The 72,089-nt window shown below is 37.2% G+C and overlaps 1 long non-coding RNA gene across 1 annotated transcript; it reads left to right on the forward strand.

Moving 5' to 3' along the window:
• Positions 1–16,742: 16,742 nt before the first annotated feature.
• LOC108359497 (uncharacterized) lies at positions 16,743–42,350 on the forward strand. Its single transcript, XR_001846934.1, has 4 exons — positions 16,743–16,756; positions 19,913–20,060; positions 36,598–36,604; positions 42,340–42,350. It is a non-coding gene; the product is annotated as an uncharacterized LOC108359497 (long non-coding RNA).
• The last annotated feature ends 29,739 nt before the right edge of the window (positions 42,351–72,089 follow it).

Genomic DNA, 72,089 nt, shown 5'->3' on the forward strand with positions numbered 1-72,089 from the left:
GGAAATTATGTGTAGAATAAACGCGCCAAGTAAACGTTGTAGTGTATATAAATGTTTATGATTTCTAGAGATATATATCAAAGTATGTTGGCAAAATATTTGCTAGAAAAGAGCGAAATTTGTTTAAAAACTTAAAGTTTTACAGCAAAATAAGGCTTTAATGTGTGACGTTTCGAACGTTGAGCATTAAGTTGATAAATTAAGATGGACTATGATTTGAATAAATTTTTATTTAGTCTATTGAAAACTTTAGCGAATTTATTAGTATTCGTATCATAGCATTCCTTATTCTTCATATCATATCAATTTTTCGTTATTAAATTAGAAATTTTTTCCTGGGATCATCAATGCAACTTTAAGGGATACATACAAAATAAAAAAAATAAATAAATAAAAATTAGAATGTGTGTGTGAGTTTGTGTGTAAAATTTTAAAATTAAATTGCTTGCAAACGTCAAGAATTTAAAAAATTCGTCTCAGCGGTTCTACCTTCCTATTTTTTTATCATGGACTACCCCAGCCAGCAAAATCATCGTAAATAAGCCCGTAACTGGATATTTTCTCGAAGAAAAACCGGCTAAAAAGTCGTTTATGATGGCCGTTTACGATTCGTTTTCGAGTACTTTTTCGCTTGAAATTGTCGAGCGGCTACGAACAGTCGTAAACGGGTCGAAAAAGCATTCGTGTGCGAATATTATATATTACGAAAATTTTTTCTTGTGCTGACGAATTACAACAAGCCTCTTTTAGTTTCCTTTTTTGTTTTATCGTTTACGAGCCTTTTTCTAACTTTTCGCCGATCGAGAATCCCTCTTAAAATATAATGTTCTTAAAATGTGCGTTTTCTTGCTGGCTGGGTACATGAAAAATTCTACTACATATATATTTGTGGAAGTATTTATGTATGTATGTATATGTCAGGTTGCAGCCTAAACGGACGGACAAAATCGAACGAAATTTTCACAGAGTATATCCATGACACCTGGGCCTATAATAGGGTGAAAAAAATTTGGATTCGTCAAGGGGGCGTTGCACCTCCCATGGGCGTGAAATTTTTAATCAGCCATAACATCGGAACCATAAGCCGCATGAACTTGAAATTTGGTATGCAGTCATATCTATTATAGGCGTTTATAGTAAGGCATATATAAATAAGTTTGTAAAAGGGGGCGTGGCACATCCCATGGGCGTGGAAAATTGTACCAGCTATAACTTCGGAACCATATGCCACGTGAAATTTAAATTTGGTACGCAGACGTATCTATATATATTGGAGGTGTTTAGAGTAAAGTATATATAAATGAGTTTGGAAAAAGAGGATAAATATCTATTATATCACTCGGACATTTAAAACTATGTTTTTTTTAAACCTTACAATCTTTAGACCATTTCGAAATGGAAAGATTAAATCGTTTTTTTGATCCCGCGTGCTGTTAAACGAAAAAATATTCATTCATAATGAATAAAACTCCTTCCGAAATAAATATTCTCCTGGAAAAGTGCAACTATACTAAAACAGCTAAGCGAATAGGCAGCTAAACGAAATTTACCGTAGTAGACTAATTTTAATTTAAAAATTCTATCGTTGCTTCTATCGGATGCTTTAATTTAAACAGAAAAAATTGGTTTGTCTCCATTAATTTATGCTGAACTGAATATTTGTGCTACTGTTTTATATTTTCATTTGTTTACCCCGAATGACGTCGGGTGCTCTGCTAGTATACTATATGGGCATATACGGTTACGGGTTACGGCGGCGACATTCGCATGCGTTTAACAATCTTAAAATAGGAAGGAAACTTAAAGATAATAGACTCGTCGTACTTTTCTTTAGTATGTTTTATGTTTATTATTATTTTTTTTATACAATCCTAGGTAGTTATACAACAAACATCATAAAAACCGCTTTTCAAACTTCGAAAATTATAAAAATTCGACAAATTTTCAAACTTTTCATTCAGAAATTTTACAAATATGTTTGTTATGAAGTTTTATAGCCCATTTATTTTTGGTATAATAAGGTGAAAGTTTCAATTGGCTACAAAATACAATTGATTTTTAAGATTTTTTTGTTTGCAGACGGTGTCACGTATTTTTTTCCATACAAAGTGTGCTCGAAAATTTTTTTTACAAACCTGTCTTTTTATTTATCAGAATGTACAAAAGAACGTCTGAAAATCCCTAGCTTTAGGTCAGATTGCTCAAGAAGTTATACCCTAATGAAAAGTAGTTTTGATGCGAGTTGCACTAGAACTTTCCTGATTTTCTCGATTTGCCATTTAATCTGTTAGTTAAAAACTTTACGATTTAAGACAATGCGACACTTGCCACACCTTGTGAACCACCTAATTTATTTATTCCTTTTTCTTTATTCGTTTGTTTCTTTCAACGTGAACTTAAATTTTGTTGCCTTTTAATTTCGCTTATAGCTTTAGTTTGCGAAATTTGTACATATGTATTTACATATGCATACATGTACGTATGTATGTATCTTGAAACAAAATCCACAGGGGTTCTCTATATCTCAACGCCTAATTAAGCGAAATTCCTTAGCAGACAATGTGACAATGGCTATCAGCGAAAACGACCACAGCAAGCAAATTACGCTATACTCAAGCGCTCTGATATAAAATTAACATAATCGGTATAATTTAATTATAATTTATTGATTTTCTTGAGTTTTTCTCTGTCATTCAGAGGTTGTTTCCCCACTCCGCTGCTTCTTGCTACATCCCAATATTTTGTTTTCGGTTCGTTGGAATTTTTAATAATGTATTGAAATATGACACATGGGCGCGTTCACACAACCATATCGGTCGGGTATCATAGCGCAAGCGAGCAGTGAGTTGGAGCACAGGCGTTGAAGGCGTTTTGTTTATGAGCTGTAAAAATGAACATTTTATTGTCAGCGGTCAGGGATTAAGCGTCGTTTTCTCGATTGTTTTTTAATTAAAGAATTGGGAAAAAACGTCGGTCGAGCGTTAACGTGGCTCGGCGCTGCAAAAGCGAGTGTATGTGTGTGCATGTTTGTTTACAATATTTAGATATTTAGCCCAGAGCTCCATTCTACTTTTTGTAGTAAGATAAACTCTGTTTTCGTACATTTACGGTTTTCTATATTTGCGGCTACGAAAACCGGATAGCCGTCCGCTAGACTCTTTACCCGCTGTAGTAGCTGGCTCACGCCAGTCAGTGTGGCGGCAATCGACAAGTCAAATATGCCTGTCTACAGTCGCACCCACAGACGATTTGTCACCAGACCAACGAACAACTTGTCATTCCGAACAAAAAGTCTATTTTGCTCGCAACACGTGTAACATTTCCGACGCAATTGCAAACTGTGGTTAGAAGGAAGATGCGCGCTACCTTGAAAAGGAGGTGGCAAAGTGGTATTCAGAATGATTGTACTTGCTCCTCTTCGCTTTACGCTTTCATTCCGCAACTAGTAACGGGCAATGATATACGCTTGGGTAGCGCAGTTGTTGATGAGAAGCGCAAGATTTATTGAAGGTAAGAACTAAATGGAAGAAAAAACTTCAGCTGGCTGGTGCATTGACATATGAACAATGTTGCTAACAGCAGCATTCGAGTGTAACCAAAGCTTTCGCAGCCGCGGGTGTAATAAATTGCGACGAACCAAACAAGTTCATTAATGCTTTAGTTGGCAGAGTTGCTATTACAAGGGCAAGGCGAACAAATATAATTCTTGAATTTTCATCACCAAGGCTGTATGAGAACCATTTCAAGCCTCAACCGAGGCGATTTACTTACAGAGATTTTATCATTGACTCCCAAATTACAAGTAGGCAGTGCACGAGACCTACAAAGGGGTATCCGGGCGAAAAGTGGAACTATCACCGTGATCAATGGTATGTACACCACAGTCATCCGAGCCATCATAGCTATGGGATCAAGACTAATATACTTTTCTGGTTTCTGAAAGGGATTTCAACTAGGAAATTATGGCATTATCATCTGCTCCGATGACTAAAAGATGGATAAAGGAGTTGGCTAGGGTTTCCTTTCGGAGGATCTGTTGAATAGGTAATCATATCGTCTGCCTGACGACTTCGCCCCCCGTAGGTCCGTCACTGACTGACACGTAGTTTAGCACCGAGAGAAAGGTTTAGCGGAAGATTTACGAGCTTCTACGTGTTGGCGATGGCGAATATAGACGCCTATTTAACGATGAGCTGCATGAGCTTTACAGCGGCATAGACATACTGCAGCGAATTCAAATAATTAAGGCGGCTCCGTTGGCTTGGCCATGTCGTTCAAATGGACAGCGATGTTCCAGCTCTGAAAGTATTCAACTCGGAACCCGATGGTTGTAGCTAAGAAAGAGGGGGCCTCCCAATTCGATGGAAAGGTCAAGTGGAGAAGGACTTGGATATAGTTGGCATTTCCAATTGGCGTCAGTTGGCACAGCAGAAAAACGATCGGTGTGCTTTGGGGAACTCTGCAATTTTCGCTTAGGCGAAGAAGAAGCATAAGACAAAGAGGAAAGCTAAGAGAACGACACAGACGAAGAGGAATATGAATAAGAAGAGGAATGCGAACATAAAAGCTAAGATGCACACGACAACAGGGGCGAACGCGAGGATGAATTCAAATATGAAGACGTGTATAAGCACGAATACAGAGCCGGCGAGCAGAATGAAGGCCCAGTCACATACGGAGACAGAATTGAATACGAAGACTAAGACGAGGACGCGGCTGAAGTAGAACACAAAGACGAATACGGGGACGAACCGTTAAACCAAGACGAAGATAAATACGAAGACGAAAAGGAATACGAAATTGGGATGACGAACGCAAAGACGAAAACAAGCATAAGGACGAATACCGTAACGTTGAAGACTTATCTGAAGATGAAGGTGAAAGTACAATATGAATACGAAAACGAATAAGAATACGGAGGGGGCGGGAGGGGGGGGGGGGGGGAATATGAATAATTACACGAATAAGCATTCGAATACGAAGACGAATGCGGGTTAAGTAAACTGTTTTGGACCAACGACCGAAAAATGCTGGGTTCATGGCGGCCAAGGGACGCTATTCGACTACACCGCGGCATGGAACAGGTTTGAGAGAGAGATCAGGAGCCCCCCCACCTAGCGGTGAACCCACCGGGAGAGAGCCCAACACCCTGATTGCCGCTGGCCTATCAGTGTAGATATTTACGAGTACATCCTTTGCTGCCGTCACATCAACAATCAATCGACTGCTTGGCAGCAGTGATCAGGAAGCCTATAATTAAAGACGTGCGTTCTCATTATTGTAAAAGTTCACCTTGCCGTGGAGAAAGATCAAATTGATGCCAGCCTAGCCATGCAATGATCTGTGTTGTCCGGAATAAGGTCGAAGATAACTATCATATTATAAGTGTTTAGATCCCGAGATTGCTAAGCATTTAGTGCTTCTACGTCTGGCTGTAACACCTTACGTCAACGCCTATGTAAAGCAAGACGTTGAGAACCAGATTGGAGGTGGTACTTGTGGACTCACTGTTTATAATGACATGGTCCAGTGAGTAAATCCTTCCGCGTGGTGTCTATCGATAAACAACGTAATCAAGGCCGCCGACAAACAAAATGGAAGCACCAAGTTTAAAAGGAACTGCCTGCACCTTTGAATAACTGCCGGAACTTCGCAATGGAGGAAAGCAACGCGAACTTTTTGACCTTCTCTCATACTGGCAAACAGTTATTTTGTCATTTTAATTATTTAATAAAATCACTTTTACTTTTGCATATATTTGATAACGTTTAAAATGTTTACCTTCGATTAACCAGAATTTCGCAAACATAAGATTCGCTTTACTGATTCAAAGCTCGCATTTTTCGGAACATATTTACCAATTATATAAACATGTACATCTGTATGTACCCTCTTATGCCATAAATCGATTTTATGTCATTTTGCATTTGTTTGCTCATTTCACAGTCTATCCAATTCAAAATAAGAAAGAAAACAAGTAAGAAAGGCTAAGTTCGGGCGGAGCCGAACATTAAATACCCGGCGCAAGTATTAAATATATGTTTTTTCACCCTTCCGAAANTATACCCTTGTGCACAAGTGCGCTCGGGTATAAAAAGAATACCATATTGTAAAACTGCTCAATTATGTTAATAAGTCACACGCCCTTCGAAAACAAACTTTTCCAGAGTCAATTACCCAAATATCCAACTCCCACCGCCTGTTATTCACCCTCCGACCGAAAACCAGCAAATAAATACCCACAAGTCAAACACTCCGCATCACAGGCTACCAACAATTGTGGTTGTCAGCTTCCTGATGGACCTCCATCCCTTTCAAGCAAAAACAAAAACGCGCTGTGAAAAGCATTTGAGGAAAAGTTCAACGATAAGCGGAAGGAAACATAAATTTTGTTACAAAAATATTACTTTATTGTGGGTTGCTATGCGGCAGTGGGAGTGTACGTATGCACGTATTATTATTACTATGTATGTATGTGTGTATGTGTGGGTGCTTCTTGTTCGGCGTTGTAAAAGTCAATTCAACACCAATTAGGGATGATCATCGCCACTTCTGGGGTCGCCTGGGGTGTCATTTGTTATTCCTCCGTCGCTGAGTTGCTTAGATTGTATGAGTGCTGTAATAATTGTGTGTTGTTGTTTGCTGTTGGCATAGAGTGTAACTTGTCATAAATACGTATACAAGCTACATACATACATACATAACAAGCAGGCGAACCAGATCAGCAAGAGAACTTCAAGCTGAGGCTACATATTATGGGCAACAGGATATGCAAACAATAAACAATTTATGTGCGCGCAGAAGTGTAGATGATGTGACTCGAGGGTGGTGATATCTACATACATACATACATACATATAACTATATGAACATAATGCATACAACGTAGTCTTGTGGGTTGGCTGAAACACCCTTGCGGCGCACATAAGGCAAAAGTGACGATTTAGCTGGACAAAAATCGAAAATTGCGATGATACTTAATATGTACAAAAATACGTAATCTTTAATAAAACCCGCGTAAATCCAAGTTTTCGATGTTTTGCAATATTCAAAATTTTTCGTAAAAATTTCGAGATTTTTTTTAAATTCTAAAAAATCACCCATCATTTTTAGCCAATTGAACCTGTACTTTTTTTTACTAGAATTCAGTGGGCTACAAAACTACATACTCAGAATCTTACTAGGAAATCTAATTGAAAAATCTCGAAAATTTTACGAAATTTTGTTGAACTTTTTTTTTTTTTAATATTGCACATTTTAATTCAGTGTCACACGATTGGTACCTTTGTACAGATTTATACATGCGGGCTGTTGATACAAAATAAAAAAATGGGACGACATTTTTTTTGTAGACACACGATTAGTACAATACAGCGAACTTCTATAAAGAGATAAATATTAAAAAGGCAAAACATGCAGAAAAGGCAGAAAAAGGCAATAACGTCAAAAAATGCCTTAAAATCCTACCCCTGGTTATTCGAGTACCCGCAACTTGCCGAATGCATATCGTGCGCACAGGCACCTCCAATCAGTCATATGCGGTAGCTCTGTATTGATTATAGTATATGTGGATGTAACTTTTTAAAATTATTCTTATATTAAATAAGGACTTCTTACAATTAAGCTGTTTTTTTCATTAGCTTACGTGTAACGGTTTTAAAATGGTAGTTATTTAAAAAAAGTTATATAAAATTAATTAGAAAATAGTTATTTATAGTTATTAGATGATAAAAAAGTACCCCAAAGTACCCTGATTTGATTTTTATACAAATATTTTTTGATTCGTTTAGAAAGCCCTGATAAAAATTTCGCGTCCCTTTGAAGCACTTTAGGAGTAATAGTAATTGTGTTTTGTTTACAGCTATCAAAAAATCTATTTGCAGCAGCTGATTGACAAATAAAAAATATAAAAATACAAAAGCGAAACGATGAACACACCACATTGTTAATTTGCTATGAAACCCCCATATTGTCCAAGGTCAACCTGTACAATATTTTTCTGTTACTATTATTTATTTCTTTTAAATATCAAAATGTAAACACCATGTTTAATATCAAAGTGGATAAAACCATTTTTCGTAGGGGTCGCTAAATTTATATTTTTATTAATGCTGTTGTTATTGCTTAAATAGTTTTAAACCATCATATATGTAATATTAATTTCCCACACCCCAAATCAGTTTTATTGGTTAATTATTTTTGTCCAATTAAATCGTCACTTTTGCCTTGTGTGCGACGCTTGCGAAACAATACCAACAAGCAGGGAACATAAGCAATCAAGCGATTCGAGGATGCTGCGTGTGAGGAGGTGATTGCCGCTTATACAACAACAGAATTTACTAAAGTTAACATAGTCAGTAGAGCGTTGCTTACCACTTGCCACTTGCCACTTGCGCCAGAAGCAACTTTGAGTCTACAGTAAAATCGAATGGCCTTTACCTCAATGGCCTGCAGGGGGTGGAGTAGAGTTGTGTTAAACATGAATTATGAATTGTTATTGAGATTGATAACATTGTTACATTTGTTCGTGTTGTTGCATACTGTTGCATACTGTTTACGTTGGCGTTAGTGGCAAGCTGTAACGCAGTCAATATCTACGCCATCAGCATAACACAGGCACCCTCCTGCAGTCACCTTCATAGATGTATGTAGATGTCTGTTTTGGTTTGCTTTATTTTGTACTACATACTTACAACAACAATTCATTTGCTATTTGCTATTTCTATTGAAATTATGTTGAGTAATTGGCCACAAAATCAGCAGGGGTCTATGCAATGGGAAAGGGGTGGAATTCCAATCATCTAACTCGTAAGGGTTGTAATCAATGTTTGCCGGCGTTGGCGCTGGTAAGGATTAAGCCACTTTATGCGGTTAATATTTATTGCCAACAATTGCATCATACACCCAAACTCCGTAATGTACAAATGACCGTAGAAGGCAAACATTTGCTGGTGTGTAAATGTATTCATGCAAATGTGCACATGTGTGTGTGTGTGTGTGTGTTGAAGGGGGTGCTTGCGTGGCACAGCAAGTGCTTGGTGTTTTGCTAATTTGGGCATAATTTGTGTGCATTTCGTAGTATGTATTTCGGATTTCGAATTAAGTTGTTTGTTTTGGTGTTACAAGATTAATGAGCTTGCAAATGTGCTCTTTTTACATAGATACATATGTAGATACAAACATATGCTCACATTATCGATACAAGTCAAATATGTAGACATAGATACATAGCAAATGGATATTGTGCTATCAATATAACAAACCTTACATCAGGATATTCTAGCTAGGCTAAAAAATGTAAAAAAAATTTGTCACACGACTGGTGCAATACAGCCAACTTCTACTGAAAAATTTGAACAAATAGTTTTTCTTGATTGGGATAAAGAAAAATATTTGGGAATTCACACGATTTAAATACGACTTGCCCCAAATTTTGGGCAAATGCCCAATCGTGTGACACTGCCCTTAGATATCAATGTTTCAAAGGTATTCAGATAGATTCCGGAATCCGAGTGAAAGTAAATTGTAAAATAACTCTTAAAATGAATGAATATAGTTATGGTTGGTTAGAAAAAAACTCACACAGAGTCAAACTCATGCTTGAAGGTCTTGAGTGTCCAGTCCACGCTTGAAGCTGATTTCATAGGTTAGGTTAGAAATTAAATATTACTTTCATTAAATTTGCTCGCGACTAGTACACGACTTTTTTTTAAAAGCATTTCGGGCATAGTTCAGGAATATTTCAAGTTCATTGTGTGACTAGTTTCGAACAACTCCGAAATGATTCCGAACTAGTCTCCAAATTGTGGCGAAGGCGATGTCGAGCTCGAAATATTTAACGTTTATATACCCGCCGACACTAGCTGCCCGGCAGGATATCACTCTGAAATAGATGCGTTTCTCCGAAATGAAAACCGTATGGTAGTTGGCGATGATTCGATATTCTGTACAAAGAACGACGACACACCCACCTGGATTATGGGCAGCTGTTGCAGCCAGACATAACAGTTGTAAGCGCTGGTCTGATATAAAACATAACATGGGGACCTATGCAGACCATCTTTCCATAGACGTCTCGATTGTTAAACCTGCCGACTTTGCTTCCGCGGAACACCGAATCTATGTCAACTTTTCTAAAGCTGATTTGACCGACTTCCCGGAAGCACCTTCTCTTCCCTCCCACACCAACCTTAGTTCACGTAGGTAAGCGTAATTCCTGCAGGGTTGTCACTGTTGCTACAGCTCACTTCGTCCCAGCCGGTTGTATTACGGAACCCTGTCCGAAATTTCCTTATGAAACGGCTGTTCTATCCGATGAGCATGACACGAACCACCTGACCCCAACGAATCTTCAGCATGTTTTCCGCAAAGTGCACACATAACAACAGCAGACGCCATAAACACGCAGCTAAACCGTAACTGTCCCTGTATGAGGACAGTTCTAGTAGCGTTGGATCTGTCAAAGGCGTTTGACACCGTCAGTCCACTCCTCCTCTCTTCCACAGGGACTCAAACGGTCGTCGGCGAATTATTTGAGTGGTCATCAGTAATGTGTAGACACAAATTGGGGAGCCCCAGTAGAATCAAACAGGGCGTTCCACAGGGTGGTGTTCTTACCCCGCTACTAACTTGATGACTTGTGATCGAAAGTAAACGGTTACCGCTCCGGAGGAAGAAGCAAGGAGCTTAACCCTCTCCCCTACAAAATACTCGGCAAACCTTTCTTCCACCTGGACGAAGGAAGTCAGTTCAGCTGACCCGAAAGGAAGGGCAATTGAATAACCCGAAAATCGTGGGAGTAACCATCGACAGTCTGCTCTCCTTCTCTGCGCACACAACCGCTATTGTCAATAAGGTACAGAGCTGCAACAAGGTCCTCAAGTCGCTAGCCGGCAGCACCTGTGGCAAAGACAAAGAAATTACAGACTACAAAGAATACAGCACTCTGGACAACGACCGGATGTCTTTTGAATGTGAAGTACAACATAATGCTCTGAAAGCAATTCATAGTAGGGGGTGACGGACATGGGCACCCGAACAGATATTTGCTTGCAGAGGAGCCATCGCCAAGGCACACCACCAAGCATCTTTACGAACTGACGGGCGAAGTTCAGAACTTCATAAAGCAAACTCTGGGCCCGACAGTATATCGACAGGCCTAGAGCAGCATTTACAGGGAGTCGGTCTCAAGTTACTTAGACTCCAGACCTGTGAATGCCGTTGTGGGCACACAACTACCTGGTGTGGACAGAGCTTCGTCTGCCTTGGTAGACTCAGACCATAATAGCCCCACTCCACTCTGGCTACTGCAGCAGATTGAATTCGTACCTAGGCAGACTGGATGCAGATGTGCCCAATGAGTGCCCGGTATGCGGAGAGACATCCCACTACTCGAAACATCCCCTCGCATGCCCACTACACTTTATTTGAGTTTTACGAGAACGATTGAGGGACTATCCAATCTGGGTGGGGTTGTTGCAGCCGCTACAATAACAAAAACAACCACAGCTATATAAATCTGACAACGAAATGCTCATATGCGAGCGAAAGAGAGGTCAGGCATTGCCCAATTAAGTTTGATCCCAGGGTGAAAAAGTTCACCGCTGCCTCCTCTTCCATCTACTTATTCCTAGAGGGTATGTGAGTAAGTAAACAGCTAATGGGCTTCAGCTTATCTGCATATTTATCAGAGTTATTATGGAAAACTCGAAATTTAATTAAAACAATACAGTGTGTTCGATATAAGCGCTGGTTTCTAAACAAAAAAGGCGTCTACTTTTTCGAAATTATAACTGTTAACTTTGACGAACATTCCGAAGCGAATATAAAGTTTAGTTGGTGACAGCATAAAGGTACTTTGTGCTTTGTCCTCTTTCACCTCCAAGCTCAATCGCTTTGCCTTCATATCCAACTTGGAAATAATGGAAAAAACGTAGCAATTATTTTTATCGATGAAAAATTTTTCTTAAGTGCAGCTCTTATTATTTTCAGTATGCATTCAATAATTATTTTATGATACTTTCGGGATTAAATTAAACAAATCACGGGATATGAAGTAGCCCAGCCTGACCATCTGCTTGGTATTACACGTCTAGTCGCTCTAGTAGTTTATGTAGGTGGCTGTGCAATATCTTTACCAGCCCTTGTAGAGCACCCTTTCTTATGTAACTCACAAACGAGGAAATCCAAATTGATTGCTCTTGAATTGAGTTGAAGTGAGGGGGAAGATGGCAACTCTGCCTTAAATTACATGACTTAAAAAATTACAGGAGCATATATAAAAAGAAAATTAAAGATAAATAAACAGGGTATATGATAATATGCCGGCTTAAGCGAAAAAAAAAAATTCAAGCTCGCGGACCAAAAAAAACAAAAAAATGTTCAAAACAATTTTCTCTTGTTATCTGTTAAGGTTGCATGAGAGCCGTAGCACCTAAAATCTGAAAGTTAAAATCTTAGAGCTTCAAAGCAATTTTTTTAAAGTCTCAATAGGTACATTTTTCACCGAAACACAGCCTGTCAGAGAGCACGGAAATATGCTTCTCTATTTTTTTTGAGTAGTGCATTTTTTCCTACACTATTAGGTAAAGCCAGCCAACATTTTTGTGGACCACCACTTACATCTTGTTTTCTCCGTGCACCCTTGGGAACCACCTGGACTACTCTGGTGTATTTTGTGGCTAGACGCTCATCCACGAAGTCTCTATCCCACCATATTTGGGTTATTGCTCATCAAGCTTTCTATTGTACAGTTTTACCAAAGTACAGAAATCGCTTAGCGAAAAGATTAGTATGAAAATATAAATAAATTGGATATTGTATGACTAATTTGGGTCACAATGACAATAACTATGATTTAATGCTGCGAAATTAACCGTTCATCGTCCGTGAATAGCTTTACTGAATAAATAGTTGATGAAAGCGCCTTTGTTGCAAAGAACTAGTAGTATTTTATTTATGCATGAAAGAAGCACAGGTCAACATGCTCCGACCACTTTGATTTTTTTTTTTTACCAACCAAATGTACTTGTATCTCCCAAGCATTTTTTAGCAGCCAACAGTATTAAAGAGATTAACCTGTATATTAGTTAAAATTTAGGCAGTGAATTAATTTTAACATACTTCTCCGAAGATTGCTAACGGGTTCTAAATATTACCGCCATATCTAATATGCCGCTAAAATCTTTAAGAATCAGTAGTGTCTTAATTTTTCGAAAATAATAATAAACTTACAGACATTATGATGAAACGCGCATAAGATCTGGACTAATCCTACTTAATATTCGCATGATAGCCTGAAAAGATGTGTTCATGGCTAGAAATCTTTATATGTATATTTTCGGGCTCTACAAATTATTTGTGTAGTATTATGTTCGTATATTATTTTCCATTTTAATCTCATTGCTTTTCATTGTTTACAAAATGCTTGTAATAACTATATTTTGACTCACCTCAATGAATGGTAAACATGAACTTCTCCATCGTTAGGTCATTATGCGGAAGATTATACTAGTTTCAGATTTCTAAAAGCCATAACAAATGTAACAACAAACAGTTTAAAGCGTTATTTTATATCTTTGGTAGTAGTAGAAGCTAATACAAAAGCGCGATCATGAATGAAAACTGGCAGACGTATTCAACGATATTGTCAAAACAACTCATCAATAGGCAGAGCAACCAATAAAATGTGTGACAAATGGTCACAACATCCAACTTATTAGTTGATCTAATGTTCTATTTACATAAGTATAAACACCAGCATTTTTTTGTGTTTTTTTTTTTTTAGATATAGAGTTACTATTTTTGGAAATGATACCTTAGTGAATTGAATGAAGCAACTACAAGCCGCTCAGCCACCATCGACGACTCATTAAATGACAATAAACACAAAAGCACAACAGGAAGTTAGATTCTTTAAGAAATTTGAAATTTCCAAATATTTACAAAGCAAAATATAAATCAACGGGGTATTTAATGAAAGAGTTCGCATTGTGTGTACCATTTCTGTGCGGGCTTAGTGGAAGGAAAGTGCGGTGTTCTATAGAGAAATTTGAACTGAATGAATCGATGAATGGTGCTTGAAGCGTTTTTTCATGCAAATGAATTGGCCAAAGCAGCATTCGCTACAATGGGGAGAGAGAGAACATTGCGGCTATGTAGACTGGATACGAGTAAGCTGGGCGGGCTAGCAAAGGCACGAGCAATGCAATTTTGAATGCATTGGTAGCTGCTGCACCCCAACGAACACAGTCTGTGTGTGTGTGTGCGTGTGCCTGCATGGCTTTAGAACTCAAATGAATATGTTTGTTCGAGCGGACATTTTGCTGCATTGGTAGATGCATTTTATGGCGGTTAAATGGTGAATGTGCATCGTAAAATCATAGTGTGGGCTTTAAGCCGTTACCGTTGCGCACAACGATCGCCAAAGAATGGTAATCCAAATGAATAGCTTCCTTAATGGCCAAGTCGTTGTTGGTCGGAGACGGGCGGTCGATGAACGGCCGTTCAGGCGGTCATAGAGCATAGAATATTTTTTTTTTTGCTTTTTTTTGCTGTTTTGTTTGTTAAATTTAAATGCTGTTGTACAAAATCAAATATGACAACAACAGCTGTGGTTGGTTGGTAGGCATTTGCATGAGGAATACTACATAGATGTACCTTGCCATCAGTGATTACTCTTCTGTCTGGCCATATAACTACGCACATTACATTGTACAATCTGTGCATTTAGTAAAAGCACATAAACTCGTGGGATTTGTCTTTTATCTTACTTACACACATAGTATGTATGTACGCACTTAAAAAAAAAATGATAATAATCCACCGGCATACAATTTGTACGCATGTTCCTCTTGCGTTTTTCACTGTGTGCGCGCGCATGCGCATTTTTGCTGCTGACACTGAGCATAGTCGTAAATTTTCAGCTTATTACCAATAATTTCAAGTGGCTTGTTAACAATTTAACACGTCTTAATCGTAAAATTTGTGATGATGCCTCTGCCTCTAAAATGTGTGTATGCAAAAATGCGGAGATAATAGCGATGGCAACAAGCTCAAATTGCTTGCATGTAAAATCGTCGGTTGACAGTTTTGAAGGTGTGAATGCAAGAATTAAAACACAAACACAAGAAGTTACAGCAAAAGCAAGAAAAAAACAAACAAAGTTGAAATTAAATTGAATGTTAAAACACAAAATCGCAGACTAAAGTGAAAACAGCAAAACGGGACAGAGGGAGAATTTGACAGCTTACGTGTAGCCTAGCAAGTTATGTATACTAAAATATTCTATAAATGATAAGCGAAATCATGTTCACATCAATTGACAGTTAATAATGACATGCATTGGGCAGCGTTCTTAATTCCAACGCCTACGCTCTGAGCGACAGTGGGACAACGGCGCGCAAAATGCATATGTATTTTTTGCCATCTTTACTCCGGACAAATTTTTTAAGCACTGCTTTGCAGACGAATAGTTCGTGCGGTGTATCGTTCGAGATAGAAATTAAGGCTGAACTTGATCTTATAAAATTTTTTTGGTACCCAAAGCTATCTGCTTGCTTGGTCTGTTTTAGGGCATTTCATATGTTGAAGACCGTATATTTCATCCGGCATGCGAGAATCGCTAACAGCTCGTCAGCTGTATGTTAGAAAAGAGAGTTTTGCAAAAGCAGGCCAACTTTGAGGTTTCGGAAGTGAATCCAACTTACAGAATACCCAGTAAGGTTCTCAATAAATATTTAGGGCTTAAACCCGATGAGCTATGCAAGTCTCTTGTCAACTTTTATTCACAAAGTGGGCGGAAGGACCATGAAAACATGTTTGACGATAATTCTATTGGACCCCAGCCGAGGGGATAGATTGTCCATTAGGGTGTAGTAATTTAATTTTGAAAAAAGTGTATGGCATATTCGAATTTTACGTTCGATTCTAAGCAAAAATTTTGAAAAACTATATACCAAAATTGACGTTTGACCCTCCCAGTTTTTATCCTCAAGAAGTTTGCATGGAGCGGTGTTTGAAGGATATGCGTGTAGAACATTGTTAAGGGAAGCAGACAAACTTCTTCATTAAGAAATTTACGTAGATGTTGGTGCATTTGCTGTGGTACCCTATGTCACTGCCTTTAGAATCATGAATAAAATTGTTATCTCGTCTTTTTCGTTAAGGGGATTTGAACTGAAGCAACTGAAGCATTAAAAATGCATGTTCGTATTAGATCATTTCTTCGCCCTGAGTGGTAACACTCTGAAATCAACGGAGTTGGTGTCTCACCAACCGGCTATGAAGTGTAAGCGATTCATTATTGTATTTAAAACACTGTCACCCATCCACAAACTCTGAACTTTTTGTCCAGCAGCAGGTTAGTGTTGTTACCTCAGCACCTCCTGACTAACTCGTTACAAAAGACTTAAGTCATAAACTTTATGACGTTTCGGAAAACAACACGATACTGAAATGTGCACACACGCACAGAACCATATGTAGTTATGTATGAATATATTTATGTGTTCGCATGTGTATTTGTGGCGGGTGTCATCAACGTAACAAATCGATTTGTGTTTTATATCGATTTGACTCCTTACCTCATATACATACATACTTATGACTGTCTTACCTACAGACATACATACATATGTATGTATGTACCAATGAGCGCCTACATACATATCTATCTACATGCAATTTACTGCAGTGCACAAGTACACCCATTTAAGCTGATCATTGTTGTTTTCTGTTGGCCGATGCACTTTTGTTTGTTGTTATTGCTGCCGTTTTATTGTGTGTCATTTGCATACAACATATCCATTGTGATCATTTTCGTTTTCGTGTCCGTCCAACTTGTCCAACTCACTGTGGGCTTCTGCTTGTCTTACCAAACATATGTACATATGTATGTATGTATGTATGCTTGTACCCACATATTTCCATACGCACAAACCAGTGTGCTTGTTTTCGCTAGCAGGCCAATTCTCAGAAGATTTTAATCTTCTACACGTTCACAGTTTGTTCGGCAATCAATGCGTTTTGCACACACTAAATTGCTGACTTCACCTCAGCTTAACTTACACACCTTTCACGCCCCGGCCTTGTTTGCATCATTTGCAAGACGGTTGGTGGTGCAGTGGTGTTCATTTCGTTGTTATTGTTGTTACTCGCTGTTGCACAAGCGAGCCAAGCCAATACCTTTTGTAATTGTCCTGCTAAGGTGTTGTTGCTTTTGTTCAATACCGATTTTTATGACTTGTCGTGTCTGATAATTTTCTGATTTTAATGTGCGAAATTAAACATCACATTTTTCAACACACCATCGCCACCAACACCAGCTCAGACTATAAATGGGCACTGCAGTAGTGGCTTGAGCAATCATACATATATGCATATATGGATGCATACTTAACCCAGTTGTCAATAAATAATATAAAAAAAACTTTTTAATATACCACGCTTTTATAAATGGACTAAAAAGTAGAAAATAATACTTCTCAGTCCCATAGAATTTGTTTTGATAACTTTTGATTTTGAAATTTTAGCAAAAGTCATTATAAACAATCTATGAAATTGAAAATGAAAAGCGTGGGGCGCATGTAATACACTTGAATTGATATGAAAAGTAATATATGTATGTATGTATGTGGGTATATGAATAACGACCGCTTAAAATCGATTTCAAAGTTCTACTTTCGCTGTAGAAATTTTAGGTCTACGTTATGTAGTTTGACTATTGTCAATTAAATCGAATGCTTTGTATTGCATGCGCTCCACGTTTTTCATTTTCAATTTCATAGATTGTTTATAATGACTTTTGCTAAAATTTCAAAATCAAAAGTTATCAAAACAAATTCTATGGGACTGAGAAGTATTATTTTCTACTTTTTAGTCCATTTATAAAAGCGTTGTATATTAAAAAGTTTTTTTTATATTATTTATTTTCTACTTTTTAGTCCTGTCTGAATAAAATTTTGCAATAGATATTAAAATAATTCAACGATATTAATAGAAAGGTGCACACACATGCATTTACATGTATGTACATACAAACGAGCACCAATTAATTTTATTTAAAGAAATGACGTGTCGTATATTTCCGCTGTAGTAAACGTAGTACATAGGGCGACATCTAGATGTCATCTACCTCGCCCTATTCACTACAGCTGTCGCCCTATGCACTACTTCACTACAGATGGCGCCCTATGCACTATGCTTTTTTATAGGAACTTTTCAAAGCAAAGCTTTATGGTGTCGGACACACAACATTGAAAGTTTCTGGAACACAACATTGCAAGTTGATAAAAGCGTTGTAAAAAAAGGTTTAAAGAAGCCCTTCTTATATTCTGAAGCGATAAGCTTCCCTGAACGATTTTTACTGCTTTTTGTTTTGTATAAATAGAATGACCAGAATTTCAAAAGCTTCGGGTTCAGTTTCTCTTTGATTTGACCAACAAGTCACTTCTGGCTATGAGAAATAGTTGAAGGTCTAAGTGAAGTTTTCTCAAGTAGGCTTTAAAATTTGTTTTCCCTTTAAACAAATTTTTTTAGAACAAATGTGTTTACAGGGCAGATCAATTTTAAAACCGCCTCGAGAAAACGGCCCTGTTTTATTTTTAGAAATATTATTTTTCATCCATCATTATCATTATAGCTTTTATTACTTAAGAAAAGTTTTTTTTATCATTAAATTTTAAGAAAGATATATTTTTCTCTTCTTTTTTAGTACATTTTTTATAAGTTTAATTTTCTTTTCATTTTTTAGATGTTATTGTTTTGAAAATATATTTTTTTTAATTTAATTTAATTTTTATAAACTTATTTTTTTATTATTATTTTATTTATTACCTTTGTTTTTCAATTTTATTTTTAAATTATTTACTTAAAAAAAATAAGTATTTTTTTAATTCCATTCCATTTAATGGACTTATTTTATTTATTATTTTTTTTGACTTAAATGTTTTGAAAATATATCTATTTTATTTTATTTTTTTGTTTTAAGCAACTTCTTCTTCCTCTCTATAATATTTTGTTTATATTTTAAGTTTAGTTTTTTGTTTAGAATACAGTTTTTTTATTTAATTTTTGTGAACTTATTTTTCCTATTTTTTTATTTATTTCGGTTTTAGATTACGTTATTTTAAAAATACTTTTTTAATTGCATTTAATTTATTTCATTTATTAATTTTTTTAATTTTTCTATTTAATTAAATTTTAAGAAAATTATTTTAATTTTTTCTTCTTATTTTCAGATTTAATCGTTTTAAACTTTTATAAGTCATTTAATTTTAATAAATGTATATTTTCACCGTCCTTTAATGCATTTTTTATTTATTCAATTTTCTTTTAATATTTAGATTTTTTTGTTTTAAAAAGAATTATATTTTATTTAATTTAATATGTTTGAACTTACTTTTTTATTATTTTTATTTATTTCCTTACTTTTTTAATTTTAAGATTTTTTAATTCCAGTTACTTTAAAGGTACTTATTTTATTTATTTTCTTTTCGATTTAAATGTTTTAATTTTTTTGTTTGCTTTAAAGAAATTAATTTAATTTAATTTAATTTCTATTGTTTTGAAAACATTTTTTTTTTAATTGAATTTTTGTGATTTTATTCTATTTTATTTTGTTCTTTAGATTATATAATTTTAAAAAGACCATCTTTAATGCCATTTAATTCTTTGGAACTTAGGTTATTTTTTTTTTTTTTATATTTAACTTTTTTATCTCATTTAATTTCTAGAAACTTATTTATTTTTTCTTCTTCTCATTTTAGATGTTGGTGTTTCCGATTCTTTTGTCTGTCGAAAGATTGTGGTGAATTGAAAGACAATTGTAAGAATCGCTCGGGAGGTAGATTTGGGAAAACACCATCTTGTCTGCTTTCGAATGGTAGCAATATTGGAAGATCTTCTAATACAGTTATTTTTTTTTTTGGCTATAGGAACCTTATCGATTGGTCCCCTAAATGGCAAGGTGTATAACCTCAAGTGCCAGGTTTGTAAAACGTGGTGTTTATCCTTCAGTCAAAGTTTTTCCTTTATTTGTTGGTGTAGTTGTCCTCATCGGTGTGAACGAAATTGTTGTGATTTCTAATATCCTGGCGTGGAATACCATAAAGACGGTGTTGTTCTTCTTATGATTGAATCTCTATTCTTATTTGCTTTGTGGATGTTGATTTAGAAGTGGTGGAGGTTGGTTTGACAGATGATTTCGTTCGTATTTGTTTATTTGTTTTTAACAATTAGAGACGGAACACTGAACGACACAAAAGACGGCACAACTGGGCTGTAAACACAAACACAAATATACAATTTGACTAATTATAAGATTAAACGAAAAGTTTAGTTATATTTATTTTTATTTTTTTTCTATGTACTTAGTATTTGCATACATATATATATATATTTTTTCCATGATTTTTTTTTCTCATTCTTATGTGTTGGATGCTTATAGTTTTATTTACCTTGTTTTTTTTCTTCACTATAGTGCTTTATCCAGCCCACTTCTGTGTAGGAAGTCAATAAGTTGTTTGTAAATGGTGGGATTTTTTGAAAGCAGAATTTTTTGAAGTTGTGGTACGTTTGGAAAAGCGTATACTCGTTTCCTAGAGTACTGTATGTACTGCAGCCGAATATAAGGTGTTCCGCCGTTTCCTTAGTGTTGCACGTATTACAGGTATCCGACCTGTAATGCTGAAATTTGTTTAAGTACGTATTGCCGTATGTATGTCGTGTAGCAATTATGTTAAATAGTTTTATCTCGTATGCTTCTAAGTTCAGTTTTTTGTTTTTAAACTACGGATTGTTTATTTTCAATGTGCAAAATTTCGCAATGTCAGGGTCCCAGTTTGGTAGTTTGTTGTTAAATTCGTCTTTGGTTTCAGTCCACAGTCTGGTGCTTATTTTTAAGAGTGCTTCATTGGGGGTTAATTTAGGAGAGAGAGATTTACCGAAATCAACTGCAGTTTTAGCAGCAATGTCGGCTTTTTCGTTGATAGTTATACCAACATGACTGGGTGTCCATACTATCATTATGTGTTCAATGTTGGATCTGTGTAGTTTGTTGTGAATTTTTGCCACAAGGAAGTTCTGTGTGGTGTGACTGTCAAGGGCTTTGATTGCTTTATTTGCCATCACCGATGCATCAGTCGCATATATGTAGTAGCCATCATCCTTCAAAGTGTTGATTTTTTGGCTCTAAGTTGTGTGGAGGAGAATTTTTTTTTTTTTGAGTTCGATAATTCAGATTGAAAAAGGGTAATATTGTTATGTCAAAGGCAACATTTGTGTCTATGTTATTTATGGTTACTTTGAATTTTTCATAGGTTTTACTATAGCTTGAATTATTGGCAGGTTTGTCTTGTTATTGTGTTCTTAGTGCCGGGTTGAGGAACCACTGTTTGACCAGTTCTTTAGCTGTCAGCCACACTGCTCTAGATAGAGGTCGGAGTTCGCAGGGTAGCGCGTATCGCATAAGTGTTGAGGTAGTAGGTGGTACTCCTAGACATCTCCGTAGAGTTTCATTAACGCTCGTTTGAAGTAGCTTGCTGTAACCTTTTGGTGCATTGGCGTAGCTGGTGCTGGTGAGTTACAGCTTTTTTAATGTTGCTAATATGTACCTTGACAGTTGAGTTTGCGCTGATGGTTCTTCCTAACCACTTAAAGCATTGGACCTCTCCAATGTTTGTGCTGTCAATTGATATGTTAAACTGTTGTCGGTTATTTGCGGGCACATACATGAATTTTGTCTTTTCTAATTCTGCTATTTTATCTTGTAAATTTAGAACTGCTGCTGTTTTGTTTGAGTTTGTGCATACTATGGCTAGGTCGTCAGCGAATTGAAATAGGTGGGTGTAAGGATTGTTGATTTCGTGTAGTTGCGCTGTATATATATTAAAAGATGTTGGAGATAAACAGCTACCTTATGGCAAACCTTAGTATATTTCTACGGCATGTTTTCCTAAGGTGAGAGTCCTTTGGGAGAAAAAGTTATACGTCCAGTTTGTTATTGATGTTTCTATGTTAGTCTGTAATAGAATATTGTAAAGTGCAACTAAGTCAATTCTGTTGTAGGCATCCGACATATCTAAAAAACATATAAAAACAAGGTTTCTACTGTTCTTTTTATCCGCGACTAGATGAAGCATCTCATTGATGCACATCGTAGCTGATCTTAGTTTACGGTATGCATAGCTACTGTTCGGTAACTTTTTGTTAGTTTCTAGGAAATCGTTCAGCGATTCCTTAACCATCATATTTATCCTTTTGGCTACTACTGATATTAGTGAAATGGGTCTATAGTTGTTTATGTCTTCTGTGCTTTTATTTGCTTTAAGGATTGGTATTACTTTTATTAATTTCCATGCATTTAGGACTCTGTTGCTGTGAAAGTGTTCTTTCAAGGATGTTAGTAAATTTTGCTTCGCCTCGGTAGACAGTTGCTTTAGGATATTGAATGTGACCCTGTCGAGCCCTCCAGCTGTTGATTATTTCTTCGCTAGTAATTTTTCAAATGTCATGTATGAGAAATCAATGCACCCGTTTGACGCGCTTGGAGACGCGGCGAATGATGGACAACACATGATATTGTGATTGCTAGCATGTTCTGCTTGTTCTCTTATAATTTCTAGATAGTTGCGGTCGTCTTCGGATGCCCAGATTTGCAATGGCCTTTTATTTCCTTTGACATTTCTTATGAAATTCCAAGCATTTTTGAAGTTAGGGTTAGCATTGATGTCTTCAATTTTGTTGTTATAGCTAGATTTTTTTGCTTTCTTCACTGCATCTTTCCATTCACCGGTTGCCTTAATTGATTCCTCCATATCTTCAATGCGGTTTGTATGATTTGCTTTTTTTCGTTCTGCCACGTGTAGTCTGTAAAGTTTATTGAGTTCCTCGCTCCACCATTCTTTAGGAGTACGATTAGACTTGTTTAAATCAATTTTTATTTTGTTCTTGACATTGTCAATCACATTTGTGAAATTTTCTAGGTCATCAAAGCTTACCTGCGCTAACTCCCTGGCCAGCTGTTTCTTGGGGATAAAGAAGTTGGGTTTCTTTCCGGTGTTTGTTATCTCTATGGTGATAGGAAAATGCTTGCTGCCTCCTAGGTGTACTTGGTGACATTGCCATTTTATCAAACTGCTATTAATATTTGTGAACGTTATGTCTATTGCAGATCTGGCACTGTTTCCGGTGAGGTGGGTAATGGTTCCGCTGTTGATGCATTGAAGGTTTGTATAGCTGATTTCGTTGATAATAATGTTTCCTTTAGAGCTGCATATTCTGTCTCCCCATGCCTGATGTCTAGCATTGAGATCACCAGCAAGAATAACGTTTTCGTGGTTGTTTAGTGCGATAAATAAACGATTTAGTTCGTTAGTGAAAATAGTAGTGTTGATGTTGGGAGGGAAATATATATTACAAATTGTTATGTTTCTGATTAAATTAGTGGTTTTAGCTATAAGGATGTCATAAGTGGAGACAAATTTGATTTTAGTGAATTGAATACCTTTTCTGAATCCTATTCCTACACCACCGTAGCCGTCAGTTTTGGTTTTTCTAAGCAAGTTGAAGTTGAATAGGTTATGAATTGTTGTTACTATTAAAAAGGTCTACATAATTTTTATTGCTTTATAACATACAAAATATTGTAATATTTTTATCGAACTGGTCATCATTGGTTATTGAAATTTTGTCTTGTATGTGTACCTTACCTATATTTTGAATAAGGTTAACTAATGGGTCGTTTATATCGATGTCATACCTTTTTATTAGAAGATTTACTAGCCTCTCTATCTCTGTAACCTTAGTCCAGTTCGCCATTTCATATACAGGCTGTATGCTTGCTTTAACTCTCTGGGTGTTGTAGGTTGGCTTTGGTGGTGCGACTTGATTGTATTTGGTAGTAGTGAGTTTTCTGTTAACCACTTCGTCGTTATTGATCATTACGGTTTTTTTGTATCTAAATGTGGGAAGTTACCCTCAAAATCTTCTAAAGCAGAGAATCTATTATTATTGTTGAGATTGTACATCCCTATTGCCTCTGATTTGGATACCTTTTTAATGGTCATTATTTCTACTACCTTTTTTTCTGTTGCCCATTGCATTTGTTGCTTTCGAGTGAATTGTGGGTGTCGCCTCCACATAGTGTGCATGATTTTGTGTTCTGGTTACATTTGCTATTGCAGCCCTCTGCTTTACCACAAACTATATATCTGTTCTTCCGCAGTTATAGCAGTGGCTAATTCTTGGATGTAATGGACAATTTTTATCTTTACATAGAATATTTCAATTGATTCTGGTATCTCGTTACCTTCAAAGGCTATCTTTAAAGAGTACGTCGCGATGAATTTTTCTTTGTCATTAAGGTCTCTTCTGGTAATCCTTGTAATTGATGTGATCGGTATGTCTGAAACTATATTGTTCTTTATTTCCTACTCCGTGAAATTAAGTGGAATTTGCCTCGCTACTCCGGTGGTTACCACCATGCTTTTGGGTATGAAAGTCTCATATTATTTTTGAGTAAGTCCGGGTTGTCTATGCATTTGTTTGCTGCTTCGAAATTTTCAAAAAAAAATTTATAATGCGACCTACCTATTGCTTTTATTTTTTTTATTCCTAAAATATTAAAGTTTTTTATTTTGTCCCACAGGAAGAGACCATTTCACATTTTGTTGTTTTCGATCATTGTAGATTTAGAAGTGTCCACTAGTACACAAAAATCACACTTGTGCCTATTTGTGTAGCGCACACTGTTGGCGTTTTCTTTTTCGCTCTTTTCTTTATTCGCACCGCTACTTTCTGTTGTATCTATTTGTTCACTGTCCGGTTTTATGTGGTTTGCATTTTCACTGCTTTCGCTGATTTTGTCCGCATTGTCCGTTAGGTTTATTTGCGCATTTTTCACGTATGTGCCTTTTTTAATAAGTATACCTTGTAACGGGATAAACATGCCGTTATTACTTTCAGTTTTAGTTTTTTTGGTTTTGCTAGAATTTTCTGTCTGTTTGGTACAGTCATCGTCAGTTTCGGAATTTCTTCCTGCCTTGTCACCTTTTGCTACTCTAGGTTTTTGCCTTTTCCTAACGTTAGCCACTTGTTTCCCATTTCTACCAACCTCAAACCAGTCCGCTCCTGGAGATGTGTCCAGCTCCAGGTTTGTCTCCCCAGTGTCCGACGCCGAGTCGTCACTTTGCATTTTGGCCGCAGCCAGTTACCACCACCTTTGACTCACCTTACTCGAGATGTCCGAATAAAGCACTTAGTGAATTTAAATTGTTTTGTCCTTTTTTTTTGTATTTCTTTATATATATGTATATATTATTTTAATTTTATTTTTTTTCACTTTACAAAATGTTTAGTTTTTCAAGGAACGTATGCCTTTACATTAAACAATTACATTTACATGTAACTCTTACAACACTTGCACACAATTAACACACAATAGTCAGAATCGTTGTACAGAAAAATTAATTAGAACACAACCACCACTTATTGCTGTCCAAACGCGAATGTGTAATACAGTTACCAAAAGAAGGTCTTATTGTAAAGGACCTTATTTAGAAGCGCACTTCATTTTGCCGGCTGGGATATGTTGACTCTGTTTGCCAGTTGCGTCAGGGTAATTTTACCTACTCTTTTTCAATTCCTTACAGTCCGTTCATAGACGAAGAGCTGCCATAATATAATATGTTTTCTAGTTACTATTTATCTTGAGAGCCGTCTTTCCAAGGTCATAATGAGGGACCTCCAAATCGGGAAGAACCTCTACGCGCCGTTTGAACCCAAGCGAGGTTTTAGAAAGGCGATTCAGTATCGTGCGACTTTCCAATCCGATGCGGGAAAACGTAATAAGAGCTATCAATCTGAATCGCAGCGGCACCATATGTAACAAAGCAACGATGCTGCTGGTGTATGCAGATTATATCGACATCGGCGGCAACATATCCATAAAGAGTCCACGCGTTTCGGGACGCACGTCACTCTTGGCAGCTATAAATTTGAAGGACTTTGGAGCTCATGCGTAAAAAGTGACCTTAAACTCCGACCCGATTTTCAGTACAAATTCTTGAGCTTGAGCTCACTTGATCAGTGCGTAAGCTAAGTCTGAGGTTAGGGTCACTTTTTATATATGAGGCCCTTTGTCTAACTAGGATCTAGCATAAACACCACCAACAGTGTCAGCATAGAGATTAAGCGAGGAGATTCTGGTTCTCGAAATCCGAAAAAAAAATTCAAAAAATGATACGTAAATTTTTCACTCGAGTTCATGTGCTCTACTTTTAATCCGAAGTACATTGCCATTGTTTTGTTTTGTTGTTTTCTCAATTTTCTCAATAAAAACAAACTTTTTGTTAATAATTTTTATTGTAATTTTGGTAATAAGTTCTGGCTTACAGTACTGTATGAATTATTTTTGAAAAGGAAAAATTTTAATAAACTGTTATCCTAGTAGTTATGGGCAAATAGTATTTGATTAAAGAATTATCAGATCCTGCACTCATTGGTAAACAACAATCGAAAAATCGACCGTTAGCAGCTGAGCACAGGTGGACTTGTCTGCCCATCTTATGAGGAACTGGCGAAACTTCGCCAAGTAGACAGAAAATTGATGAAATTTTGTGAACTCGGCCGAAGCTAACAAAAACATGATTTATAAAGTTATAAGATTCTTTTCTTTTTGGTGATCTCGTCAATCGCATTTCTCTGCAGAGCCGATTAAAGTAAAACTTTTTTTAAGTATGTTATTCACAAACGTTTTTCCGATCACATAATGTTCATTCTAATTGTTACACAACATTACTTTAAGCCCCTTCACACATATTTCTTACACTGCTTATTTATTTGGTTATCTTCTTTTAAATCTCTTCACTACTCCACCCAATCGTCTGCACTAAGTAGGTTCAACTCACTATGCTAATCATTTCCTACTTCCTGCGATGATCACTGATCAGTTGCGCATGCGCACACCCATAATCAGATATTGATTTCATTTTAGGCACGCGCACTCTGCGCTACTCATTCATTTTCGCTTGAAGAAGGTGTGATCTCTAAGCCATCGGATATAGATTTCCATAACTGATAAGGCCACAACGAAGGGCGTTCATAGGCCATAGAATGCGCAGTAATAAGCATGGCGCGCCTTTTTGTCTGTTGCCACGAAATCGATCCTATGATTCATGCAATATTTTCTTCAACCTTTTTTCTTCTCTTAGCTTGTTTGTACATCATAGTTTACTTCTGGCACAACAAAGGTTGCACTGGCACTGCTGCAGGCTGATTGGAATCAGCCTTTGTCGTTCATAACAATAATGTCTTAATACTCGTGCATACTATATGTATCTATATGTATTTGTTTATTAAGGGCCAAGTTTTCTTCGCTCAGATTTTCTTGTGCATGCTGTGCATATGTATGTACAGTAATATTTTCTATTCTTTACACTTTTTATTTAACAACCTTTTCATATTCTTCTCCTAAAAATTTTATGATTTGTTTGCTGTTGATTTTTTTCTTTGTGGCATATTGATTTGTTGCTGTGAAAGTGTAATATTGTGACACTTTTTATTGTTGCAGAAGGATTTAGTTAAATTTTTATGTTTTAATTCCGGACGAATGAGAAACATATGCACAGATACTTCTATAAACAGTTGCTTGTGTTGTAAAGTATAATCTAAGTGCGCAGTTGTTAAGAATCTTATTCATATTTTATGTTAGGTCGTAAAAGTGAGACCATTTTTTTAGTGTTAAATAAGCCTAGTAAGAGCTGACATATTTTAGGATTGCTTCAAAAAGGATTTGAATATGAAGAATCGCTGTTTTAACTTAATTATTAGCTATGTGAGGTCGAGGTGCACAAAGGGATACAAGATAAACACTTTGATAGCGAGTAAAGAAAAATTATAAGAAATACGAAACACATAAAAAATGAGAATTTTTACATACAATCGCGCTAAGACCTGGGCGAGATATTATACTCGAATTTATTATTTGTGTATGTATGTGTATATACTTTAAGTTATCTCTTAGCAAGCTGGTAGGGCTGTATGTCCCTCCTGTGACAACATAAAGACGCACGCCACAAATCGGAGGAGAAGCTTGGCCAAACCCTAATATAATGTGCAAGCGCTAATCTATTTTTATTTTTAGCTCGTAGGAGTTATAGGATATCATACAAAAGAAGTAATATAATTCGTAGACTACCTTCCTATTTTTGACATCTGCCAAAGCTACACAAGAAGGTCTTCAAAGATATGCAAACAGAACAACGTGCTAGGACTGAGATATCCATTGTCAGCAATACTCATGAAGGTCTTCATGCAAAAATTCGAGAAGAAGTATGTATTAGAGAAACCCATCGCCTAAGAGTTCAACCAGGCTCCGACGTCAAATCGTAGACCGTGTCAGCTTACACGACCTTTCTTATGGAATTTTCGAAAACGCTCCACCGAATAACGTTGCAAACTGCTCAAGTGATACAACGATCACCCCGATTCGTATCAAAGCAAGATTCTTCAACTTCTCGTTCAGTTGCGTGCATGCCGTTTCTGTCGATAGGCGATAGTTGCTCGACCATCGATAGTCATGTCTATAGTATCTATCGATTGTTTGCTAACCCTAGAAAACACAGTTACTTTTTCAGTTAAATTTTGTGCTTTCATAATTTTCTTTTTCAATTAATTATTTTTTAACTGCTATAAATTTTGATTACTCCTTATATCAGATTTCAAAGGCTAAAAACGCTACAGCAATTCCAAAACAAAGCAAAAAATCATTAAACTAGCATAAATATTAATACTAATAATTGCCATAAAAATGCGGACAAATGCTAGAAGTGGAAAGTTAAAGCATTTAGTTGCGATTAGCCACAAAGATTGTAAATTAATTTTTATAACAAACGAGAGGGCACTGCAGGCATGTTATATTATAATAAAAAAGCCATGGACAGCAGCACGTAACAACAACTACAAGTTGCAAATAGCTAAACATAACCCGAGGCATAACAGATAGAAGCGGCGACACCTCGAGTGTTAAGTTGAAATACTAACAAATGCATATGCAATACACTTTCATACAAACGCCTCGTGTTGATAATAATAATTTATAATTAATTTACAAGCAATTTATTTATTTAATTAAAAGTGAAACAGCAGCAAATGCAGCGACAAAAACAACGACAACCGCAGCGAAATCACTTCACACGATCGCGTTGGTTGTCGAGCGCGATTTCCAAACAATTTGCATACTTATAAAATATTCGCAGTTGGCACTTTAGAGCTGCATATTTGCCACTGAAAATGCACTAATTTGCAATTGAAGTGAGCCATAAATAAGCCGACCTATACAAACACACATATGTACGTACGTATGCACACATACAATTGGTTACAGCTAAGCAAATTATTCTAGTAATTATTTATTTTTACAGCAATTTTATTGTCATTTGCATAGGATGGTTGTTAAAAGTCAGGTGATTTGCGCGCTCCTCGTTTTGTCGATCAAGCGTCGCTGAGTACAGGCGGCCCGCCCCAGTGAGGAGTGATCTTGCCATGCTGGCAGGTGCTCGTGTGTGTGCGGTGTGTGTTGAAAGTTGTTTGATTGATGCTGTTGCCAATTGACAGGCGACACTTTACAATTGAATGTTGCACACCTGATTGATTTATTTTTGCATTTAAAGTTACAGCGCGTTTACCAGTTTAACCTATCTACACATTTGTTTTTTCTATTTTTTTTTTACTTTTTTTTACTTTTTAATACATAATCATCTGCTCGTACTTATGTATAAACACCCACTTACAGTTTCTGTAGCTATAAAATTTCGAATTACTCGAATTACTTAATTTCTGTCGCAGCAGCTAATTAGAAATTGTTTCAACCGTCATCACTGGCGCTCACAGTTACATACAGCGCTACAGAACGAATAGCAGTTGAATGACAAGCCAGCTCCGTAGCGACATTCCGCTCATCTGCTGAGTGCGTCAAGTAATCCCTGCCTTACTGCCTTATCCTTTTTAATTGAAAATGTCGTCAGTGGCAAAGTATTTTTGCACTTTTCCACGATGTGCGATTCCATTGAGGCACCGATTGCGGCATTTTCTATGCCTCCCTTTTCTATTTGCCATTGCCGTTGCCGGAGTGAATTGCAAAGAAATCTCTGTTAATCCTGCAGTGAAATTGAAAACATAAAATGAAGCTATTCTGTTTGCTGACAAGAATGAATCTATTTATGTGCTTGCTGGGGAAAGAGGGAAAATTTGACAGCAGAAGCAAAAGAAATCATACTAAATACATACAAATATATGTACGAGTATATCTACTTAATTATCTACTACAGTGAGACAGTTTAATAAAAATTTATCATGAACGAAAGACACAAGATCACGCCTTAAGGAAAGAAAGAAAAAAGTTTTTTCCAGCTGTTGAAAACTCGACGCTATGTTTGTTGTAAGAAGTAAACAACGTAGAGAACAAAAAACAAGTAAGAAAGTCTAAGTTCGGGTGGAGCCGGCGCAAGTATTAAATATATGTTTTCCACCTTTCCGAAAGCTACCGCTACATGATAAGCCGGCGTGTATAAATGTTAAGTAAACTAGCGTCCTTAAATTTCAAAATATTGAAATTTCAAGCATTTCTGAAATTTACCGTTATATGAAAAGCGGCCGTAATTTTAGTCCGATTTCAACAATTTTCAATGGTTTACTTTTATGTGGCAAGCACAATAACCATACCGAGTTTGGTACAAATTGCTAGAACGGTTAGCGAGATACATATACGTGATCATAAGTGGGCGGTGCCACGCCCATTTTCCAAAATTTTATCATAAACGTATTTCCTGGCAAAGAATTGTTGCAACCATCATTTTGAATAAATTAGCTTTAATATTTACTGATTCATCGAAGATTTTGTATTTCTCTAAATTATTGTTATATGGGATGGAGGCGTGGTTATTGTCCGATTTTTTAAATTTTCGGCCATTTACCAATTTGTACCAAACTCGGTATTTTTATTGTGCTTGTCGCATAAAAGCAAAACGTTGAAAATTATTGAAATCGGACCAAAATTACGGCCGCTTTTCATATAACGGTAAATTTCAGAAATGCTTGAAACTGCAATATTTCGAAATTTAAGGACGCTAATTTACTCAAAATTGATACACCCCGGCTTACCATCTAGCGGTAGCTTTCGGAAAGGTAAAAAAACATATATTTAATATCTACTATTTAATGTTCGGCTCCGCCCGAACTTAGACTTTCTTACTTGTTATTATGCAAATTCTTCTATAAATCATGTCGTTGTGTTAAATTATTCTTTACCTTATATGTGCACACGTTGTCACAATCGAAAACTAAGAAAATTGCAGTAAAAAGTCACCACCAAATTGTAAACAACGAACAAATGTAAATAAACGGCCAATGTCAAAGTCGCCCTAAATGCGATTATAACGGGCTACTAAGATGAAGGCGTGATCTTGTATTTTGGGTTCATGCAAATTTATATACACACATGTACAACAACAACAAAAATTTCGCTTTTTTAACCAATTAGAAACGGTAGTCCTTTTTACGATTGCACCACAATACTTCATCCCAATTCGGCGATAATCGTGAGCTGGACCACACGAAAACTTATTCTAAAAATTGCGTTTTCATTGTGCAATTGTGTAGATACAAAAAATGTGGACAGTTTTAAAATAACGGCACTCTTCATGCAATGTACGGTAAATTTTTAGTGCAATTTCGAAGGAAATATGCGTAGCTCAGCCTGACGTCCAAGGTTCAAGAGAAAATGTAGATATTTCCACTCGATGAAAAAAAAACTTCATCGATAGCTTAAAGGTGGGACCCTCAATGGCTACAGGTGTCGCCTGTGTGTAATTTTTCATATATACAGTGGTGGAAAAATAAATAGGGACACGACATTTAAACAAGTTTTTCCATTTGTCTTTTGTCTATTTAATATTGATTATTAAAAAAAATATAGCCCATTATCTTACAAAAAACATATAAATTCATATTTCAAGCTATGTGCAAAAGTTATGAAAATTCTGCAAACTTGCATCAAAATTTTCTGCTTTTTAATAAATTGACGCAGAGGAAGAGAATAAGTTATATGTTTACTTATAAATGTATGTTAGTACTTTCCTTCTTACAAAAACGAAGCAACAATTTGGTAGAAATAAGATTTAGTAGCTGTAAGGTGAATCGGATAGCGCTAGAAAATTCAAATAAAATCCTCAGTGAAAAAGAGTATCCTTGCAATACCGAAATTAAAACGGCCTGCAATTTACTTTTACAGACTAGCAGTTCCTTTTGATTGAGAGAATAGTTTCTGGTTCAAAGGTTTTTTAAACGACTTCGAAAAAAGGAGGAAGGTTATCAGTTCATCGGAATATATTTTTTTATGTGTGTTACCGGGTACCACGTGAACCGTTTTGAATAATTCATTGTCATATCACTTGTTTAGTTCTAATCATGGGATCATGAAGAAACTAACGGTATTTCAAAATTTTTATATGAGAATAAAAAGATAATTGGATACAGGCACGGCCGTAGAGACGAAATCCGGGCCCGGGAGGAATCTCGAATATGGCACCTGGTGTAAAAATTAGATGAGAAAATTAATAATAAAAATATCGTAGTACCTAGGAAGCCCATTGAGATTGCGGCTTTTATGATTTCGAAGGCAGTATATTGAAGTATATTATTGGATAATTAATATTTTAGTGGTAATGGGCTTTATGAATAAAAACTTAAGCAATTGACTTTTCTTAAATTTCAGACTTTTTACTTAAATTTGTTTGAATAAATCGAGTAAAAGGTCTGAAATTTTAAGAAAAAGCATTTGCTTAGTAATTATTCATAAGACTCAGGAATGATTGAATCAGGGAAAAACTTTAGCAACGATGTTTATTTTTCACTCAGTTTACCTTACCTATTATTGAAACTCTTGACACAATTCTCAGAGTTTTGCTTTTCTGGCTTTAGCTGAGGCAAAGGCTTAGAAGGCTTGCTAACTAAATATGCAAATCTTGCTAATTAAATTTGCAAGCATAACGCAGCCAATGCTGAAACTCGACTCTGGGTTGAACGAGAACGATGATAGTTTTTTTGTTCATCTCCATATGTAGATTATAGTGGTCCAAATTTTGTATGGGGGGGGAAAGATATCATCGTAAAACATTGGGCACCCCTTAGTTTTTTTTCCTTTTGGTATTTGTAATATCAAACCAACTTTCAATTTTCTACAGTAATCAATAGAGTGCTTGGTGCTCTATGATCTTGAAATGCGCTACTGAATCCCTTTAAAACTGACAAAAATAAAAAACCCAACATCAAAAAACAAAAAACAGGTCGCCCCTCGGTAGGCAATGGCAAACCTCCGAGTGTATTTCTGCCATGAAAACAGCTTCTCCCTCCCCTTCGTGTGACAACATCAAGGTGCACGTCATAATAGGAGTGCCAATTTATATATAGATTATTTAAATTTGAAGTGATCTTAGGTTGCTCAATCAATTGTTTGGTTAATATTTGTACCATACACTTCTAGATTAAAATATGAACATTTCAAAGGCATCCTCAAAATTTATACTTAGAAACGTAAAGATCGGTGCCAGGCCTTCTTTCGAAAAAAGGAACAATTTTGGAAGGTGCCCCAAACCATATTTCGGAAAATTTTTTTTTCGGACCACTCTAATGTAACATGTACATATGTACATACAAAAGCGTGTATACAAAGATTTTTGTGCCTTTGTCTTTTTGCAATTGCTAGATTGTTTAAATTTTAGCTCTGATCCAGTACTACGTGAACTTACAGGTTTTTCCACGAACTTGCAGGAAGCAACAGGAAAAAAGATCCCATACTCCAAATTCCTCCAAAATCCTGCAAATAAGAGCGATTTTTGGAGAGTTGTGTAGAGAATGAAGTTGCAAGATTTTACCCGAACTTTTTCTTCTGGCAAAATCATGAAAAGTGTCAAGCGATCACTGATTAACGTTTTTACAGGAAAAATGCTTTTTTTGTTCCCGTACTTTTTGTTGTTACTCACTTTTTACTCTCACTTCAGGGAGTAATTTTGCTGTTTGACATTTTTACAGGATTTTACACGAAAAGTATTGGATCAGGGCTTATGTAAATTTTGCGGCTCTGCGCTGTCGCTTTAAATAGTGGTGGACTGCTGCAAGAGCATCTGTAAAAATTTAAGGTGATGATCGTCCAGAGAAGAAAGTGAGAAGAAGCCTAAGTGAAAGGTTCCATCACCTTTTACTCCTTTTCTAAAGCTTCTCAAACATTACAAAACAAACGATTTTTTGACACTTTTACCTCGTTTTTCTCAAAATCTGGAGCTGATGAAAACTTTATACTTCGATTCGAAATCAGCATAAAAAAGTTTATCAAAAACAGTTTTGACATTTGCCGTACCAACAACATTATAGCCTTGTGTTATGGGTTCCCGTTCAAAAGGGATAGAGAGAAATAAAATGGGGGACAGACTGACCAAGGAAGCGGCGGCCAAACCCCGATGTGCTTAGAAATTAAAAACAGAAATGGGATAGCAGCACTGGCACTGCCTATTAGAACTACATACATCAAGCTTCTATTCAATCTCTCAAAGGATAACTTGCGCACTGACACACTCATGTAGGCTCAGTTGCACAACTTAAGTATTTGGTCAAATACTCTGAGCCGTTTCTGTCACTCAGCCATAGATACACCTCTAGTAGACCTTAAGGCCGCATTGCACACCTTGTATTAATATATCTCTTCGGTGATCGCAGTATCAAACAAGACGTGCTATATTTCCGGAGGCAATACCGAAATTTCTCCACCTATGATTGCCATTGAAGATGTTGGAATAAAGTAATAAACTTGTACCGATTTCACTGAAACTTGACACGTGCTTTTCGGTACTGTTTTTGCGTCGGAATTATATTTTTTTTTTTAACTTTAAGACTTTCACGAAATATTTCGGTAAAATATTGAAATTTACGAGGCTGTACCGAGGTGAAAATCGAGTTGTTTATAAATAAAGTTAGTATAAAATAACACTTTTTACATCAGATGATAAAAGAGTTTAATCTTAAAAGTTCTGCATAAAAATGTTTAAAAATTTTATCAGCGGAGTCAAAATAATGCAATTATTCTTGCTGTATTCAAATCGGCCCAGCTCATGTAAATCTTAGTATATTAAACTTTATAGTTCCGCTGGGAAAACCGCAACTTTCATGAAAAAGCTCATAAAACTTATAGAATTGGAAAAATAACACTTGCATTTGAAGTCGTAGTGCACCTAATCTTGTGCGGGGTCTTTTATGCCTTCCATATGTACATAAACATATCGTCCTTTAAAGTACAAAACCGCGTATCGTGGTTCAGAAATTTATGCCAAAAAATATATTTGCTCACCGGAAGCGCGTGGCATTAAGCCCTTATCCATTTATAATATCAATACTTAGATATAAGAAGAAATTATTAGAGATAAAAGAGAGAACCGTTTTCAAATAAGACAAGTTTCACTCTCTCCTATAAAATTTGGCCAACTTCACATACGAAGTTTTGCATTTTCTTGATAAGCGGTTTTCTACTTTAAACGTCGATATGCTTCATATTTATTTGAATAACTGTCACGAGACTTTGGCCGAGCTTTAACGCTCTATTTCGTAGAGAAAAGATTAGGTTGACGAATCGAAAATTTGGGGAAAATGAAATTACATATTTCAGTTAATTAAGGATCACATATTTTAATTTTAACATATCTGCATACCTAAATTTTCTCTGCCTTAACTTTTCAGCGTTGTTTTTGGTTTTGTTAAATAAAACCCGCAAATGTTACATCTCCCAAAATATGAAAAGTTACAACAAATACATATTGCAAAGGCATTCCATATAATCGAATAAATTACCTATTTGAGAGCCACGTGTTGCCAACACAATTGCCATATATGTACATATGTATATATGTATACATATCTTTAAGTAGCTCCATATCTAAAAATGCCAGCGATAACACTAATGAAAATGCGTTTTCCAATTTTTCTAATTGCGCATTAGTGGAAGTGAAATCCATTTTGTTCATATCTACTGAGAGCAGCACAAGCTACATACATATTCGAATGTTAATAGAAAAATTGAGCAAATCAATATTGAATATGAATAAGTGAAAAATGTACTGAAAAAAATATGGTGCAAGCTAATCGACAAATTACAATAACAATCTGGCTTCCTAAACAGAACACTATGTAGTTCGCCTATCACTTAATGGCTTTCAGCTCAAGTGCTGCTTCTGTTTATGTGCGCATTAAAGATTGGTGAAATTGCTTGTTGCCTCAAATGTACTTGTAACACAATGTACACACACGCGCATCCGCCATTACACTCAATGGATTACGAAACGTTTTAGTACGGGTAAATGGCACATCAACATGTTCATCACAATTTTGCTATAATTTTGATGACGTGCATCAACGGCAACATTTAACAATTCACATTTCAGCAGCTACTCGCAAAATTAGCCAAAATGTGGGAGGTTATAGAAATCAATTTCGTTAAATGCAAATACTTGCATGCAACGAGGTCAGCGCGTAGGTCGTTGAAAACCCGTTGGGTAGCTTTCGCGTATGTATTTACTTTGGAGCTTTTCATATTTCTTTTTTGCAGCCAAATAGATAGAAAATTGCTTGCAAATTACTGTTTTCAACACCAGCTAAGTAAGCGAGGCACTGTGAGGCAAACTTGAATTTGAGTGGTCCGAAAAATGAAGCTTAACTAAAACTAACAAATGCCAATAGCTGTAATTTTATTCGTAGAAGAGGGAGAAATTCGGATAAACGAACAACGACGAAGAAATATATAAATGTTGTCTCTTTGGCGAAATGGTGCTATTACATTTTCTGAAATAAAAATATAACGAAGCTTGTCACTTTCGGGTTAGTATTTGGTCCGTTGTGCCCGATGAATTTCGCGACTATGTTCAGCCGGCTGTGTAGGAGTTTCAAAATCCTCTCTTTGAATCTGCCTCTGAGTGAACTTTGTGGAGTGATCGTCCACCGCGAAAGAATATCAGAGAGAGAGAGAGAGAGTGTGTCTCTGCATTACGGCATCGTTTCATGGCTGAGAGCCTCACTTTGTCCTGCCCTATAGTCAGAGCTGGACTAACATTTGTGGGGCTGTGTAGATTAAACTCAGTGCTTTTCCTTAATTTATCGATATACATATGTATATTTCAGAAATTTGGCATTAGAATTAGTGCGTAACAGTATAGTTATTTTATCAAATCTAAGACAGGTTTTCTTTATTAATATTATTACCATGTATTAAGATTATGTTACTATAATGATTCTTTTTGAGACTTTCGTCTCAAAAGTGGTAATAATAACGTCGAAGTTGAGCGAAGCTGAGTTCGCGAAGATGGAAACCCCTACCTTAAGTCGTATTATTTATACAAAGGACTATTAAAAAAGTACGGTCGTGAGTGAGATTACTTATTAAAGTACTTTAAAAGTACAACTTTCAAGACATAGATAAAAACGTATAAATTGTTACATATGTCGTACCTGTATATTTTTATAGTTCTTTGCAACTTTTTGTTATTTCCCATGTTTGCATAATATGTAAATACACTCAGAAAAAAGTCAGCTAAATATAGATATCTCTCTAAACCAGTGATGCGCAGAGAGAGCTTTTACTCAATACGCGCCTATATAAAATGTATGGAAAGTTTAAAAGAGCTTTGCCCGCGGGCAAGTACTCTAAGCACATGACAAATCTTGTGTTGATAGAAACATATTTAGTTGACATAATTTAACTTTTTTCTCAGTGTAGTTATAAAAATACAAGTAAAACTACTTGTATGTTTTGTGACCTAGGGAAGTAAACCTGTTATGAATTCATGAATTTGTAATTTTTGTTTTTTAAATAAAATGTGTTATATGTTTTGTATAACAAAGAAAAAAGATTTAAAAAAGAACTTATGTTTTTTTTTTGGTATAAAATCTTCAATAAAAACATTTCTAGAGAAAAAAAGATTTTTTCCCAATTTCAGTAATCATTTTGTGGTTTTTTTGAAGATTTTATCATCACTTGAAGGATTTTTAACAACACCGGCAACACTGTGCTCCACACAAGAGGGCCATCGAAACGTATAATTCAAGCAATAGCTTTGCTGGTCCTTGAAGTCCATTATTCTCTACGGCTCAGAGGTTTGGGTAACTGCATGTTACACGCCTTCATACAAGTATTAAGGGAATCCGATCAGTGCACAGATTTCGCGTCCTAAGAGTCTGTTCAGCATTTCGCACCTTATCGGAGGATGCAATTTGTTTCGCCTCAGGTTTTAAAGACTGCGAACCAAGGTGATCTCTACGGAAAGTCCTAGAAATTATTACCAAGGCGTCGCACAATGTTACAGAGACAATACTAATGGGATCACTGCAATCGTGGTCGATGGACCTAAAGGCTTATACCCAGCGTAGGAAAAGGGCTTGCAAGGAAATATGTCGGCTACTTTAGAGCGTACGTACCGTAAATTAAATGATGCTGAACATTGTGAAACCTGCGGCCAAAATAGTCGCGGAAAACATCATGGCAAGGCTAAGACGGCAAGAGCACAACCGACCAAGTCGAAGATAAACTAATACGGCAGCCGGTATTATATATTTGTGTAAATGATATAGTAATTACGTCGGAGATCAGTTTTCGACTAGATATATTAGATGAGGTGTGGGGGGACTTATCGAAAGTGGCGGTGGTTGAAGACACCAAGGTTGGTGTAGCAGTATGTTCAGCCCGCTCCTGGCCAAAGTTCAGCAACTGCACAAGAAGTACTCAACGGTTTCTTCCTCTTTGCTGCAACTTTTGCTATATCGGCGGAGAATATTCCTATAGGATAGAATATATATAGAATAGTATACAGATTATGGAATAGAGAATATTACTAAAGTCTCGAAGAGTGCCTACCAAGCAGATAATGACCGGATACACAAGGCGTGACCATCGCAATATCCTCTCTTGGGGGGGCTGAGCAGTTCTTTCGTCCCTTTCTTATATATTTTCCTGGTAAACGCTGCCAAATTGGTTAACAGTAGAAGTGTTAGTTTGGGGTGGTTCTTCAAGCACATGAAATGCATTAAAACGCTGTTCTTATGACTTTACTCAGCAGTTTTAGGTACTTTTACATTTGAGTTTATGCCACCAAGCAAGTATTTCATATAATACGATCGAGCTGACCACAGGAGTGTAAAGCCAATGTTTAATACGGGGTGTTAGGAATCTTCACACCCCTAAAAATTAGCGAGGATACTGTGGAGAGTCAGTGCTTCTTTGTAAAGAGACTGGCTTTGATTATATCGGGGTTTATTCCGAGTCTCCTACACCTAAATGATGACTAACTGAGGACACTGCCAAGTAAATGTAACTTGAGACTGACTGTATTAGAAGAGGGGCCTAGGATCGAGCTTATGCTCAACCGGAGGGGATACGAAGTTTTACTTAGGTTTAAACTTACACGTTAACGGGTCCTTCTCCTGTATAAAAGAAAAACATTTTTGCAAGTCCTAGTCATGTACAATTTTGTTTGTAAAGGATTCTTATTTAGTCTAGATACCCCAAATTTTTAGCCTCTATGTATGCAAATACGTAGCAAAATTCATAGCCAGTACTTATATGTACTTATATTAGTGCTAGTAAATAACCACCTACATATGTACATGGATATCAAATTATTATTTTTTTATCGACGCTCCAGCGGTCACCATTAATTTTAATTTAGGCGACAAATCGCAAACGAAAATTGTTATGGAAAGTAACAGCGATTGCCGATTGGCGATTGTCTATTGCTGTTATTTATTTGTTGGTTTTATTTTTTATTTGATTTTCGTATGACAATTGTACAATCATTTTCAATTTACTGTCATTAAGTGCAATTTGTCACCAAAGTACGACAACAGCGCAACCACAATCCCCACCCTACAGCCCCCAAAATCACATGAAATATTTAAAATAGTATACTAGCACACATGCATACTTACATAGGCCCACTCATCTACACACCGCTGTCGATAGCTGACATGGTAACCCAATGAGCCAAAAAATGCCAGTTTTTGAAACTATGAAATAATTCCATTGGTTAAATTAATAAGACAGATTTGCCAGAAAAATAGTATACATATTATATATGTTATTTATATAAATCTGAAAAATAAGTCTGATATGGCGAATGAAAATCTGTTGTGGGTAGGTGAAGGGACTCCTCTGCGTTGAAAATATCAGTTGGAGAGGAGCTTAGTTTCACTCTGTGTTACTAATGGCTAGTTAACGAGAAGGACGAACGACCTGCGTGCTTTGCTTAAGCCGAAATAGCATCAATTAATAAGAATACGACTTTAATATGAAGTTTTTTTTTATAATATTTATTTCTTTATTGAATCTTTCTTTCGAAACTAACAATAAGTTTTCAAATTTTACAAAGTACCATTAAATTTAAAATTTCTGCGGCGATGATTATAAATTTTTTATTTTTTAAGTACATATTTATTGCAGTTGTTGCGGCTGTTGGAATGGACAAGATTCCGAGCAGCAGGATCGCTGGATAACGAGCCGTGCGCCTTTGCTTCTCTGTATTTAAGTAATTACAATCCAGTAGGCTGTGTTCGGTCGGAAAGGACAAGTTTACGAGCAGGAAATTGATATATTGCCGATAGCGAAGTTTATTATATTGCGCATCATTTGATAGTATCGAAAAAAACCTTTCTTTTTAGTCTTATTGCATATCCCGGCCTAAGAAGATCTCTCGCTAGCCAATTTGGATGGTTAATTAACCGTGCTGAGTAACTGGTGCTAAGCCCTCTTATGTCCTCATGCACCGTATTGACATTAAGAAGTTTAAGGGAAAAAGTGAAAATCAGTATACATATCTTCAATTGGAAATAATTTCCTTTTTTTGTTGAAAATACTTTAACAGTAGTACCTACTTAAATACTTGACTTCAAGGTCATATGTTCATTGGGCAATGATTGACTTCGTAGCTTGTCTGTCACAGCTCACCTGCACCAGCAGCAACTGGCATTGCTGCTTGTGATTGTCGTTAGCGTTGTCAATTTCGCTGTTTTGACTGCCTTGGGTAGATATCACCGTCGTCTGTTATTTAAATTTTTTCATTCTCTACGTTCAACTACCGGCTCCTTACCGGAAATTTTGCTTACCGCACAACTCGTTTAAGCTGTTTTGGCGCTTCATCATTATTTATTTACATTTTGGTATTTGTTGACGGCTTCGTGACGAAAAGTGATTGAAAGCAAATAAAAGCTTTAACAATAAGTTAAAAAAAAAGTATCAAAAGCGGTCGGCACCTTGGTAAAAGTGATTTTTGCAATAGTAGCATTAACATATGCGCGAACACATCTAAACATACACGCACACATACATATGTTCATACATACAAAGTTGGCAAGTTTTAACTCAGCACCTCATTGCCTAATAATATCCTTTGCATGTCTCTCGTCTTCAGTTTACCCCTAAAAGCAATTTTTTCTTCATTAAATTGCCCAATTGCGGTTGCAATATGCGAAACAATTTAATTCAATTAACCGGATGTTGTTGATTTTGTTGTTAACGTTTTAGTTTTAAAATTCTAAGGGTAGGTAGTCAAGTTTTAAATTGGTAATCATTTCAGTGATTTTCATGTTTTACATAAGCACATGAGTGTGCAAATATGTAAATATGTACATACGTAAGTACTTATGTGTGTTCATATGGAAATGAGACAGAACTTTAGTCACATACCTTAAAGACATATAACTTAAATTTTTTAAGGAAATATTTGCTTTTTCAGAATTGTTGTCAGTGACTCGATATTTAATTTAATAATAGTTTTTTAAGAGTTATATGTTAAAGATGGCGCAAAATTAATCCTCCAACTTTGTTTTTGAATAACTGTTTTACTAAATTAAAAATAAAACGTTATTTTAAGTGATAGAAATCTTTACTTGGACCCTTAAAAATTTTCTGTTAAGTGGAAAAGATGATATCCGTCAAGTGGCTACCACCAGTGTTGATACACATTTGTGCCCGTTTTATCGCATTTTTCATGACTCCGCAAGGTAACTGTTCGCTTTGATGTCGAATATTCTCCTTAAGGGCTGCGTTTGTCTGCGGCTTATTGGCATAAACCCGCGACTTCAAGCAGCCCCAAAGAAAGAAGTGATTAAGAAGAAAGGGGATTAATTTTGCGTCACCTTGTACTTCGAGTGTCTCGAAAATTTTGAATATTAAATGATTCCTAAACCATGGTCAAGACGAGGTAACAAAATCAGACCATTTTCAGCACAGTGTGCAACTACTTAAAAACCATTTAGTTGTAGAAATAGAGTTGCTTAATGTTTTTCTTTTCTTCGCACCAAGTTAAATGAATAAAAGTTTTAAGAAGAAAGCAATACGGGTTTGTGAGCAATAACATTAACCTCTATTGTTTTATACACAAATACGTACATACCCTGCGGTGAAAAATTATCAATTGTTAAAACTAACCAACTTATAGTTAGCTTTTTGGCGAGATTTCGATTAATACCTCACTTTTAATTAGCTATGACAAAACCAACTTAAAGTGAATTGTAAAGTCGTGCAGGAGTCATGCAGACGCAATCGGGAGTTGGTTTTCTTTACAAGTTTCTATTAAATATCCTCATACAAAAATTATTTTCAATACACATTTTTTCTGAAATTCGGAGCTTTTTTTCATATTCAGGACAAATAAAACGAAGATCGAAATTTTATACTATCATTTTGAAGTTATATCTGACGGTGTTCGAATATGGGGCCACCCAGAGCAGAATATGTAAACAAATATGAAATGTAATAAAATAAAGTAAATAAATAAGTAAATAAAAAAGTAAAAAAACAAAAAAATATTTTGTTTTTCTTATTGATATTTTATGTCCAAAAGTAGTTAGTTACAAGTTAGTTGACATGTAATGCAGAGGTATCCAGGTCTGACTTTTTTGCGGCCATCGCCCCACAAAAGTAGTTAGCTTTTTTCGAACAAAATACACAGTTAATAGTTAGCACTAGTGTTCGCGTAAACAGACTAAAGTTAGGGATAAGCTAACGTCACTCCCTGCAGGGTATGTACGTTTAACTTGTTAATTAATTTAAATTTTAGTATCTAAACAGGTGGCAACCCACTTTAAAAATAAATTAAAAATAAACCTTTCTTAAGCCCGTCTTTTGCATCCAACTTCAACACGTAACAAATGAAAATTCCATTTGCTCGGCGCTAGCGCCGGGTTATTGAGGGATTCTACATACGAATTGACGGGCATGAGGATTTTTGATAATTGTTTGGCGCTTAACGCGCCAATTTAGGGACGGTAGTAATAACTTATTTAATTTGTTCTATAGGTGATCCAAACTCGAAATAACAACGCAGGAGCAAATGCAGTACTTCGTAACTTTCCCGGAGCTTCAGCGAGGAAAGTGCCAACCAAAATTTATGGTCACAATTGGCGGAAACCCTAAATGCCATGCGAGGACCTACTCGAACTGTGGCCAAGTGGAAGGAAGTGGATGTGTAAACATTTTGCATGCCTATTTTTACATACTTACTTATATATATTCTGTTTAGTCAATATTGCATTGGAAACACTAGTTGCTGCGCAGTCATGCACGCAGGCTCAAAGAGCAACCGCATATGACACGCGGAGGACCTCTTATTCCTGACATTTAAGACCTTGAACAACACGAATCGATGGCAGCTCCTCCATTATTTTCACATTAATTAAAACAATCATAGAATTTAATAAAAGATGGTAAAAAACAGTTGTTTTTGCTTTGTGAGGTTCATATGTGGTCTTCACAAATTTTCTTACAATTGTGAACTTTTTAGGTTTTGTATTTGCGCCAGCATAGGGTGAACCTCACAATAGTGATAGAACTGACAATAATGAGTATGGTGATTTTTTTGAGGGCGCTAGAATAGTGCTGTTTATTAATTTTAACTTTTTGAACGGGTGGCAAGCTTTGAAAATATTTTTAAAGCAAATAATTTTTTTATGCCTTTTGTTTGACGCCCACATTGATGTAATTTATATATTTTTAATTAATTTATTTTTACGTTTGAGAAGGGGGCAACTCTCTTCGAAGAATATCCCATATGTTATTGTTATTGTGACTTCGGGAATACTCGCGCTGCGACCTAAGAAGATCTATTGTCCTGAACCCTAATTGTAAACACTCCAACGGTAGGCTATTTAAGAAGTTAAGCATTTTGTAGGGTGCTATGTTCCAAATTTTTGATGGAAAAAACATTCATTCACCAAGGTGTATCACAGTCACAAAGAATATGCTCTGAGGTATCCTCCGCCAGCCCACAAAACCTGCAGTCCGTCTCTGTTGAAAGCCCAATTTTGTTCAAATGCTACCTTAACTTGCAGTGTGCTGTCAGGTAGCCAGCAAGGGTTCTAAGGCCCTCTCGGCTAAGTTCAAGGAGTTTTTCCTTATGTAGGGAGTCATTAATTTCTTTAATTTCCTCATTCTCTTTGACTTGTGCCAGTGAGCAGCAACCTAGGATACTTCCCAGCTCTTCGGTAGTTCTGGGAGTGCATCCTTGAGGTGTACCGCAGAAAGGCTCGGAATCATGCGAGCGCTTTGTGAGACAGTCAGCCCTTACGTTGCCATCAAATCCTTCATGTCCCGGAATCCACCACCGCGTTTACGCCATTGCGGGCTCCCAGGTGGTTCAGGCAAGTTTTACTGCTGTCCACAAGCCTTGATGCCGTTAAGAGTCTAAGGCCTTCAACGCTGCCTGACTATCTGCCTAATATTTACTCTGGGCACATTTGGCCTTCTACGAAGAGAATAATAATATAATAATAGATTGGCGCTCACACATATGTTAGTGTTTGGCGAGCTTCTCCTTCCGTTCGGAGTCTGCGTAAAACTGTAGGTCCCTCCGCTTTGTGTGACAACATCAAGGCGCACGCCATAAATCGGAGGAGAAGCTCGGCCAAACACTTCTACGAAGATACAGTTTTATATTTCGAGAACTTCCGCCTGGAATATAGGCCCATTGACAGAGTTTTATGGAATATTGGCCCAAGTACTCCTGCCCAGTACTCCGGTCGCATATCTTCTATCAATCGGTGCTAAATACTTTGGAAACCATATGTTATTCCAGGCAATAACCTACTTATCTGTGCGTCAAATTTCAGTGAAATATATCCAGCGGATTCAGCGTTAACAATCAACCAATATATTCACAAAATTTGCCTAAGCAATGATGAAGAAGATGAGTTGTAACCGCAAAATCTGTCAAATTGTGACATTTAACATTGTCAACGTTGACACTTTGCCACTAACAAACATGATGTGCAACACAAATAAGCGGTAGCAATGACGCGTGAGTATTTTGTTAAAATTGCCACATATTGTATGCATTCTGATGATCGTGTTGCATAGTGTGACATACATATGTATGTATGTATGCGTGTGAATAAACATGAAGCGCACGACACGGTTGCCACTTAAGTTGATCGCCGATAAGTCAAACAAATTTCACTTACAAATCTATTTACATACAGGCTTATGTTTAGCTATTCACCTTTTCCGCCTGGCATTGCCTGCAGCAATCATTTCTCTGACTAGCCATACAGGCGCATTGTCGCAACATCAGCAGCACTTTCATTGATGCGTATTTAATTTTAGCGCTGATCCGCTTTTGTCCCACTCTGTGCTCCACGCTACTCCTCGTCCTCTCCTCCCCATTCAATCTTAGCAACTTCATTGTAGGTACTGGTTTGAACATTCAGCAATGAGTGGCAGCAGTTGCTCTGTAGTGTTGCTGCAGCCGGAGCTGCTGTGCAATGATCTTGTGAATGATGAGCGAATTTATTGCAGTCGGTGGTGCGGCGAGTGGAGCGCTTTCGCTGCATGTCTGGCTGGTTTGTTCGACAGAAGCTGCTCCAAAGATCTGCTTTGCATTTGTATGTTTCGTGTGTTTATTATTCTTTTTTGCGCTTTCTTGTTGTACCAACGACCTGTTGTCGTCATCGTCTCGTTTATTTTTAAGCTGATCCTCTTTGCACTGTTGGTTTTTTTCTCTTTAGTTTTGTTGATCTTTGCGAGGTAAGTATTTGTGGTGGCTGCTGATTGTCATTGAGGCGCGTGTGTGGCCTTTCAATTTGATCGGCTTGTTAGATGCTGAGTGACAGGCGCAACGACTATGTAAAATAGAAGCAGAAAAATATTACATTTGGGGTGTTCACAGTTCGTTCCAAATAGTGTCTCAAAATGTAGACGTCTACATTTTAAGACGTTTTCTAACCGTAAAATCTGTGGTGTTGTTGTTTCCCATACAAAATTGGAAAACGACGCCGTCTACATTTTGTCACACTCAAAGGTATGTTTTTTACGCGTCTACATTTTGCAACCTCGCAGCAGGGTTGCATTATGGCAATACTAATCACATTTTTTTTTATTTATTGGGCACGTTTTTTGTATTTGCATTTAATTTGAGCGCAATTTCTGATGAAAAGAAACAAATCAAGGAAAAGAAATAACAAATATTACGAATTGGTAATTAAGTTAAATAATTTCAATTTTTCGGAAACAAAATCGAAAGGCGACATAAAAAATGCACGCAAGGAAGAAATGTCTGGCAACACCAGCAAAGTTTTGAGACGATTTTGCGACGACTGCTAGAAAGGGGTGCTCACAGTTTGATGCTAAAGATGTCTCAAAATGTAGACGTCTACATTTTCAGACACAATTTGGAACGAACTGTGAACACCCCAATTGTGAATGTTTTTGTTTCGGGCTGCGTTGTAAAATACAGACATACACACTATGTACTAATGTCACCTACATATATATACAAGAATATGAAGTGCGAGCGCATTAATGAATTTGGCATTGTGTCATGTTACCCTGTCAGTTGTTGGTGGGGCCGTGATAGATGTGCGATTAGACAAGCATTTAATTATTTTGTGAGTAAATTTGATCATGAATGATGAAGAGCAAAAGCTCTAAATTATATTTTTAACCGACTTCAAAAAAAGGAAGAGGTTATCAGTTCATCGGAATATTTATTTTTTTTACGTATGTTGCCGCATAACTTTGAACCACGTCGGAAAGGTGGTGTCTCAGAGCTGGTCCCATACTAATCTGGTTCAGATCCGATCAATGGATCATGAAAAAATTAACGGTACTCCTAAATTTTTATATGAGATTTGAAGTCGGTTTTGGTTTTTGCTTAAAGATTACTTGTTAAATTGCTCCTTTCAGTAAATTCAGTAAAAAACTTCACAAAGAAGAGGTGTTGATGCGCTTGTTGGTGTACGAGGAAGTCATGTGGAGTGACTGTTCAGCGGGGTAGACCACCATAACACGCAGTCTGCTAGTACTACAGGGACGGGTATCCAAGCCAGATTTGGGCAGGAAGCTGCACTTAACTCAACTCATCTTCATCTTCATCTTCATCTTCTTCATCTTCATCTTCATCTTCATCTTCATCTTCATCTTCATCTTCATCTTCATCTTCATCTTCATCTTCATCTTCATCTTCATCTTCATCTTCATCTGCATCAGCGAAGAAACTCATACTAATGCAGAATATGGTCAATATAGTCAATTACCGCGGGATCAGCTTTCTAAGCAGAGGTTGCAAGGTCTCATCGAATGTATTGTGTGAAAGACTGACGCCCACCGTCAACGAACTGATTGGGTCTAATCAGTGTGACTTTAGGCCTGGCAAATCCACCATAGACCAGGTATACACAGTACGCTAAATCTTGGAAAAGACCCGCGATTAAATGATCGACACACGCCCACTTTGTTTGTCGATTTTAAAGGCGCTTTCGACAGCACTAAAAGGAGTTGCCTATACGCCACGTTACCTGGTTGGTTGGTATCCGTGCGAAACTAATACGGCTGTGTAAAATGACTTTGAGAAATACCACCAGCTCCATCAGAATGGGATAACACCTCTTCGAGCCATTTGATAACAAACGCGGTGCTCAGGAACAATTTACTACAAGAGTGTGCAATTGGGGGGCTACAATTTCGGAACGAAAGGTCTGGTCAAGGGGTTTAACTGAATTAGATCCCAATTAGTGCACTACACCTTTTCCAACAGTATTTCAGAAAAACACAAATGTATTTCAGAAAAGACCAAATGAATGTCAGAAAAGGCCAAATGAATGTCAGAAAAACTCAAATGTATTTCAGAAAAGGGAAAATGTATTTCGAAAACCTCAAATGTATTTCAGAAAAGGCCAAATGTATTTCATAAAAAGCTAAATGAAATTCAGAAAAACACAAATGTATTTCAGAAAAGTTCAAATTATTTTCAGAAAAACGCAAATGTATTTCAGAAGAGAACAAATGTATTTCAGAAAAGCACAAATGTATTTCAGAAAAATATTTGTAGAATGCACTTGTGTTTTTTTAAAAACTGTTAGAAAAGGTGTACTACATAGACGGATCAAAGATGAAGGGCGGAGCAGATGCAGTTTTTTTTACATGACAGCAAACTTTATATTGCAGTAGATGTTTTCAACGGTTTATCAAGCATTAGCCATACTAAGACCGCAATACTCCACTTCTCCTTCTTCTAAAAAGGTTCTACAAAAGGGTTTAAAACTGACCCTAGGGATAAATCAAATTGGGTTGGTATATCTGATATGATAACTTGGTACACAGATGGCTCATTGACTGATGCATCTACCGGGATAGGCATACTTGAACCGAGGTTGTGAACTTAGGAACCATAGGTTTATTTTTCGGGCTAATTCATGCGCAATAACGGAATAAAAACATTACCTCAATGAAGTCAAGCGACTAAATATTGAGGCCCTCATATCTCATCAGGTGCATCAAAACAAGCTGAACCCTATTGGTCTGACCAATCGTGCTTGGGTACTCAGGATTCTTGGTCACATTGGGTGTGAAGAAAATAAGCAGCAACCTCTTCCATCGGCTCCGAGCCCTTCTGTGGAATAAAAAAGGCATCTCTCTTCGACCAAACAACAGAAAGAAGCTTACAGAACTCGATACTAGGATAATACAGCAAGTCCGGAGCATTTAAAAGTAATTAAAAGAACATATATCTTAAAACACTTTAAGTGATGCAAAAGTTTATTAAATAATCTCTCAACGGAATTTTTTCAGGGAATTGCAGGCTGAACTATGTATAACTTGACTTAGTTTAGGTTAGGAGAACGTGTAGGAAGTATTCCATACTCTCACTCGGAGACAGAATTGTCCATTGTGAGAGCCCTCTCCAAGCGAGTGTCAGGAGGGACCACACACCCCTAGATAGTAGTTAAGTACTTTCAAGTCATTATTATATCGAACCAATTATTATCCAGAATGAGGCCTAGGAGATCCAACAGCTCCATCTCCGCTATCTTGACCAATTGACTTTTCCTCATCTTCATCCCGGCAGCTTATGCAGAAAGTACTTGTTGGTATTAGCCATCGTTGAAGCATTGGTGCTATAGGACAGTGTCCTGTGATGGTGCCAGCAAGGATTCTTACTGCCGACCTGTTGAGTTTGAGTAGGTCCCTCCTATTTAGACTATCCGGAGCTATCCGCTTCTTCTATTGGCAACTCTGAGTCATATCTGGACTTCTCATCAGCCGACTCATTCCCTTCAATAGTGCTATATGTGGGGGATATTTCCATACTATTCCCGATTTCATTATTTGAGATCCTATTGTCTGCAATGCTGCTTGACTTTATCTTCTAGAATCCTACAACTAAGTAAAAGACTATCCACCCTTACTGTAGCGTAGATATTTGCTTGGAAGAGATTGCAATCGTTCAGCAGACTAAATGGCCGGTCAATACGCAGGTCTTTCGAGTAGAGACCGGCTCTGGTTCAGTTTTGTTGAATGCATCGAAATTGGTTGTCTTCCACTTATTGGCCTCTCTGAGCCTAATGGCGATCTTTGTGAACGTTGCAGGTGAAATATCATGTAAAGCCTTTCCAGAGGAAAGCTATGTGCCATTGAAGATTTCGTAGGACGCAGCATGAGGCTAGTGATGGCAAAAAAATTTTATAATCGATTAATCCGTTAATTGATTAATCGAAAGCATTCGATTAATAATTGCAATTAATCGCAAGAAATTAACCTATTAATCGGTCAATTCGATTAAAATCGAGAATTAATAAACACCATTTATAAGTTATAAAAACTGACTGTTAACTGACTGTGTCAAGATTATAGCGCACGACAAGATTTTTTTAGTTATTTTTTTCTGAATATGGTTTATTCTTTAGCAAAAAAACGTATAAATATAAATATATCAAATTTTGTGCAATATTAAAAAAAAAATAAACAAAAAATTCCAGCTTTTTAATTACATTTCTTAGAAAGATTTTCAGTATGCAGCTTTGTAGCCCATTAAATTTTTATATGAAAAATTCCAAGACTGAAGTATCTGGCACTTACCGCTGATTTTTGGTATTTTTCTGTTTGGTAATGGTGTTGCTTATTTTTTTCCATATAAAAAAGAAGGAAATGCGCAACACCGAATTCGGAAAATAAAACGAAAATACATGCATACCTGGGTTGTGATTTTTTAGTAGCTATTTAGGTTAAGCATGTGTTGAGGTTTTTGGCAAAAATATCATTTAAAAAATTTGCAGAATACGAGATTGTAAAAAATATACCAACTTATTTTGATTCATACATTATTGTGTGAGTAAATTGGTAAATTTTTGAAATTAATCGGTTAATCGCTCGATTAATCGAAAGGAAAATTTCGATACAATTAAATCGTTAACCGAATGAAAATAACCGATTATAATCGGTTATTCGATTAATCGTGCCATCACTACTTGAGGCTGACAAAGCAGTGAAATCCAGAGATTTGAATCAAGCCAACTCGATTAATATAAGAACGTAAAAGATCCTCCACTAAAATAAAAAATTAATGAGGTGCCTTCTATTTCAAATTTTATTTTCTGTTGACCACTTTATTTGCTAAATGTTCAAACGTATTCATGCCATTAGGTGGCAAGGAAATTACCGCTGAAATAGCAGCGGAAGAAGAGACAAAAGTTAACGAGGTGGCTGTTGTGTTTTGTTTTAAATACCAAAAAACCAGAATGCCTTATTGTTACTAAACAAATATTTACAAATCTGCGTTATGCATGGCTCATTTGCTTCACTAATGCAATTAATTAAGATCACGAAACTGCAATAATTTTAACACGTACTCAGTGATAATCTGTGCACATTCAAAGGGAAAAAACTAACAACTTCATTCACTTTCGCGAAAGCAAATGAAGTGTTACACCCAAATTGTTGTATGCAAAGCGCCATTATTGTAAGTATTCTAACGGGTGATTTTTTTGAGGTTAGGATTTTCATGCATTAGTATTTGACAGATCACGTGGGATTTCAGACATGGTGTCAAAGAGAAAGATGCTCAGTATGCTTTGACATTTCATCATGAATAGACTTACTAACGAGCAACGCTTGCAAATCATTGAATTTTATTACCAAAATCAGTGTTCGGTTCGCTTTACGTCCGATTTATGGTCTACATAATCGACCAAGTGAGCAAACAATTAATGCGATTGTGACCAAGTTTCGCACTCAGTTTACTTTATTGGACATTAAACCAACCACACGAATGCGTACAGTGCGTACAGAAGAGAATATTGCGTCTGTTTCTGAGAGTGTTGCTGAAGACCGTGAAATGTCGATTCGTCGCCGTTCGCAGCAATTGGGTTTGCGAAACACATTTCGAACCGAACACTGATTTTGGTAATAAAATTCAATGATTTGCAAGCGTTGCTCGTTAGTAAGTCTATTCATGATGAAATGTCAAAGCATACTGAGCATCTTTCTCTTTGACACCATGTCTGAAATCCCACGTGATCTGTCAAATACTAATACATGAAAATCCTAACCTCAAAAAAATCACCCGTTACTTGATTTTATTAATAAAGCACGATTTACGAAAAAAAAATTATGATTTATTTTTTAGATCTTTCCTGTACAACCACCATTCAACGAATGCCACACACATATTCAGTCATGAAATTAACCATACTTCATAAAATCAACAAACAAAAAAAAAAAAACAAACGATAACAAGTACGAATGCAGCGCTCATAAGCGGGACTTATAAAGAAGGTTGACGCCTAATTTATCATCTCCTTTGGTTTTATTTACAAGCTCACTCGCGCTGTTGAGGCCGTGTGGCTTCTGTCCTAGCCTTGTTCAAAAACTTGCCACACAAGCACTGCTGCAACTCTGTACGTATGTATGTACATATGTATGTACGTAGCTTTGGCGTTGTTGATAGCTGTCTGGAAGTTGGACGCTTAAACGGCTGAGCTGCAATCAAAGTGGCAGATTAGCAGCAAAGCCGCCAACTTACTTGCTACGAGTATTATGATATAGTCTTGGTCGTTACTGTTCTTGGCTGCTGTGTTTGTTGCATCTAATTTTTTATTTAGCTTAGCTTTTTTTACTTTCGTGTGCGAGTGGATTTCGAAATCTACACTTAAGCCGCACGATGGGTGGTGAAACTCACAGACGCCACTTAATTACCCGGAAGAGTTAGTGAAAGACTGGTTGGTTGGTGACGCAGATTTTCATGCCACACCAATCGCCATCGGCAGCATCAGCGAAGAAATTAAAAAGAATTCTTTAGTCATGTAATGACTGTCAAATAAGGATTTTAGGGAATGATAAAAAAAATCAGTTTTTTTCTTGTAGGAAGGGTTTGGTTGCATGGAGTGGTAGAGAACTAACTGCTATTTTCAATAAAACATTGTTGAGTATTTGTAATCTGAGCCTGGGCAAATTCATCCTGCAGACAAGAGGCGAAGGCGCGGACAAACCTAACCTACATGGTCATGGTTATGATGATGTAGGGGTAGGTTTTCAGGCCCATTGCACCGCGACCAGATTTGATATATTGTGCCCACTAAAATTTTATTAACCCCTGCTGCGAAATCTGCATTGGGTCGATATCGCCAATGTTGTAGTCGTTTGAAAATCTGGTTCTACGATGAGCTAGTGTCAGGCAGGTGGTAATGAGTGGTTCCATTGATTCCTCTTCTTCACTATATAACCTGAAAATGTCTGTAATACAGAGGTCAAGCATGTGCGTGTGTTTGTTGCACGTATAGTGTGTGAGTATAGCCTGCCAGTATTTTTAGGTTTGGCGCTGAAGCAAACGATCTTCTTTGAGTGATGGTGTCCCTCTAAGTTGTCGCAATGGCTAGAAGTGCATAGACGCCATATTATACATACATATGCACCATATTCAAACACCCCCCGTGGGTCCGCCACTGACTGACATGTAGTTTAACCCCCAAAACACCCCCGCTAGATCCGCCACTGGTAGGTGTTGTTTTCATTGCCGCTGTTACAGACAGGTATTCCAGTCGCTGGATTTTGTACAATTTTTTTATGGCTGGTATTCAAATGGTCTTTCTCCACCCTTAATCCAGAAAGTCATTCTAGAATTTCACCACCATATTTTTCCCACGAGCTGTTTACTTTTAAACAATGATTTCGTTGGTATGTTGATAACTGAGTTGAGATATGAGTCGCAATTGAGTTTCCTATCCAGGGTTATGCCTAGATAGTTGACCTCTTCGTTTAGGAGAATCACATTCCCATTTATGTTTAGACGTGGAAAGCATACCTTTCTTTTTCTTGTGAAAGTTATGATTGTAGTTCCACTGGGATTAATAGCCCTCTTTACTACACAAATTGTAAGCTTTACATATGTATATATGTAAATGTACGTGTTACCATAAATAGCGACAAGTAGCATACAATCTTTAAGGTTAGGAGAAGAGATGAGTGCTAGACAGTTTTTTGCTATTTGTTGAGATAATCTTAGATTGCCTGCAGTGAAAAGTGTCTTGCCATACTGCGATTCAACTAATATGCAGACAAACCTAATCAGTAGACCAATCGAGCCCTGTCCAGTAAATTCGTAACCCTACGCATTTACTGATATGCTTTCATGTCCAGGTACCCAAACAAAGGTAACTTTTTTCACTGTAAATGTAAATGCAGATGATCTGGCAACTATGGCTAGAGAAAGATTTCTTGAGCTTGGTAACTAGGTGGGCGGCCAAACCCCCGCAAGAGGGAACCGGTCTTGTTTACTAGAAAGTACAAGGTCCCCGATTTGCCTCTTTTCTTGTTCGGTGATGTTCGTATGTAGCTTTTTGAAACCAAAGTTAAGCCTTTCTTGTTTTACGGAGCCCTTGCCTGGTGGAACTCACTAGAGAAGACTAGAGCTGAAATGTTAATAGCGGATTGCTCTAATCGGCAATAGTGGGGCATTGGAACCACATCTACACTGGCGCCTAACGACATGTTGAACATTACACATGTGGATATTGCAGGCAGAATTAGAACAGCACGAACTGCTACAAGGCTCCGGGAAACCGGCGGGTTAATCGGCTCGAAAGCTGAATATTCTGGATTTCTTGGGGCTTTGATGTCGTCCCTTTAATAACGCGCCCATTTGGGTGCGGGGCACAGTGACATTGCGGAAAAGTGCATGGCTGATGATCTCGCAAGGTAAGCCACCCTTTGGATATGGAGGAGATGAGGACGCCTCTGTACTATCTGCGGTTGACTTTACGGCGGTTGGTCCTCATGTGCACTTCCACCAGCGCTCGCTGCGGCAAAGCTGGGACATGCGCAATTGCAAGATCGTTCTGGCCTGGTGTGGACGGGGGACGGTCAAAGGAATTCCTTACCCTTGCTAAGCCTTAGTTGGTGGGGGTTCTGGCAGGACATTTTGCGATCGTTATTTATGCGGTAAAATTAGGAATCTTCAGATCCTTTTTGCATCATCTGCCAAGAGGCGTATTAGGCGGAAATATCTCAACCATTTCTATTAGACTGCCGAGCTTTTTCAGGGCTAAGATGGAAGATTTTTTTGTTTACAGTCCTTATTTTGCTTAAAAATAATCTGGTCTCCCTAGCCTCTTCTCTCAGGAAGTATGAATCATCTTCCCCATAAAAAATCGGACATTCTAGATGCATGCAGACTTCAATGGACCCTTAAGTCAAATACGTCGGAAGTCCCTACTAAAACTATGTACTTCTCTTTCTACAGAGAGTTATAGCTCTAAATGGGTTGGTTAACGCATTTCTCAAATGGGTTTCTCTCTTTGCCTAGAGTGCAGGAGCGCGTACGAGAAGGCAGGAATTGAGTATAGCCGATAAACTTTAACTAGCTATTCAGAGACTTCACTAGTACCTTATATACACTTTTTAAGGGTAATTTTACGTATGAATACTTGCCAGCTCTCATTCAACAAACGGTTTCAGGGAAGGCGCATATTTCGTTGTTAATTAAGAAAGTGGCTAATTAATTTTACGAAAAATCTCTACCAAAGGGTAATTGATTATTTTTCTTAAATCTATTGAGCAAATTGCTCTGCATTCTCCAAACATCGCAAAATATTAAAATATATTTTTATATGTACGTATGCTCTTTTTTATGGAGGGGTTTTCGCCCATTTTATATATTCAGTTATTTTTTGTAAACTCTGACTTTTCCACAAAAAAAGAGAGAAAGCAAAGCGCACTTGATTAATCGCAAAAAATCAACTCCAACTCCTGAGGTTATCCCGATGGCAGTTTCATATTTATTATTGCACTGCTTGATTGTTGTGGGTTTGCTTACCACATTGCTCGTGCCAACCAAACCAAAAACAAAAAAAAAATTCTCAAACAAAATAAAAACAGCGAAATGAACAGATTGTAAAGTGTCGCCGTTGTAGAGTCACCACAAACATGCATCTTGCTGCATCCCTTCTCCCCCCACCTCTCCACCAATTTAGTAACTTTTGCAGCAGTGCTCCTGCGGTTACCACGGCTTATTAATTATGGTGATCTGTGCGCAGCTCCCCGCGTTCCATCCCATCTACAATCGGGTGGAATGTATGATGGCAGTTTGTGGTTTTTAGCTGCTATGCGACGCGTGTCGTTAACGGGCGTCGTCTGTCGTCTGTCGTCCACAGTCCATCGTCCGCCGACTGGTTGCCAGTACGACCGCTTGGTGATGTAGAGGCATGCAATCGTGCCCGTTTTGAGGCGACCCCCATGAGTGTCAGCAACATAACGCCATTTAGTAATCGAACTCAGACTTTGAGTTTGTAAACTTTTGCACACTTTTTGCATGCGATTAAATGCGTTCTACATGTAGGTGCATATCTATGTATGTATGTAAGTATAGGGTACCATTAATACAGTTGTGTGTCCACATCGGGCGCGTACTTGTTGTCACTTGTGAAGGCTAAGGCGTGAATGCTGTAGTCAACAAGATCGCGCCTTAGTTGGTGATTTTTCTTACAATTCGCATACAGCGTAGCTTTTGCTGACTAAGGGTTTTGTGTTTGCATTGCAGCAGCTCATATTGCTGTTGCTCTCGGTTAAAATAAATAAGCGCTGAATTATTGTTGAGCATCTTGGTTGATTTATATGCACCGGAGGGGGTGTCGCAGTGTCCATAGAAAGCTCATAACTAGCAATAGTGGTACTCGTACAAGATGGCTTCTTAGAAAAATATTGCAAATTTCGTATCAATTGTTTTACAAATGAAGGTTGGAATAGGTTTAATTTCTTGCCATTGACCCCACTACCACATCTAGGCCCGTAATTATGGTCCCTCCGTGATACCACGCGGATCGTAGGAAGCATGAACATTCGCTATCTCTAATTTTGATCGCAAAAAATCTCCAAAAGAATAGCAGCCGCGCCTAACAACATGCAACATCTAGTTACGTGCCCCTCATGCTGCCAGCTTTGGTTGATTACACATTGCTTCTGTTACTTTTCCATGTTGCGTGCTTTTAGGCCCCACTGATTTTCATTTAGAGAGGAAATTTGGCCTAGCGATTGTCAGAATTATTTGCAATCGATTTTCAGAAAAAAGTATTCGTAGCGTTTTTTATGTTTTTTGGCTTTGTTTACATCTTCTCCTACCTCTTCGTAGTGTTTTTTTAGCGATATCATGTGTTTTCTGCAGCGATTTTACAAATTTATGAAATAAAATGAAGTGCTTTGTTATTTAAACAAGTTTGTGCGTTGGTTTGGTTTGCCAAGAGGCGCAAATTTGCGTGAAAAGTGGGTGCACTTTTGTGGTCAGAACTTTGGCCTTGAAAAAGCGAACTGTGCTAATGCTACGTGCTTGCAAAACACTTTCTATCACGAAACCCATATTTTATGAACATCTTTGACTCATTTTTATTCAGTTTCACTTATTATATTTTATGATAAATTGCCAATATAATCGCACTCAACTACCGCGCCTTTTTCGTTTTCTTTCTTAGGCCGATGTCAAAAACGCTCAGAAATATACTTTTTTCTTGCTCCTTTGAATAGGTGATCTTGTTTTGTTGGTACATGCGTATGAACCCACCTACTCAAACTATAGTATGGAGTCTACGAAAATCAAAAGTTGCATTCTTCTTATTTTGGACATATCTGTTAGACTCTCGAAAAATTCTGAACCCCTTAACCTTCGTTTTCTTCTACAAAGTGCGGGATATTCGCATAGCAGGTGCCGTATATTTTATGGCTCTTCTTTAATTCTACAGCTTATGAAGAAGCCGTTATGGGGAAGCCGTTGGTTAAGTGCTCATTTCTTAGCATGAGGAGACCTTTCCATTGTTTCTCGTCCCGGTTTGGCCAAATAAGTTTCGTATTTCTTCAAACGGCGAGGCCAGCCCATATATCACATGCTTGAGTAAGATACAGAACCCTTACAATGAGCTTGCAGATAGCGAACGGCACCCTTGCAAGGCGGCAAAAGTAGAACTGATGTGCCCTTTTTGGCAACTTCGTTCGCCTTTTGTTGCTCCATATGCACCTCAGCTCGAAAGACGCCGCCGTGGTCGAATAAGCGAAGCTGAGTGTCTCTCCAGTCCGGTAGTTCTAAAAATTTTGTAACAATCTAGATATGCATAAAGTAAATTTAGTATCTGATCGGTCAATAAGATGGCATAAGAACCAAACCCTTCTGCAAAAGTAGTTGTCATTGCTAACGCCAACATTTTGTTGACGATCAAACATAAAGGTCCTTATCGGCAGCTAATCATCGTAGAAGAAATCGCATACCTCTTACTTAAAATGTCACTTATTGCAGCTATTTCTTTCATTGTATACGTGGGATGCGCTGCTAAGCGTTAAATTGTCGTGTGAATGCTCAGGACTTGTTAATATTCAACTGGGCATGTTCCCAAGTGTTTGGGCTTGCACGTTTCTGATTAGATTAAGTCAATCAGCTCAGAGTGCTAATACCTCTCTGCACTTTCCAAGCTTGGCAACCAGGCTGCATGTCCTTTCATGTCCTTTAAAATTTTCGTACTGGAAAAACATAAGTGCACGTTTTTGCATCATTTCCTCTCTAGTTGCGCAAAATGTTTTGATTTTAAGAGATCTTGTGTTTCCATGGATGTCTATGACCCTATGTCGCCACTGCCGCGCCTTCTTCAGCTAGTTGCATTACTTTGACCTATTCAAAAAAAAAAAAACGGTATTTTGGCCACAGGCATTGCCTAGGACTGCTACTTGGCGTACTTCCACATTATTCTCATATTTTATCGTCATTATCCATCTTTTTGTGGCATTTAAAATTAGAGACATGGTGAAAAATTGGAAGAGCGGGAGTTTTTTAGTCAAACGAGAGCTCTCACGGTTGCTTCCTATCTCTATTTTGTGGAGCAAAAAGTTTTAAGTATTCTGAAAATATATTAAAATTATTTTTAATTTAAAAGCGTGTGAAATGCAATGGGGTGTGATCGTTCTTCTTAATCCCGACACTTGTGTCCGCGTCCGGGCTCCAGTAACCAACCCATGTGGAGCCTCGGGTCACGGCAACCGACATAGGCCGTTATCCTAAACGCATTAATTTAAAGTATAAGTCTCTTTTATTTCTGAACCATAGGAGATATAAGAATTCAATTTGTGCAACTTTATTAATAATTTATATTTCTTCCAGGCTGCGCATATTGGATATTGATATGCATTACATTAATGCGTTTAGGAAGACAGCCATGCTGAATTTCAGCGCTCTCTGAAGAAACGGGTCTAGAGTGGAAATGGTCTTGTAGAGTACTTAACAAAACTTGCTCGGGTTCTGGTTATGCACTGGATTCGGGACCCGCCATGTGAAACCTTGTTCCAATGAAAGCATTCAAAAAACCTCATACCACGGCAAAAGGTTAAATAACTACGATTTTAGGGCACGCACCTAGTGTGCACGGACCCTTAATAGGGAGGGTGCACCCGCCGCACTATGTGATGTCCTTTGGAAGACCAAGGCTGATATCAATGCAATTCAAGCTGTTATGTAGGGCAATGGAAATTCGTTGTTGATTTGTGGTGGACGAGAGATTTTGTCGCCGACTTCTGCTGTTCACCCCAGTGGTCAAGTGTTTTGCCACAATTCTTATAAAAACGAGATTCTTCAACATGTGGCTCATTTAAGACCAAGCCTCGACGGACGATCGATTCTACCGCGACCCAAAACATTGTAGTCTGCACCGCTAGGTTACAGCATAAGATACATCAAGCCAATTGGATGTTCCTGATCAAAAGACGATAAACCAAACCGTTCTTGTTGTGATTTATGGAAGACATATTTCCAGTATTCGGGGAGTAAATATCGACCCAGCTAGACGTAGAAAAATCATAACGGATAACCTTCGCTACTCGACTTCACATGGGCTCTCAGAGAGCACTCTTCAATAAACCGACATGTGCGAGCACTGGGACCACATTTGCTCATTAAGTATCGCTGCTGAAGAAGTAAACAGTCGGATTTCAGCGAGCTCGAAAAAGCCACTGGTATGACGAAGAATATAACGCCGCTGAGAGAAAAAGGATGCTTCGTAAAGTGTCGCGCAGCGATCGGGTGCAAGCAGATCGATATTGGGAGCTGAAAAGGGAAATAAGACGAAGTACGTGAACGCGCAGAGCTGCAAATGATGGCCGACAGGAAAAACGCCCAAGAATTATGTCAGAAAATTTGGCAACTTAGGGATGAGCAAATTCCTGTAGGAATTTCTACCGGGAGAACGGAATTCTAAACACATTGCTTGCGTTTGGCTTCTGACGCTCCCACGTTGAAAAAAAAAACGTAAGTAGCTTTTTCATCCCATGTACGTATAGTGCAGCTACGGTTCGGATTGTCAGAACGTATTCCGTTTTTCATCATCAGATTGGCAAAATCACAGGAATGTGCATAGCCTCGTTTTGTCTGGAGCTGATCGAATATGTTTTTCCTTATTTTTACGAAGCTAAAACTAGTGCTAAATATTTTATATGTAGTACAATAATAACTGTATGTTATTTAAATATAGAGGGAGTTTTCCCCACCATTCAAGGACCGCACAGTCTGCAAAATGCATACAAATAACTAAAAGTATATAAAATGCATTATAATAATTACATATCTTGTGCATAACCTTAACATATTTTAAGCGAGAAGGTACTCGTACTGAGTGCATAAACGTACTGAGTACAAAACGTTCACTACTTAATTTTGAAAGTGTTAAATTTTAATGAATGTACAAAACATATTCGTTATTTTTCCTCTACGCCGCACTATAATTAAGTTTTCTGCGTTAATTATAATGATGAGCGCAGTAAATTAGCGGCAACGTCTAATTGAAAGTCGGCTAAGAAAAATTGTACGTACATACATGCATACATACATGCCACAAACAAAAAAGTTTGGCTACCCCTTTTTGTCTTAACTCAATTTAAAGTTGTTTTCTCATCTCTGCACTATAACTTCACTTGTTGTTGTTGTTGTTGTTGTTGTTGCTAAGGTAGACGCCTTTTTTCAGGGTGTGGTTTTGAAAGTTAACAGTTAATATTTTTTCTTGGCATTTACTATAGCCAAAGAGTGTGTTGTTAACAATTTTGCTGCTGCTTAGATGTTGAATATGGTGTAATTCCGGTGTTAATTTGTGTGCGCCATCAATCATAGACGAGAGAGGATGACTTGAGTCGAACGGGCAGCGCGATATATAGCGAGTACAGGGACGGCGGCGGAGTAGCTGAGCCGATGTCTTAGAACTGTGCCCACACACATCCAAAGCGCTGTTAGAAGCCTCATAACTCAGGTGTAGAGTAGACAGTTGATTGGTAAGGCAAATTTGTTTATACGGGATTTTTTTCTTACTAAATTCATATGTATAGTATGTGTGTTTGTATATGCGTTAAATATTACATTTATAATGCGTGAGAAGCTGACAAAATGCCGCCGGTTAGCGAAATAATTTATTTTTTTTGTTACTTTTTAATCATTACCTCCAAGTATTTGAGTAGTGTGGGAAAGTCATAAACTATTCATTAGTTATTGTTAATGCTTAGATTTTAATTAATAAATAATTTATTATGTTTTTTTTTTGTTAGAAGGGCTTGATGTTTAAAGGGGCGGAAAGTTTGCGTGAAGGGCCAATGACTAGAAATACGTAAATATAAAGTTAATTTTTCTTTAGTTTATGACACACAAATCTGAAAGCAAAAAAGGCTCAACGGATTGCTATTAATTAAGATGTTGGATAAAATGAGAAAGCGATCAAAATGTAGGATTCCAAAAAAAAAAATTAACTAATTTTAGAGGTGCTTAACAGATTCATCAGTTTGAAATTGTTGGCATTGTACTCAAACATGAGCTAATGAGCCTTGCGAATATGAATTCGATTTTTTAACTTTTCTGTGCATTTGGTTTTGAAGAACCTTTTTGGAAGTTCACGAAAAGGAGAAGATTATCAATTCGTCGGATTTTATTTTTTTTCTATATGTTCCGCATAACTTTGACCCGCGTTAACCAGCGTTGCCACAGACAAATTTTTTTTCCTACCAAAATGTCATACCATAACCAACCAAAACCTATTTACCAAACTTTTTTTGGTTTTAATATTTGTTTTCAATGTAAAATTTTTTAAAAACATAGGGTGAATTACAAAACGTCAAAATACATAACATTTAGTAAAACTAAAACACAACCAAATTAATGAAATCAAATTAACTGCGTATAACGATTCATTTTACTGTACAGACTTATCCATATGTACATATGTTTCTTTATACATACATAGATACATATCGTAACTAGATACGAATAAAGAGGCGAGCTCAAAAGTTGATAGCGAAAAAAGAGGCGTAAAAAAAATTTCGCCGAAGAAAGACTCTTAACATAGGTGGCGGCAAATAAAGCCGCGTTAGTCTCTTTGACAGCGAAGAAAGACCCATAAACTTATGTCCGCGGTCAACTATATTTTCGAGTGCAACAGTATTCCCCAGAACTCCCCAAAGAGTTTTTCCGAGGTCTTTATTCGTGTCTAGTGACGACATTATTATTATTACGTCGAAGATACCCGTGCTGCGACCTAAGAAGATATATTGTGCTAAATCAAAATTGTAATCACTCCAACCTTAGGCTATTTAAAAAGCTCAGCACTTTGGATGAGGCCATGTTCCAAATTTTAGATGGAGAAAGCAATCGTTCTCCAACGTGTATCAATCTACGATTCATGCTTCGTGGACAGGCACATAGAATATACTCTGTGGTTTCTTTCACCAGCCGACAAACCCTACAGTCCGTCTCTACAGTAAGACCCATTTAATTAAAACCGTACGTTAACTTGCAGTGTGCTGTCAGGTGCCCTGAAAGGTGAAATGATCTCATTAATAATTTAGTGGCTCCTGTGTACAATTATGTTAAAATCAATAACAATTTTATTATTTTGCACTACTTATGATATTGTTAAAAATAAGTACTCCGGCGCTTTAAGCTATTTTCAGTTACTTACATTCATAATTTTGTTTTGAATAAAAGTGCACTCAAAAGTACTGATTTTCATAGCATGAAAAAGTCTAAGGAACTGATTTCACGCAAAAAAAAAAATCTGGCATGCCAAGTGTGGGCCGAAAGGTGTTTTCAAATATTGTCTCGTTCCAGGTCGCTTTTCATCTTAGTTCGGTCCTGAGTTTTGTCTCAAAGATTGTTATCGTAACCATGTCGCCGCTGTTAAGCTGGGACATAGGGATCTTGCTTCTGGTTTTCTATTCCAGTGTGATCGAAATCACCTTTTCCTTGCCAAGATTTATTTGCAGTTAGTTCCATTAATATGTGTCCAGAAACACCTCTATACATAGGTCTGGGTTCCTCTTCGTCAAACGAGTCACTTGTGTCGACATTAAAAAGCGTTGATAAGTGTTCCCTTCATATCTCAAGACCCGCTGGAAGTCTATCACAAGCTTCTCACCTTCGTCTCTGCGCAAAAACCCCGTTCATGAAATTATCTTATTGCTTATTTATTTTCTAGTTAGCGAAATGGTACTCTGTTTCTGTATGGGTGATAGTAGCCTACTACCACTGACCAATTAAATACATTCGGACGAGGAGGAGCGGCTTGTTTAAATACGACTGGGAATGGGTTGCGAAAGTTCCCGGCTGTCCATTGCGACTACAACTTTTCGGCTTCAGACTTTCCTCGCTAATTAGACAAAAGCTCTTGAGGACCTTGGTTTAATGCATTGATCATGGTAATGTTTGCTCCTCGGAGGAAATGCACATTAAGAATGCTCGGAGCTTGTGTTCGTCAACGTTTAAAGGGAGAACAATATAAAAAGCGTGTTCTGTATTTTCATTTAATACTGTTTTACGACCCAAGCTTAGCGCACCCATTGCTACGAGGGTTTTAAGGGTTTACATTTACATAACAAGCCAATTTTTCCAAGACAGACACTCGCTGAGCGGACTTTATTTGTTCTACGAAACGGGCTTATTAAGAATAATTATTGAATTTCCTTCAATTATTTGTCTCATCTAAAAGTTTCACAGAGAACATCCTTTTATTTTTATATGTGGGGCACATTTTTTTGTGTAGCTTTTGTCAAATCGCAGATACAGATTTTAAACCATTTACTGAATTTATCCCAGCTTTTTCAAAGGAGAAGAGAGAGCAAAATCGTAGACACGTACATGTGTAATAATATTTTAATAGACTTTCTTTTTTGGCACAATTGTGTAATTCCTACAATTAGGGATGGCAAAAAAAAAATAAAAAAATCGATTGATTATATATAATTGATTAATCACAAGCCAAAAAAATTAATTGCAATTATTGAGAAATAATCGGTTAACCGAATTTTTAATGGCATTTTTACAGTGAGTATTCACAAAAAATATCTTTCCATACAAAATTTATAATTCTCTTGTTAATTAGCCTTAAATAAAATAAAACGAATATTTTTAGCGCCGATAATTATTTACTATTTAGCTATTTTTGCAAAAACAAAAGTTTTGATACGCGTTCCAAATAAATGGCTAATTTTTTCGAAAGTCCGTAAAGTTTTGGGTAAACAGTTTTCATTTCCTCAAGGTTCACCAATATGCTTACATACGGCTTATTTACGACCAACTTCTAGTATTTGACCAACTGGTTTGCCGATAAATCATTGAGTGTGTAGGGCCTTTAACCTTGTCTTCACAATGGGCTTACATGCACAACTATTTACACCATTCTATGCTCTGAATATGAGCAATTCTTGCGGTTGTTTGAAATTTTAGACAGTTACAGTATTCATATCGATTAATGAAACACAAAACTACTAATCGATTAATTTAATCAAATGATTAATCGCTGCTATCCCTACCTACAATACCAAACGCTCTAACTTGACACTTTTAATATATTGACAATTTGTTGAAAAAACTTTAAAGAAATCTGAGTTATTTATATATATCGTCGCTGAGACATAAATTTAACTCCAATTTGTTCGATACATCTGTCGACATTTTTCCCTACAAATTGAAGATTTCGTGAGTAGCGAATATCGAATTATGAGCAGCTTTTATTTATTGAAATATGCTTTGAGTTCCATTAGTGCTTGTCACCGGCAGTTCTCTGTTGTTAGAAAACCATTGTAAAGGTCTTCATATTATTTATTTAAGTATGTTTTTTATTGATTTTCTTCTACTGTAAAAACGTCAAATTTACTTCAAATATCAAATAAAGTCAAATAAGATAGGTAATGCACTATTTAATGGCATTCCTAAAAAGTCATCTGGCACCCTTCTGAGTACTCTTCCGCAAGCGGTAAAGCGATGATCATTAACGCTTTTAATTTGCCACCGCTGATTGTTACGCTTCAACAGTTGAACATTTTGTCGATGGCAATCAATACAATAAAAATTTTCCAAAACAATTACCAAAATATGTAGTAAAAGGGTTAAGTCATGGCAATGGTATTGTCATTAAGCATTAAAAATAAATTACAAAAAAAGCGGATACATATCTGTATGTTAGTATATCTTACTATTAGCTCGCGCACGCTAACTTGACAATATTACTAATGCCAGTGAGTGAGTAAATAATTGACCTGCATTTGACCTTATCGATGAATTCAATACAATTGGATGTACTGGGCACTCGCTTATACATATATGTATTAACTTTAATAATAAGAAGAGGGGGTGTGCATTAAGGTGCGTCCACACTTCCGCTTCACGCAAACACACACACACACTCACAACTTTATTTCAGCAGCAGCAATGAAGCGCATCCAAATCAACGTTGCTGCTATCAACGCACCAGCAGTTTTCCACCTTCATCGAATGTCGTAAATAGATACGTAATAACAACTTTTTTTCAAGCATTGATGGCATTGTGAACTTTATGGCAATTTCGTTGCCTAATGACTTTGACAAAATAATGAAGTCGATGAACGATGAGCTGAAGTGTAGTTGGGACAACACCGGTCAGAACGCCTCTAAATTTCGCACGCCGCAGCCAAAGGTACGTACAAATAGCCGGCGTAGTGTCGCAGTGCCAGAGTGACAGTTGTCGACCGCCGAACCCTTTTTGCTCCCCCTTTTTTTGGAAAATTACAATTTATTTTCCGTCTTATTGTTTTGCTGCTAACTCTTTTTTTCCACGCGGCGGCGTCAATGCTGCCACACAGCGTACATATGTAAGTAAGTATGTATGTATGTCCCTTCTGGCGCACCGCTTCACTTGAGTGTGGAAAAATCGTCACAGATGCGCAACTTTTCAAATTGAATGACTTAATGTGCAACATTTTGTCATCAATATCCGTTTCAATGTTGCATAGCGTTGACGCCACACTTTGTTGCCACTGTTGTGTCGGGTGATATCCCAGCAAAAAACACGATTACCACAGAAACGAAAAAAGAAACGAGCTAGGCGACGGGAATCGCTTACCCTTTCGCTTCAAGAAGGCCTTATTTTAACATGGGCATGTCATTGGAGGTAAGCCCTTACCCGCAGCATTACCTTCAAACGAAGGGAGAACGCATGGATAAACAGAATCCAGAGAAGCGAACAAAGAATGCCTTACAGAGAAACTAATGTAGAATGCCTAGATAAGTACATACTTATTTATATTAAATTTAAATCAGAAAATGTCTTAAAAGATTAAAATTAATTAAAATTTTTATAAATCAGCTTTTATACAAACATATGTATGTATGTATTTAGGTATTTAGATTTTCTTAAAAATCGGTATGTACATACATTCATTATTAATTAAGCTTAAAATTGTACTTCCTCACTCTTGTACTTCACTTCATCGACTGACTTCAACTTCGCTGCAAATTGAACAAAGCAAAACATGATTTTTATGCGAGACAAATTTCCACAGAAAGTAACGGTAGAAAAAGAACTTTTGGATATTCATTCTATTTTTCAGCTGACTACGATGCAGCATTCTACTTTGCATTCCCGGAAATGAAGCAAAGAAGCGAAACAAATAAAATATTGTAGGACATTCTACTTTGCATTCCCTGAAATGAAGCAAAGAAGCGAAACAAATAAAATGTTGGAGGACATTCTACTTTGCATTCCCTGAAATGAAGAAGCGAAACAAATAAAATATTGTAGGACATTATACTTTGCTTTCCCGGAAATGAAGCAAAGAAACGAATTAAAAAGGAAATATTATAGGACATTCTACTTTGCATTCCCCGAAATGAAACAAAGAAGCGAAATAAATAAAATATTGTAGGACATTCTACTTTGCAATACTAGCAATGCATAAAAGAAGCGAAAAAATTCGAAGGCATTATAACGCTATGCCTTCTAGAACACGTTACCACTAAAAGCGATTACCCATTTTTTGCTGGGATATTCTACTCTGGCGGTGTTTTTTTTTTTTGTACTTTCTTTGTTGACTACCGCCGATGATGTTGCCGATGATTTCATTGGAGTTGTTGTTGGCATCACTACCACTGCTGCTGTTTAACTGCCCGTGACAAAAGTGTGAATTACGTCGACGCTTTTGTACTCCGGACATACAGCCCTAAAAGCCAGACTACAGTACAGCAGCAATGTCAAGTGGAACTGAAAGTCGCTACAAAATTCGTAAATCGTAAACTAAGTATTGGAAATCGAAAATCATCACCGATATGAGCAAACTCGCCCCCTTCAAGGCGCCCAAATGGTCAACACTCGTCACACTTTTTGTTTGCTTCAATGAATTTAAGGTCTCTAGGTTTCTTCTACAACGATTTTGTATTTTGTTGATGACAGCGTCATTGACACTTGAATTATGTTGTTGATTTCAAATAAGGCCCGCATGTCCCCTCTTCTAAGTATTTACAGCTCTATGCGCTTCAATAGTCTGATCCGCTTAAGTCGAGCACATGTAACTGGCCCATTATTTACTTGCCTACAAGTGTTATGTTACCAATTTGCTATAGTTAATCCCGATTCTACTGCTTCAGTACTTCGACTTTGAATTGATTTCTTTTAATGTTTTCATTTGAGACCTACATATCTATGTATCAACGTATGTAAGTAGCCAGCGAGCGACGTGTGTCAGCTGCCTGTCAATTGTCAATCTGCTCGCTGTAGCGCCAACTACTTAATACATTTTATCACATATTTATACCTTTCATGAGCATGAAATGGTATTATAACTTTGGTCCGATGTTTGTAAGTACCAGAACAAAAAGAGATAGACCCATGAAAATGTATACTTATATGATCAGAACGTCGAGCTGAGTTGATTTAGCCATGTCCGTCTGTCCGTCTGTCCGTCTGTNGTCAAAGTAAAATTTGCAGATGTTCATGAAAGGTATGAAGCCTTCGGCATAGCCGAAGACAGCGCTGCTCTTACTTGTTTTCTCTGTGTTGATTGTAAGTCATAAATAGTTTAATCCGTTGCTCTTCCGTGCATGTCGATGCGTAGGTTTAATGATGGCAAGCGGTTTACTATTTAATCCTTGTGTAGCAGTGTCAAATTAAAAATATTTTGCGCGGAGTGAAAAACGGTTCTGACTTTCGCAGTTCAACTGTTTGAGGGAAAATATTTCAAATTAAGGAAAATTGTTGATTTGATAATTCCATGGTGGTAGCTGTTAAAATTTGTTGTATCCAAATGGGGCTACCGCTTTTAGAGAGAAAATTTTTTGATATTTTTGAACTACTTGGATATCGAATCTGGGACCTAATTAGTGGCATTGCAAAACTCTAACCACTGGTTTTCCTGCTTTTATGTATATTTCAGCTTACCGCACTGACATTAAGTATACATAATGTGACCAACCGTATTTCTATCAGAAGTACAGTACTTATATTTTCGCTCTTGTTCTTCGAAGTACAGTCAAACGTACTTCTTTGCGGTATTTTGTACTTCAGGGCGGAGATTATGTAACCAGTTAGCGACAATTTTCGGATCGCTATCGCACTTTTTGACGCATGATATAAATGTTTTTGCGTCAGAAAGAGCGATAGCGATTCGAAAATTGTCGCTAACTGGTTTCAGAATCTTCCCCCAAGTTCTGTACTTCTCCGATCTTCTGGACGGTCGTCATATGGCCTGGGCGATAAATTCGTTCAAACCATTAAACTCGTTGGAGACCGATGGCATCATACCTGTGCAGCTGCAAAGGGCTCTGAAGATGTCGTGCAATTGGTTGGATCCTATTTATGTGGACTGCGTGAGGAGGACCGGGTACATCTCAAAGTCTGGTGTTGCGTTCAGCCCGAAGGCCGGAAAAGGCCCACATGTTTAGGCCAAGCAGTCTCCTTTCGTTTTCGCTAAAAACGCTAAAGAGAGTGATAGACCTGTACATAAGAAACGCGATTCCTCGTGACTGTCTGTCACGGGTTTAATATGTTAATTACAAGTAATAGTCGGTGAATATCGCCCTGCATACGTTAAAGTGGTCAGTGGAACCCTTCACGCATAAAGATTATGCAGTAGGGGCCTTCAACAATGTCACACCAGAGGCAATGGTAAAGCATATTCATAATCTGGGGGTTAAAACCAACCTAGTAAGACCTATCTACAGCTTACTACCGCGGACAGAACTGTCGCGGTGGAGTAAAGACGCGCCTGCACTCAGTGCAGGGTTACTAGGAGCACCCCACATGGTGGTGTTCTATCTCCCCTGCTCTGGATTGCGGTTGTAAACGACCTTCTAGAGAAACTGGAAAAAGTGGACTGCCGGGTGATCACCTATGTAGATGATGTGGAATTTTTGGCTAAAGGATGATTTTTAGACATCCTTTTTAATCTGGCTTAAGGCGGCTATCGTGGAAACTTAACATTGAGGTAAGGTAAGAAAGGTGTCAGTTTCCTTGCACTGCTGTAGGAGAGCTATCGGTAAAAGGTGGAGTCTCTCGCTCAAATTAATTCATTAGCTCTAGGAAACCAGATTTAAGCCTATATTGTTACAAGGAGCCCTTATCTGGTGGAACTCCCTACAGAAGGCTACACTTGTAAAATGGGAATTAGTGGAGCATTAGGAAAGACGCCTACACTGGCGCTTAACATACATATGTCGAATACGGCGTCTGCGGATATTGCAGACAGAATTGTCGAAGCACGAACTTCTATTGGGCTAAGGGAAACCGGGTCCTTTTGTGACATAAAAAAGCAAAAGAAGACGTTTCTCTACTGCAGGAAACCCTTTTAAAGGCACTTTAAACACGCGACCTCTCAAGGGCTATTGATGGGGGTTATGACAGGCCATTGCGCAATTGGTATTCACGGTGAAGCTAGGAATTTCAACTGATCCTCGGGGCTTAACGGCGGCTCGCGGCGTTAACTTAACGTCACCTAACCAGTACTCCTTTGAGCTATGAAAAAGTTGGTCACATTAGGTATACATATCGTTACCTTAACCCTTAATTAGGCGCAAATGTTTACTGTATTCCTCCTCTTTTTCAATATAAGAAAAGTTAACAAATGTTATGTACATACATACATACATATTTACTTAAATAAGTGAGCATTCATAGGTATGTATAATAGAATCCCTTAGCTTTGAATATAACTAAACCAGTGCATTAAATATAAATTAGATTACTTTCCTAACTGATTTGTGAATAAATCCCCAAAAAAACTTCCTCTATATTTTATGGCAGCCGAAAAAAAACTAGCCATAAAATTGCGATTTCATGGCGATAATCATGAATCCGTGATTTATTTAGCGGAACAATTTGTCAGAACGGCATTACTGCAACGGGGATGTGCGAACCGCATTGCGGAAAAAAGGGGTTTGCTGAAGCCCTAACGCTGACTATACTTCACATTTTACTCCCATCACCCGCCACACACCGCCCACTGCAGTCACCAACACTGCTACAAGGCCAGCAGCAACGTCGACGTCAACTTCAGCGAGCACTCGCCGATGGCAAAAGTATTTAGCAATGCTCATCAATCGTTCACTTCACCTCAGGGTGTGTATTCGTTGGCCACTGCCGGTTGTGTTGCCACAAGCCATGCTGTCAACCACCAACGTCGCCACCACCACCAACACCACCCTTATAGCTTGCCACATACTAATAGAAAGTGCGAAATTCGCGCAACTATTTGTGAAAACTGGCAACATTAAATTTTGTTATCTCTGGTCTCATTATCAGCAACACCCGGACAGTGAGGGGCGTAGTTCTGTATGTACTTGGCTTATGCAATCACTGCTGCTGGTGTTTGTTGTATTACAGCTTCTGTTGTTGTTGTTTTTGTAAGTTTGGCGCGAGTGTTGAACGCATGCAGTCATCCTGAAAATTAATTTTGTCACAGTTGCACAGCGTTAAAGTCACTTTATTGTATGCAGTGGTTGTTGTTATTCACGTTTTTTTCTCTGCATTTGTCGCGGTGAAAACATTGTGATGCGGGCGATGATGATGATACTGTTGCCAGTATTGAATATGTTGAAAGTAGTGTTGATTGTGGTGTTGTTGTTGTTGTTCGCATTGTAAATATGTAGTTCGACAACACTGACGGTTAATATGGCAACTACAATTAAGAGACAGATATTTGGTTGCCAGTGTTAGGGTGGTCTTACACCAGTGTATGTATGTATTTATCTACACACTGGCTGCGCATTGAATTAAAAAATTCGTTAAGCTTTTATAAAAAGCGAAAACAGTTTTTTAATTTGATATGTTGACGTTGATTTCGTCACACCCGCAATTTATATAATTTAAAATTTGAAAAGCTTAGCTTTTGTATTGACAGAAATTTTCATATGGTTCCACGGTAGCTAATAAGGTCTTATTTTTATGGCGTGAGAACGGTGGACTACATAAAAAAAATTTTAAATTGAATTTAAATTCTAACTTGTATTTTATGAGCTGTGAAATCGCCCCGAAAGAAGGTATTTTCTGTTGCTACAGTTAATTGAATTTTTTTGTGTGGGAAAGTTTTTCATTTTAATATGTATCAGATAAATACATATGTATGCATATATATGTATGTATGTATGTATATATCCAATGGAGGTTTATTGTGATGCTGTAGTGAGCGCCTTCAAAGTGAAAGCAAAATACCAAGGGTAAAAGCAGCATTCAGCATAGTTGGCTATAATAGAAGTTCAGTTTGTTAGAAATAAAGCCTTTTCAATAACCTTTCGATTAAAACCTAGATTGTAATATCTCTTTTAACTTGTAATATAACTGTATTTGAGTTTAAATTAATACAGATGGCAACCCTCTTCAAATGCCTAAAAAAATTCTACATGTTCAAGCTGAACATTTAAAATTTAAGCTGGACTTTTAAAACAGGTGGCAATCCTCTTCCAAATACTTTCCTACTAAAACCATATCCCTTTAGTCTGACA

The sequence above is a fragment of the Rhagoletis zephyria genome, unplaced genomic scaffold, assembly GCF_001687245.7.
Source record: "Rhagoletis zephyria isolate East Lansing unplaced genomic scaffold, Rhagoletis_zephyria_1.1 Rzeph_scaffold_00399, whole genome shotgun sequence".
NCBI classification, from domain to species: Eukaryota; Metazoa; Arthropoda; class Insecta; order Diptera; family Tephritidae; genus Rhagoletis; species Rhagoletis zephyria.